The sequence below is a fragment of the Ictidomys tridecemlineatus genome, unplaced genomic scaffold (assembly GCF_052094955.1).
Source record: "Ictidomys tridecemlineatus isolate mIctTri1 unplaced genomic scaffold, mIctTri1.hap1 Scaffold_746, whole genome shotgun sequence".
NCBI lineage: Eukaryota > Metazoa > Chordata > Mammalia > Rodentia > Sciuridae > Ictidomys > Ictidomys tridecemlineatus.
This window is the reverse complement of record NW_027525423.1, coordinates 29,893-90,840: the sequence shown is the minus strand read 5'-3', so window position 1 is coordinate 90,840 and position 60,948 is coordinate 29,893. Positions and strand designations below refer to the sequence as shown.

General features: G+C 42.7%; 1 long non-coding RNA gene and 1 pseudogene across 1 annotated transcript; both read left to right on the top strand.

Moving 5' to 3' along the window:
• Window positions 1-3,750: 3,750 nt before the first annotated feature.
• LOC144374554 (cysteine/serine-rich nuclear protein 1-like) lies at window positions 3,751-43,268 on the top strand (annotated as a pseudogene).
• Window positions 43,269-53,616: 10,348 nt separating this feature from the next.
• Window positions 53,617-55,532, top strand: LOC144374552 (uncharacterized). Its single transcript, XR_013433925.1, has 2 exons — window positions 53,617-53,926; window positions 54,726-55,532. It is a non-coding gene; the product is annotated as an uncharacterized LOC144374552 (long non-coding RNA).
• The last annotated feature ends 5,416 nt before the right edge of the window (window positions 55,533-60,948 follow it).

Here is a 60,948-nt window from a genome sequence, read left to right as displayed (position 1 = left end):
GAGACTGTCCAAAGAAGGGGAAGACCCATACCAACACATGATTTGACCCTAGTTCACACAAGACCCAGGAGCCTGAAGTGGCACCTCAGGTGCTTTGGTCCTCAGGGATGAATGAGTGGGACTCCTGAGACTAGAATTGGCAGTTCCAAGCAATGCAAGAGGAGGGCTCAGCTACACCCAGCTGGCTACCATTGTCCAAGCTGCCTGGAAACATCCCTTCATCAGGAATCTGGAGGCCACTGGCTTTAAATTCATTATAATACAACATTTTCCACCCAGGAGTGGTTCCCTCTGCCACCTGTGAACACAGGTCTGAAGAAGCATGATCTGGAACTGAACATGCTCAGGAATGTGCCAGCTTGTGCCTATGTTTTTACATGTGATGACAAATCTTTCACCCTGAAAAAGCACAACTAATGAAACCTTCTGGGCCATCTTGCACCCAGCAAAAAGGTATAGAATTCTTAGGGAAATCAGTGTGCCATAACAAAATTCCTTTAGGGATTTATATTCCAGCCAAGCAAAAAGGATATTTTTCTATTGCCAATATACTTCCCACTGCATTAATATTAACACTTGTGAAATCCAAAAGCACCTTGAAAAGATTCAAAACAGGCATCTAGGCTTTAACAAATATCCACAGGAGCACACGGGAATAAATGACTGATTCACCAGATTATTCTCCTGGCTCCACTAGGGCATTACCTTTATTTTCTGGGCTACTTAAATGAGGAATGTCCATTTTACTGATCTGATTTGTGATTTATGCCATAATGAAATGGACTTGAAACTGTTGCAATAAAAACAGTTGCAAAAGGAGCTCAAGTTCTGGTGTTATAGCTTACAGTCCATGATGATCCCCAAACCTACCTTGTTTTAGAGCACACACGGTTTTACTCAATTGCACACAGTTTCAGGCTAGGAGGGGTCCCAGTGTCTTACAGCCCACATCTTTGAACAGGCCTTCCTAAGTGTCTCAACTGAGCATACGCAGGAAAACTGCCAACCCTCTACTTGTCACAAGTCTTACTGGCATGAATAGGCTTGAGGTCTTCCCAGTAAATGTTCCCCCTGCCTTCCTTTTTGGAGGACAGAGCCCCTTGTAGGAGACCTTTCCTCAGCCTTCTGCCTGTGCTGATTGGCTTTGCAGTCACCCAGGGGGCAATCTTGTGGGGGTTTGGTGACCTTTCCCCTGCGAAACTCACAGGCGGTGAAAACACAACCTTTGATGGAAAAAACGAGGCCCAGCCCTCTCAGTGAACACCTCCTGGATGAAAAATAGCCCTGGGAAAATAGCGGTTCTAGGACCAAGAAAGCGCCTGCACAGGGAACCACCAGGTCTCCAGAGAGAGTCGTGGTTTGAGGGCGCTTGGAGCAGAGGGGAAACCTGGAAATCCACTGGGCGCTGATGCCCCAAGGGCTGATGAGAAACCCCCACTCCCCATAGGGCTAGGAGCAGTGCCAGCAGCAGAACTCAGATGTGCACCAGCCACTTGGAGGCGGAGCCCGGCTTCCTGGCTGTTTTAGTCAGCTTTCTTTGATACTGTGACTAAAAGGAGTCAACCAGCACAATTATAGAGAAGGAAAAGTTTATTTAAGGTCTCCACAGTTTCAGAGGTCTTGGTCCATGGAAGGCTGGCCTCATTCCTCTGGGCTTGGGGTGAGGCAGAACTTCCTGGTGGTGGAAGGAAGCAGCTCACGGGGTGGTCCAGTGGCAGGGGGTGGGGGACTCCACCAGCCAGATTGGGAGTGTACTCCATAGCCATGCCTCCAAGGAATGGCTTCCTCCTGCCACACCCCAAGGGCCTCCAGTTACCACCCAGTCAATCCCATCAGGGATTCATTCACCCATTAAATTAAGGTTAATTAAGCTCAATTCTTTCTCCTCCAAACTTTGTCTTGACTCACACGTGAGCTTTTGGGGCACACCGCACCTAAACCATAACAGGGCTCCTGGAGGAACAAGTCAGGAGGCAGAAAGCTCTGGGCGCGACATTGAGGGAATCCCTAGGAAAAGCATAACATTTACGTAAGTACAAACAAGTAATAAAATTATTAAAAGCCAACAGAAAACACTGCAAAACGCACAGCAAAATTTACCAACAGAAAAATTTCTTCAAAATGAACAAAACAGAGAGATCCCTACAAGGAAACTGCAAACCATGGTTTGTAGCACGGTGTGATCTTGGATTGTGATACCCTGTGGGATGTAAACGGAGACCTTTTCTGCCTAAACCAATATTTTCTAAAATTAAAAAGAGATCGATATTGGGGATGCCTACAAGTCCCAGTAGCCAGTGTTCCCTGAGTTCTATGAGAAAAAAAAAAAATCCAGGCAGCTGTAAGCCACGGATATAGAGATAAGGGAACTGGCACTTGGCTTTGGTGGCTACCTCCCTAGGAGGTACAAACCCCAAATATAGTCAAATCGGAGCTCTCGGTTGCAAAACCAAACTTGTTAGGAAAAAGAAACGCGGATAGTGCTAAAGTGGCAATTGTTGAACTGGCCTTTCAGAAAAATGGCATTCACCAGTACTCACGTTTGAACCCCACATAACCATCACCCACAAAGCTGAAATGGAGTTTGTTCTCGGGAGTCCGGAACTTGCTTCCACTTAAATGGCAGGCGCGGCTGCTAAACCCGAGTTCTTAGGACTAAACATCGGAGGCTGGAATAAACGCTAAGAAATGGCCAATTCGGACTTGCTGGGACAAAGCAATCGCCCTCCAGTGTTAAGTCCTAACTGTCCGTGGACAAACAGGGACTCCAAGGACCAGGAAACCCAAGGCGGGACCCCAGGACGCAATTTATCTTCTAGCTTCGCCACCAATCAGGACACTTCTCATTCTTGGGCAGACAAGGAATGGAAATCACAGGCGCCTCTAAATGGAAGCTTGCAAAGCAAATAAACGCATGACGCAGGGAGGCCAGGGATCCTGACACAGAGTCACCACCTCCACAAAAACAAAACTCGGTTCTTTGGCAGGGAAGGAGAGGAGGGCGCCAGGAAGTTGAGCTGGGAAAGAAAAAGCACAGGCGCCTCTACAGCCAAAGGGCTCTGGAACAGAGCCTCTGAGGCCCTGCCAGCAGGGCTGCCACTAAGGAACTCTGTTCCGGGAAACCGCAGAAATTGCACATTAGAACCCATCAGAGTTATGTATTCGGCGATGCCACCAAGAAAACTCGCGCACAGAACAACTAGTTGAGCAGAGACCAAGAGAAAGTGGGCAGGAGAAAACGGTGCGCTGAGATTCCGCAAAGGACCTCAATAGCCTTTCTGACAGCGACAAACTTCCACTTTGGTGCCAACCTCCTTTTTGGCTCCAACCATGGTGCTGTTACCTAGAATCTGGCCACGCAAAGAAAGGAGCCTTACTGCCACCCAGGCTTGGTGCAAATATGTGCTGTGACTGGAAACTGTCGGGGGCATGCTGCCAGTCAGAGCAAATGGGAAGGCCTGGAAAGGCGACAGGGAAAGGCTCCACCAACCCGCCTAGGATGGAGAAAGGGACCACCCAGGGTGCGGAGAAAAGTTCTCTCCACAGCAACTAAGGGCAGTGCTAAGGAGAAAAGCAGGCTCCTTTCCTTTTGGGTGTGGTGCTAGTGATCCAGGATTCCAGTTGCTGCTGTCATTGGACCCTGCAAAAGCCAAACCCAGTTTATGGCTTTGCCTAAGCCAAAGGCATCGCTTCTGGCTCCATCAGAGGTGCAGCATCTAGATCTACACCAGCTCTGAGAAGGTAGCCGCAATGTCGGTGAGTCAATGCGGCTAGTGAGATTTCCACTCCGCACCTAAACAGTAACAAGGGCTCCTGGAGGAACAAGTCAGGAGGCAGAAAGCTCTGGGCGCGACATTGAGGGAATCCCTAGGAAAAGCATAACATTTACGTAAGTACAAACAAGTAATAAAATTATTAAAAGCCAACAGAAAACACTGCAAAACGCACAGCAAAATTTACCAACAGAAAAATTTCTTCAAAATGAACAAAACAGAGAGATCCCTACAAGGAAACTGCAAACCATGGTTTGTAGCACGGTGTGATCTTGGATTGTGATACCCTGTGGGATGTAAACGGAGACCTTTTCTGCCTAAACCAATATTTTCTAAAATTAAAAAGAGATCGATATTGGGGATGCCTACAAGTCCCAGTAGCCAGTGTTCCCTGAGTTCTATGAGAAAAAAAAAAAATCCAGGCAGCTGTAAGCCACGGATATAGAGATAAGGGAACTGGCACTTGGCTTTGGTGGCTACCTCCCTAGGAGGTACAAACCCCAAATATAGTCAAATCGGAGCTCTCGGTTGCAAAACCAAACTTGTTAGGAAAAAGAAACTGCGGATAGTGCTAAAGTGGCAATTGTTGAACTGGCCTTTCAGAAAAATGGCATTAGCCACTACCCACGTTTGTACCCGACATAATTATCATCCAGAAAGCTGAAATGGAATTTGCTCTCACGAATCCGGAACTTGCTTCCACTTAAATGGCAGGAGCCATTTAAACACCAGAGGCTGGAATAAACGCTAAGAAATGGCCAATCCCGTGGAGTTGGGTGTCTCAGAGAATCCCAGGTGTCATAAAGTGTTATTGTGTGATAGGTGACTCCTGCACCAAACCAAACTATTATTTTTACTGCATATAATAAAATTTTTCTTTCATTTTCTAAAAAAAAAAAAAAAGGAAAAGGAAAAAAGAAAAGAAAAGAAGGGAAAGAAATGGCCAGTCCTGGACTTGCTGGGACTAAGCAATCGCCCTCCAGTATTATTCAGTATTAAGTCCTAACTGGCCATGGACAAACGGGGACTTCCAGGACCAGGAAACCCAAGGCGGGCCCCAGGATGCTATTCAGCTTCTAGCTTTGCCTCCAAACAGGACATTTCTGGTACTTGGGCGGACAAGGATTGGAAACCACAGGCGCCTCTAATTCGAAGCTTGCTAAGCCAATAGGCACAGGACCCAGGGAGGCCAGGGATCCTGACACAGAGTCACGACCTCCACAGAAACAAACCTCAGTTCTTTGGTAGAGAAGAAAAGGAGGGCCTCGGGAAGACTGCTCTGGGAAAGAAAAAGTGCAGGCGCCGCTGTGGCTGAATGGCTTGGGAACAGAGGCACCATGGCCTGCCAGCAGGGCTGCCACTAAGGAACTCTGTTCAGGGCAACCTCAGAAACTGCAAGTTAGAACCCATCAGAGCTGTGTATTCTGTGGTGCCACTGAGAAAGCGCGCACACAGAACAACTAGCTGAGCTGAGACCAAGAGAAAGTGGGCGGGAGAGAAAGGTGCGCTGAGATTCCCCAAAGGACCTCAACTACCATTGCTGCTAGAGACAAACTTCCACTTTGGTGCCAATCTCCACTTTGGCGCCAACCATGGTGCTATTACCTAGAATCTGGTGATGCAAAGAAAGGAGCCTTACTGCCACCCAGGCTTGGTGCAAATATGTGCTGTAACTGGAAAATTGTCAGGAGTGTGCTGCTGCATCAGAGAGCAAATGGGAACACCTGGAAGGACAACCTGGAAAGGCTGTATCAACCAGCCTAGGACAGAGACAGGGACCGCCCAGGGTGGGGAGAAACGTTCTCTCCTTCTCTCCGCACACCTAAAGGCAGTGCTAAGGAGAAAAGCAGGTTCCTTTCGTTTTGGATGCAGTTCTAGTAAACTGAGATTCCAGTTGCTGGCGTCACTGGATCCTGCAAAAGCCAAACCCAGCTTATGGCTTTGCTGAGGCCAAAGGCATTGCTTCTGGCTCCATCAACAGTGCAGCAGGTAAATATCTAAGCTAGCTCTAGAAGGTAGTGGCAATGTTGGTGAGTCAATGTGGCTAGTGAGATTTCCACTCCCACTGGCTGTCCACAAACCCGGGCTTCCCACATAACAAAACCTTTCTTTTTCTTGGCGAAGTCCCAGTTCTCAGTTACCTAAATCTCCAGCTATTGACCCAGAGGGCTGCACATGAGAGCAGGTTGAGTAGCGCCCAAGGCAGGCAGGGATCAGGCTGGTCTAAGGGAAAAGTAAGGCCTCCTGGACACCAACAGCTCCCTTAGCAAGAAGCAGTGCTGGGCCCTCCTTGCATGCCACCCCTCTGTCTTGGTCTGCGACCCCTCTCCTTTAAAGACACCTCAGCGCTTTTATGAGTCAGAAACGCATTTCTTTGTGACAGGAAACTCTGCCCCCAAACCTTCAAACTAGGGCTCCCTAGTTACTTAGCTGGGGTTCTGTCAATGTTTTAAATGAGTCATTGATGGTTTCTCTGTCTTGAGATGTTGCTATGGTGGCAAAGTTTCAAGCATTTGAATCTTCCCTTTCCACTCACTTTTCAAGTAAGACTGATGCCTCTGAATTACTATTTTCTACAAAGTATGGAGGTGCCACTGCACAGGAGGAAATTGCTCTGTCCCACGACTTTTTTATGCTTCCCCCCAAAATCTGCACTATTGGAAGGGATGCCCCACAGAGACTGCAGACTCTACCATGTGCATCTCCAGCAGCCCTTAAGATTTCCCACACTCCTCTGGCTGGTCCCATCAAATCAATTCCATCTTTTCCAAGATGAACCTTGGCTGTTTGCAGGAAGGGACAGGTGCCCCAGAGAGATTAGGGGATCCCTTTTGCACTCTTATCTCACCTACTCTCAAGCTGGCTACTACAGTCTTCCCACACTATCCTACCATTTCCTCCCCTAGCCAAAGCCCTCTTGGTACTTGAAGCATCTCCAATTGCCTCCTTCGCTGTGAGTCTGGAGAATGAAGAAAGAAGTGCCTTATCCCCACAGGAAAAGTTACAGCCACCTTATCAGGACCAAGAGGCCAGGGCAGAGAGCTGTTTAAAGCAAAACTGGGGGCTCATTAGTTCTATCTCCCACTCACCCACCCCTTGCCTCTTTCTTTCTTTCCTTCTTTCTTTCTTTCTTTCTTTCTTTCTTTCTTTCTTTCTTTCTTTCTTTCTTTCTTTATCTCTCTCTCTCTCTCTCTCTCTCTCTCTCTCTTTCTTTCTTTCTTTCTTCCTCACTTTGCAGTATTGCAGATTGAACCTAGGTACTTGAGGCATGCTGAGCAAGTGCTATACCACTGAACTAAACCCCCAACCCTTCCCCTCCAACCTAACCTTGCACCTTAACAGAAATGTTGGAATAGGCACCCCTAGTGGTAAGGGTAACGAACTCCCCTTTAGGAATCTAAAGAGGAGTTTCATAGGAGTCACTCCCCTGAAGGAGTGTGCATCAGAGCTACTTAGGGCCTTGAAATTCAGTCTAATTCCAGTGTGGTGTGCGTCTGTGAGAATGGCCAGAGACTGATCATGGGAACGGCATATTCCCCATGAGGAGAAATTGGCAGCCTGAAATTGGCTACATTCTGGGCAGGCTGGCAATGTCAGGTGTATAGGTGCCATGCCATGGTTTCAACCACCCAGGGCCAATTTGGGGGCACAGAAAAACGTGATGTGGAGCCTTTCACAGTGTCTGTCTTCATTTGCAATGGAAAGAGGAAACAAAGTGTAAACAGAGAGAGATGTCTTGTAAAATGTCTGTAAAATGTTCTTAAGGAAAGATTCACTAAACCAAGATAAGCAGCACAATAACGAGACTTATTGACTGTTAGGATACTAGTGAATTGGGATTCCAGGAGCTGGCGTCACTGGACCCTGCAAAAGCCAAACCAAGCTTTTGCATTTGAAGCAAAAATGCAGAAAGGAAGTTTGGAAGCACAGCAATGTGCACAAGTGAACCTTGTGGGAAATGTGGACATGGATTAGAAGCTATGCAGTAATGTCTTAGAGAGATAGTAACAACACATGTCCATGCTTTCCAGGAAAACAAAGAAAAGCTTTTTCTCCACCTTGGTAGGTTCAATAGCCGTGGTTGGGACTGTGAAATAATTTGGAAACACCTGAACAGGACCAAAGGCATAACAGATTTATGAATTGTAAGTTTTGTGTGTATGGAGGCAACACAGAAAGACCTAATTACTCCAAGTGGTGAAATTGGAAAACTTACAATTACCTTAATAGGGAATTAAGATAGTTTGTAGAGAATGTCTGTTTGAGTGTGGTGGAAAATTCTCTAATCAGAGGCAGATGTAATTTTTCCTAGGGTGAATACTAATGATGATCAAGTTATTTGGGAAAGCCCTACTTTTAGGTATAAGGAGAGATTTCAGAAACTCAAATGCCTTTAGTTCAAAATAATTCTTATGCCAAAGTGGCATATATTGAGGGGGGCATATCCTTACCTTCTTTCATAATCCCCTTCATTAGGAAAACTCCTAATTGTAACAACTATTTTAATTTGGTTCCTGTCACTATAACAGAATCTCAGGAACCAGGCAATTTATTAAGAAAATAAATACATTCTTTATGGGTTCTGGAGTCAAGGAGGTCAAAGAACATGGTGCAGGTGACTGACAAGGGCCTTTTTGCTACCTTGTCCTATGATGGAAAGGCACAGGAACATGTGTGCGAAGGCCCATTACTGAAAGCCCTTTTGTAAAGTGCACTGAAGCCTAGCCCTGCTGGCCTAATCATGTTTATAAGGCCCCACCTTCCAGTACTGTTGCATGGGGGAATTCAGATTCCTATGAATAAGCTTTCCGGGATATACTTAAACCATAGCAAGGATCTCCACCTCCTTATTTCAAATGTCAATTTGAGGCTCAATACTGACTTAACAGTGATAACCCCTGGGCCAGGTAGTTCAGGTGAAAATAAAGACCAGGGCAACCAATGAGCAGAAGTAAAAGAGAACATTTCCCAGGGTCAGTAACACTGAGATAGACAGTGCACAATTCTTCCTGTAGCCTTTTGTCTCAACAGAGAACTCCACTGTGTCACCTTATTCACCAGCCAAAAAGAGAGCATTTTTCCATTGGTCTCCTGGATTGAAAATTCACCCTTCCCCCTGGCCATTAAGTGTCAATTTTGCATCCTTGTTGCAGCTCAAAGGAGTTTGCTTTGAGATGCTCTCTAGAAGAGATGGATGGATTTTAAGTACCCTGATTCTCTAGTTTAGCAGGGTGAAGAGGAGCTCCCTGAGTAGCACTTCCAATATACTTATGGAAGAATTTTTCCTGATTTGGGTAAGTTGTTTCTAATAATCTAGGGCTGTATTCAGCTACTGATTCCAGGAGCTCACCCAGCTCTGGGTTAAAACTGTGTTTCTCTCCTGTGAAAGGAAAGCAGCAGTGTGTGGGGACAGCATGAACCAGGGCCTAGTTGAGTTCAGATTACACAAGGCATCTTGAGTTCGTGAATGTTATGGCATTAATGTGAACCACTAAGAACCTAGTGAGAATTTCTTCTTTCACTAAACTTTGGTGTGAGTCTTAGTGCACTTGCCTAGGAACATGTACTGAGGACAGTGAATGCAGACATCATTCTCCCTAGAAAAGGGAATGTGTACATAGGGGGTGATATTAAACAAAACCCCTTTAAACTGAGGATTCCCTGAAATCACTGTCCATATTGGGCCATGCCAGATGCTAGCCAGAAAAGGGGCAGGTCCCAAGATAAGTTCCACAACTACCAGCAGCAAGGCTAGAGTGTGGCTGGAAATATGTCTACCAGTCCTAAGAGCCAAAAGTATTCTTATCATAAAAATGTAAGGAAGGAAAGCATAAATCATTTTAAATTTAGCTTACATTGGCTATAGATAAGAGAGGCATTACAATGGAAAATTGGGAACTTTGAGGACTAGTGGGAGAGTTCACTTGTTGCTTCTGGATTGGTCAATGTTCATAGTCCAGAAAGTTCACACATAAGCTAGATGTGGTGGCTCTAGTAAACTGCCTTTAGTTCAAAATAATCCTTATGCTAAAGTGGCATACATTGAGGGTGGCATATCCTGACCTTCTTTCATAATCCTCTTCATTAAGAAAACTCCTAATTATAAGTGAAAATTTCAAAATATATTCGAGAATGTGGGATGTATCTGTTAATCTGTCGCTAAGCAGTGAACTCATTGAAAATCAATCTCTCTCTCTCTCTCTCTCTCTCTCTCTCTCCATGCCTTGGATTTGAAATTTGTAATATCTCATTTTTTTAAACTAGTGATAAGTAATATGGCATGAAGTGTTCAGTCTCTGGATAGAATTAGAGTTAGGATTATGGTGAAGGAAGTAGGGAAGTTCAAAGCAAGAACAGGAAAAAGGATGCCACTAAAAAAAAGAATGAGACAGCGAGGGAGGGAACATTCATCCTAGATTTCTGAGTTACTGTTAACGATTCTGGGTGTCATTATTCAACACAGGGAATACACATGGAGGGTAGGCTTAGTATTGAAATGTCTGAGTGCATCCAGTGCAAGTGTTCAGTACATAAAAAGGAATCAATTTTTGGAGATTCAGAGCTTGAGTTGGGGGAATAGATTCATGTGGGGGACAGATTTACTCTCCTGCTTGGTATTTCAGGACAAGGGACTGGATGAGCCCTTCAGAAGTGAGTGTATGGCATGAGAAGGATGCAGATCCAGGTCCCCAGTGAACTCAAATTGTTAAAAGCTGAATGTGGTACCAAATCCAAGTCCGGGTACTCACCCCTGATAAGCAAATACTTGGAAATCAAGAATTCAGAAACAATCAGGTTTACTCAAGGGTTGGCACCCTGAGAAGTTGGGGTGCAGACATCATTCCCAGAAAGACCACCACAGGGAACTCAGGTGCATGAATGGGGTTGTAAAAGGAGGGAAATGAGGTGTAATGAGCAATGGGCAGGAAGAAGGTGTGATGGGGATGATCTTCATCCAGGGCATCTGTCTGCTTCACAGTTTTCCCTCCTCAGAACACTCCAACCAACATGAACCTCCTGGGAATAGTTCCTATATTTCTTTAGCCACACTGATTACTTTTCTGCAAGTCAGATCTCACAGCAATATACATGCTTTGTTTTAACTGATGCACAGAAGCGAAGACTTAGGAGGTGTATTCCACATTCTGATATAATCTGAAGGTCACCAAATGATCTAGGTTTCATCAATCTAAAGAAAGGCTATGTAGCAGCGAAGATAGTGGTAAGTTAGGTGCAAACTTTCTTTACAATTTAGAATACTTGGCAAAGAGAAGGGAAGAAAACTTACCAAGCAACAACTCACGTGACAGAGGCTACAATTACAAACATTGAGGAAAAATTGTACTTGTTTTACTTTGTCTATAAATAAGTAGGTCTTTTCTCAGACAGAACTTTACAGTTTGAAAAAGACTGAATAATATGCATAAAAATCTATTTAAAAATTACAAACAAAGAAAAGTTTTAGAATATAATCTAGCTTTTTTTAATGAGCTATCCTCAAATAGTAGAGCAAACTACACTTTGACAACATAAGTAAGATGGCAGTGGGTGTAGTATTTTAAAGGGAAATGTAAGGAAGCAACCTAAATTCAGAATACATCTATACTTCAAACCCAAATGTTAACTTTTTGGTCAGTGTACATCTTTCTGTTTCTCTGGTGCATTCTCTCTCTCTCTCTCTCTCTCTCTCTCTCTCTCTCTCTCTCTCTCACACACACACACACACACACACACACACACACACCTACAAGCTGAAGATGATCACAATCCAAACATTTAAATTGGGCAATAAGGCATTAGAAATATAATATTATGAATCCAAATCAGGAAATACGAAATTGGTGAACAAAATATCACGATATAGTTACAACTTATTAAGTGATGGAAAGGTAGTGAAACAACGGTATGTATCTCATAGTTTCACTTGTTTTATATGCATGAATGTTTTGAAAATATATAGCTCCTCAATAGCTTCTCAGAATGTGAGAAGCACTAGTTCCCAGAAGCACTAGTTCACCCTCCAGCTCTCTCAGGACAGATATGCAGGCACTTTAGGGACTAGACCACAAGCCTGCCTGCCTCAGTCAACCACCTTTGGCCTCTGGGATTCTCACCATTTCCCCCAGAGAACCTCAGCTAGAGATAGGATTTTCCAGTTACACTGTGTGTTTGTTCAGACGGTATGTGACAAGTTTCTTTTTCACTTTGCTTCCTGCCTTTTTCTGTGACCTGCCCAATAAAAGGGTCCACCAAATGTGAACTCTTGCCCCATGTGTTCCTCCTTCTGCTGAGTGAGGCTCAAGATGCAGGCCTGCACTGGAGAGTCCTAGGGACTCAGGGTAAGAGCTTAAATCAAGAGCCAACAGTTCAGGTTTTAAAGCAAAAAAAAAAAAAGGGTACAAACTTAAATTCTTGGTAGTTATGTAATCCTTGCCTCATTGCCCTCATGGCAGAAACTGTGTCCAAGCTGCATGGAGGAAAGCCCATTTGAGAGGCTTTAGAATTCACCTTGCTTCAGCCTGGAGTGAATAGGTGACCAACCAGAACCGACTCATCCACCAGAGTCTAGCTGGGACCTCACAGTACTTTTGAAGCCACACGCAAATAAATATAATTTCTTTCAAAAGCCACAAAGAGGGGAGGGGTAAAAATAAAGGCGGAAAAAACAAAAACTCCAAGTTCAAAGAAAATGTTTCATATGATATAAAATTTTAACATTGCCTTTAAACCAACACAACCATCAGATATGATTTTTCTCTTATGGAGGAAAGGACTGATGAAGGTAAAAGCTGGGCTAGGGCCACATAGGTATTGCTGCAACCCTGCCATAGAGCATGGGCGCCACCAAATCCTTTCTTCTGAGGGCTACTGTCCACCCAGCATCACGGATGTGCACGCAGGTGCAGGCGCACAGGAGCGGGAATAGACAGAGGGGTGGGAGAAGAGGGCCCAGGCCTGCACCTGCGCTTGTTCCTGTTCCTTCCCCGTCTCTGCCTTTAGCTTCCAGAAAGGGCCTTATGGCAGTTTAATTCATCTCATGAAAAGAATCCAAAAAATCAACTTCAAATCATTGTCTTAAATATTGATTTGATTTTTTCATGTTCCCAAGAGAATGTTCCGAAATGTATGATGTTTGTTTTGCTTTACAGATGTGTGCGTTTGAGAATTTCCTTGTGGACGCGAAAGGAATATCGCTGTGGATGAGTAGGTTGGAGAGCGCCAGTGAGGGTCCTCCAGAGGACCAAACCGGGAAAGCTCCTTTCTTGACCAGCAGGAGCCCCAGCAAGCAGCCATGTGAAGGGAGCGGGAAGCCAGTGCAGGCTGGGAGCCAAAGGAGCTCTTGGAGGGCAAGTGGCCCTCTGAGCGGCCATGCAGTGCAGGACTGGGGAATAGGCACTGAAGGAGTCTGTGAATCGGCAGCCCTGTCTGACCAGTGTCCTGGATTCTGTTCCTGCAGTGGTGACAAGCAGGATCAGAAGTCTCACATACTTAACAGCTCTGAGCCTCTAAGACAAGCAGCAGATGGCAGCCCTGTGAACCTGGCCTGGGAACCCACCTGAACTTGGTGCCTGTACCTTCTGAGTGGCTTTTCTGGCATCTACCAGTGAAAAAACAGCCTCTACCTCAAAGCAAAGCCTGTCCAAGGAAGGGGGCCTGACCTTTGTCCTTGGAAAGACCCACAGAGCACTCCTAGGCACACACCCACCCTGCTGAGTTGTTTATGTGCAAATACCAGGAGAGATCTGCTGCAACAGGTGTCCCTGACTCAATCAGGCTACTTGGGGACCCATAGCAACTCCCTAGCAGCCACCAATCAGCATGAGACAGGGAAATACTTGGGATGTCAGATGACCCTCCCAGTAGTTTATGGTGGTTGATAACGTGTTGGGAAACCATGTAGTTCAGCACATACACCCCTCTTGGCTTAAACCAATCAGTTCAAACAAATCCCCCTCTTGTAGTAACCAATCACCCCTACCCAACTTGTTCCCGCCAACTTATGCGCTAATCATGTTTTAGAGTTGTTGGTTGATTTTCCTGTGGTGTGTGTGATGATTTGCTAAGAGATGCTATGATGTATGTGGGGGTCCCTGCCTTCCCCAAAGAAGGTATAGAACTGATGCAAACCCTGGCCTCGGGGCCTCTCAGCATCATCAGTTGCTGTGTGCGCGCGGAGGACTGAGCTAGCTCACAATAAACACCTCTTTGCTGCTTAAATCGATCTTGGTCTCTGGTGATCTTTTGGGGGTCCCAAATTCAAGAATAACACCAGTTCCGCAGCCTCTACCACTTTAGACTGAGGAATGACGGATCGCTGATTCTGACCTATGCATCCTACCTACAGAAGGTCTCTTCTCTCTCTGGTGTGTTGAGAAACTAGTCCAGAACTTTAGCTCATGTGGGAGGTATCTAAAGAGGCAAGTGCAATTTTTGGTCCTCAAGTCAGTCTCAAATTCTGAGCAACAGTGGAAGTGGGATTAGGGTGGAAGTAGGGTCTGGTTCAGATTAAAGCCTTTTACTTGGAAAACTTCCTTTCTGGGTTTAGCTGTATAGCAGCTCTTTGGTCTTCAGTTTCAAGGTCTCTCCCCACCCATGAAGAACCACCACTGTCAGTCCCTACCCATAGGGTAGACTCAGGAGCCCAACTTTACTCCTGTTCCCAGAAAGGATTGGAAAAATCCTGGCTTGTCTCCCTGCATCCATGTTAATGAAATAAACCCATATAGACGAGAACAAAGGATATTTATGTGAGCATTTTGGATTGAAGAGCACTTAAAAAAAGGAAAACCCACAAACTTCCAAGGTAAAATATGCACAAAGAGTAAAATCACTGTCTAAAAGAGAAAGTGTGAGAAATCAGAACACCCTGAATGGAAATTACTGCAAGAGCTGCACTCTTCAGAAGCCAGCTGTCCACAGAAAAGTATTAGAATATGGTGTCATTCCAAGTATGTGGGGAAGCTGTGCATAGAATATAAATGTAGCAGCTATCCTAAAGAACATCTGGCAATGCTCAGTAACCTTTGGGTTATACATTTTCCATGGTATAGTTGCATTCTTCGGTATCTGTCCTAGACAGATTTTCTCCGAATTCTGTGACTACTATATTTGATGATGGTGATCTGACTGTCCATGGGTGGATGTACAGTGGAGTGATGCAAACTGTCACAGTCCCATCAGAAGATAATATGCTGGATTTGGAAGAGGCAGGTGAAATCTGTGTAAAAGATCATAGAAACATACAAATGAATAAAAAGTAATAAAAATATGTGAATCTTTTTTAGTTAAATAGAATATATCCACACAAAAGTGAATATTGTATAAAATGGATAAAATACTACAATATACATTTTAAAATAAAAGAGTTTCTTAATGGAAGAATTCCAACAAGTAGAAGAGAATATAATTGGGTATGGGTAATAATACAAAGCACATAATTATAAAAAACAGAATAGGGATTTGGGGTGGGGGGGGCTCTTTGAAAATGTTGCATTCACTCAATTTGCTTGACTTTGGGCCTGAAAATCACATATAGTGAGTCCTCTTCTTTTGATTAAGGTAATCTACTGGTAACAAAATTTAAAAAAATTTGAAGCACTATCTGGGACACTCAGTACACAATCAAATTATGCATTCATTAATTTTCCCACCTGACTTGTATGCTTGAGCACCTAGCTTTTCAGCCCCAGCATGAACTACTTTTGTAATTTTACCATCATCTGACCTTTATCGTAGTCTAACCTGGGTCTCATCTCAACCAGGCAATGTTCTCTGAAGTGACAAGAGAATGACAATGATTGGTGTCCTTGTCTAGGCATGCCTGACACACACAGGCTTCCTGTACTCCGTGGAAATGGTCAGGAACTGGATCCCTCCCTCCAAACACCTTCCCTCTCCCATGCATTCATGGGAACACAAGCTGATCAGGCCATGCCTTCCAGGAAGATAAAACTTCACATTGATCCTATCAGGTTTCAGGCAATTTTCAAATCAAATAAGCATCAATTCTTCAGATGAGTATTTGGGTTTTGTTTTCTGTCATCCTGTACCATGCAACACAGTTTACGTGTGCACTGTCTATATCTGAGTGAATCTTTTGCCCTTTTCCCAGACCAGTGACATTGCTTAGCCGTGTCAAAAACCTGAAGCTTTGGAGCTCCATCCATCAAACTTGGAAAAGCTTCCTTGGTATCAGGCATGTCCAGAGCCCCCAATTCCATGGAGGCTGAGCCAAGCACACACCTGGGCCCCAGCACTGGATGAGTTCACTGGATGAAGTCAGCAGTATTGCCAATGCCCTCAATTCTCTGTCTCTCTTTTTTAATGTTGTCAATTGACACACAACAAATAAACATATTTATGAACTACAATGTGATATTTCTATACATACATACAGTTTTTGAACCTATGCCTGTCTCATCCTTAAAAGCTTATCTTTGAGAAGTTTTGTTCCATGACCCAGGTGTGGAGAGTTCATTCTCTCCACTGAACTCTACAACCTGCCACTATTGGCTGTCTGGGCCACAGCTTACAATCATCTGCCTCTTCTGATGTCCATAGTTTCCTTCCTCCTTCCCTTCCTTCCTTCCTTCCTTCCTTCCTTCCTTCATCCCTCTCTCCCTCCTTTTCTTTCCTTTTTATTTTTACTTTATCCTCTATCCCTTTCAATTTTTGTGATGACTCTCTTCCCTCTTTATTCCCTTATTTCTCATGATTATTCCTACCGTTATCTCTTCCCCCAGCACAGCTCATATAAAGGCTGGTTCTGATAGAGTCATCATGAACATTAGGTTACTTTGCATTTAACCAGCCACCATGGGGTATGAAAGTTGGCTGTGTCATGCATTGTCTCTTGACTTTCACTTAATTTTCTCTCATAAACATAAGCTCTTCAAAAGTAGGAAGCAGCTCTTCAAGTCTCTATATGCTGCATCCATCACAGAATTTCACTCATGGCAGGTTACCACTCATGCTCCCTAAATATCTGAATTAAACTGACTTGGTTCCACTGAAGATTAATGTATGGTCAAGGACAGCTCTGCTTTCATGCACTCCCATTTTTTTTAAGAGAGAGTGAGAGAGGAGAGAGAGGAGAGAGAGAGAGAGAGAGAGAGAGAGAGAGAGAGAGAGAGAGAATTTTTAATATTTATTTTTTAGTTCTTGGCGGACACAACATCTTTGTTGGTATGTGGTGCTGAGGATCGAACCTGGGCTGCACGCATGCCAGGAGAGCGCGATACTGCTTGAGCCATATCCCCAGCCCATGCACTCCCATTTTTGTAACTAGAATGTCTGATGAACTGAAGGAAAGATCCACTGGAATGTAACTGCTCCAAGCACATGACATGAGGAAAAGCAATAAGTTCACAGCAGAAACACACATTAGAAACCTTTATAATGTATTAGTCATTTAGATTGTATTTATAATTTCATCAATTTTGATAATACAATAATCATAATTTAACAACTGATTTTCTGTTTTGAGCTGTCTACTTGTCACTGATGGATGAATTGTATCATGATACTACCTATGAAAGGTTTTGTTTTCAGTCCACAGATGGAAACATGACGACTATAGATTTTAAATCACCTGCTGACTGTCACATCTATAAAGTTGTAGGAATGGAACTTAAACTTGTGAAACTCAGGACCCTTGGCATTGGTCCCTCCCTACCAGAGGTATTCACCACAATTTTAAAAAGTGCTTTAATGTAGCTATTCATTAAAAACATAAAAATAAAAACTAATAAAATTTGGAATCAACAATTACAATTACAATTTATAATTCAACAATTATACCTGAACCCACCACATCGGAATACCCCATTCAACTCTCTCTGTGTGCCTCTCTCTCTTAGAGACCAGTGTATTCACAAGCATGGAGCAGGAATGTATTGCACAGATGGCCAACCTCTCAGACTCAAGCAGAATCGTCCTGAGAATCAAGGGATGGAAACCTACAAACGTTATAAGCATTTATTAGTCATTTTTTGGGTGGTGGTAGGGAGTTCTGGAGATTTGCTTACCCACCAAAATACATCCACAGGCCTTCTTATATTATATTTTGAGACATGGTCTCACTAAGTTGTTTAGGGCCTCCTTAATTTGCTTGAGGCTGGCTTTGAACTTAAGATCATCCTATCAGCCTCCTGAGTCCTAGAGTAATAGGCAAGCACAACCATACCCAGCCTAGATATTTTTGTAAGGGAACAATATTCTAAATTGCTCCTCAAGTCTAATCCCCTTTATGTGTAGTTTGCCACATGAATTTCCTTGGTTACTATTTTGGCTGTGCTCACGGTAACCCAACCCTTGCCTCCAGAAAATCCCTTCCCTTGTACTATGCATCTCTAACTTCTTCTTATCCTCTCTCTCATTTTGTGTGTGTTTGTTTGTGTTTATTTGTTTGGGATATTAATTAATTAATTACTTTATTTATTTAGTGTACCAGGGTGTAATGGTTATTTTGATTATCAAATTGATTAGATTAAGAGATGCGGAGGATTAAGAGGTTTATGGGTGTGTCAATGAGGAAGTGTCTAGACAGGATTGGCATGTGGGAGAGCCAACAGAAACGGAGACCCTCCTTAAGCATGGTCAGCACCATCCAATAAGATGATGGCTTGGATAGAATGAAAGTTGGAAGAACCAGGAAAGCAGCAGCAGATGCAAGCTGATTCCTCTTGAACAGTTCCTGATTGCTGCTGTAATTGAGTGTCAGACTCTTGCTTTTTCGTTCTTCCAAAGTGGACTCTGCCAGTGATTCTCCAGAAGCCTTTGGTCTACTACTAGGGGAGCACCCTGATCTCTTTTGTTCTGAGGATTCAGCCTCTTGTACTGTGCAGATACTTTGTTTTTCCAGTTCTCCAGCCTACAGACTGCCATTGTGGACGATCCAGCTTCTGGTGGGTAAGTCAACCTAATAAGTTCCCTTCTTATAACCATACTTCCTGTTGATTCTGTTCCTCTTGAGAACTGTAATGCATAGGGATTGAGCCCAAACTGCTTAACCACTGAGCCACATCCTCAGCATATTTTTTTCCAGAAAATGTCTCCTAAATTGCTTAGGGTCTAGCTAAATTGCTGGGGCTGGCTTTGAACTTGCAATCCTCCAGCGTCAGCCTCCACCAAGGCTAACACACACACACATACACACTCTCTCTCTCTCTCTCTCTCTCTCTCTCTCTCTCTCTCACTCTCTCTCTCTCTCTTTCTCTCTCTCTCTCTCTCTCTCTCTCTCTCTCTCTCTCTCTCTCTCTCTCTCTTTCTCCCTCTTCTCTCTTTTTCTCTCATTGGAGACCAGGTAGTAAAAGGTGTAGGCCATGGCAACCAGTGATGTGTATCCTGGGATTCTTAAAAATTGTTTTAAACCTATCTGTCAACAAGGTCAATCCAATCAAACACTGACATCCAAGATGATTGAATTTGCCCTTTAGCAGGAAGGTACTAATGAGATCCTTTCTCTACTAACTTCCACACCCTGTGCTTCAGATCAAGAGGAGCCCAGAAGAGTAGAAATCATCAGGCAAGGGGTCTCTGAAGACTTTTCCTCCTCTGAGAGTCTACAGCTATGCACAAGCAGTTTCCCAGATGTGCGAAGGAGGCTTGGGATTGTGGAGATGATGCTCCAGGGCCACAGGCACTGCTGGCCCTCATGGAAGCAAATCCTAGGCCCTGGTCTCTGCCTTTTTATCCCAGGCTGGGCTTCCTTTCTTGGGATCACCAGGACTTTAACCTTGAAACACTTTTAAAACCCTGTGGGTTTCTCAGCTCTGACTGCCCCCTCCATGGATCCAGATCACACAACACTTTGAGAAGAGGCCCAGAGCTGCCTGCCTGCCCTGGCTCAAAGCCTTTGACCCAGCAGGAGCTGCAGGCCCCACCAAGAGAGTTGGATGCTCTAAGAAACTAGGCAGACCAGTGCTCATGCTGCCCCCTTGGACCAAGTGATCCTGAGATTGCCCATGTTCTTTCTAGTATCGTGCTGTGGGGATGCCAAGAGCCACTGCCTGAGGTTTCCACTCCCATGCAGAGACTTTAGATTTTAAGGCTCTGGACTCCTAGCTGCCTGCCTTTGACTTAAGAGCACATGCAACTCCGAGAACATGCTGCAGTGGATGATCCTCTGAAAAGAAACGATGTTAAAATAAACAATTCTCAGATTAGTAATCAAGTGAGAAGTGCTGCCGTCTGGCTGGGAACCAAATCACGAGCCACTCGGTTTTGCAGATTCAAACAGCAATTCTTTATTCGAGAACTCACACCGGCCCTCTACAAACGCGTTCTTGGAAATCACGTTCTAGGCCACAGGGCTCTGTATCGCAAAACTCTTTTTTAATCCCAGGAGAACTCAACTGGAACTCAAGGAGCGGGCATGCCTGAGGCAGCAGGATAGGCCCTATTCCCAGCAGGGTACACCTTATACCTGGAACTGCCCTAAACCCAAGGAGTGGGATACTCCCTAAAACCTGATTCTCCCTAATCCAGTAGGATCCTCCTTAAACCCGGATCCACCCTGGTCCTTGAGCAGGGTCACCTTTCTCAAACATACATGCAATGTCACTGCATATGTCCAAGGCAAGTCCATTTCCAGAGTCCTTCCTCTAAGCAACATGGGGTGCGCTGGCAAGGAAATTTCGATGCGTCATTTCTATTTGGCAATGGCTCTCAGCAGAGAAGTTTATGCCTTCATGAATTTCCATAAAATTTTCTGTCCCTTGTATAGTAAAATTATAGAAACAATTGTTTTTCACTTGTGTGTTTGATTTGGAGATTGGGAAATGAAAGGCAGGTTGGATGGATGCCAGCATGGGCCCTGCGCAGGTATCTTTTCTTTGCTAGACAAGGGGTGGATGGTGGGGTCCCCTTTGCACAGGGGGCAGACAGGGTTTTCCCTTGCCTGTTGATCCTGCCCTGTCGCGACCCCCCTTGCCCGCAAGGAAGACGCGACTCAGGAATCTTCTTTCAGCAGTTTATTCAGGCCCTTGATATTCTTCTAATAATTCTTCTACTACTCTCTCGGAATAATAATTGGATGCCCCTCCCAGCCTTAATAAAGCACCTGGAACCCCAATGCAAAGCTGCCACGTGTACCCTTCTCACAGGGTGCTAGAAAATGACACGCCAACTTTCTCTGATAAGGAGCTGGGAACAAGCCAACTCTCTTTGATATGGAGTTGTCCTTCACAGACCACAACGGAGCCAGCGCCATCATGTAATGGCGACCACAGTCCGCAGGAACGGCTCACCACACTGCCCGGTATTAATGCATGCTCAATGTTAATTACAAGTATTCTCAAGACAAACATTCACAGGGCTTAATCCCAGAGTTGTCTAAACGTTTGGACCCTTACCCTCCATTTACTGTGGTGCACTGTGAAAGTCTTACTTTTACACTTTTGATACACCACAGGGAGATGTTCTACTTTGTCAGATTCAAAAAGAATATTTCAAGGAAAGGCAAAACATGCTAAGTAAAGTATATTCCCAGAGAAATTGATACCCAGATCAGTTGTAGAGATGTTCATGTGTCTTCAAGGAAGTACCTCAATTTTCAGCAATAGGTTTTTTAAAATTTTTATCTATTTTTATTTTTTTAAGTGTTGAACAATGTAAACACAATCAGGAAGAACCAGAAATGAAGGACAGTCCCTAATTTAATACTTTATTTCATGCACAACTTTTTCAACATCAATTGCAAGATACATTATTGAAATATGAAATATTAGTACAATTGAAATATCTCTTGAATTCACACACTGGCAGTTCTCTATAATCCAACTTGCAAATAGTCCTTAATAGAATTAGAAGTAGAGGTCTACAGTTTTTTTCTGTTCCTCTTCAATATTTTGAAAAAGATTGAGAGTAGTCAGCCATGCTTCTTTAAATTTCTCATAGAATTCACTGATGAAACTACTATGCCCAGAGCTTTCACTTATTATTTATTTTTCCCCAGTGGTGGACCCTGAACCCAGGTAGGGCCTCCAGCAAATGCTTTATACCATTCAGCTACATCCCAAGCCTCACCTTGTGTTTGAGTACTGATTTAAATTCAGTCTTGGTAGTCTTTGTTAATGTCAGCGTTTATTCAACTTCATAAGATTAAGACATGTCAATGATTAAGAGGCTTCTGGGTGTGCCAGTGAGGGTGTGTTTAGGAATGATTGACATGTGGGATAGCAATTTAAGTGGAGACTCTCTGTAAAGTTGGGCAGCACCCTCCAAAAGGATGGTATCTTGGATAGAATAAAAGGTGGAAGAACAAGGCAGCAGCAGCAGATGCAAGTGCTCATCTTCTTGATTGATGATGCCATCACTTGAGGATATCGGATTCTTGCTTCTTCACTCCTCCTTCTGTTCAGACTAGGAGAACACTTTGATCTTTCTTGTTTCGGGGGCTTCAGACACTTGTGCAACTACTGGTTCCTCCAGCTCTACAGCTTGCAGACGGCCATTGCGGACTACCCAGCTTCTGGTCAAGTGAGCTAATCTAAACAATCCCCTTTTTATAATCATAATTCCTTTTGATTTGGTTTCTCTAGAGAACCCCTGACTAATATACTGCCCTTGTCACTGTACCTGCTTCTTCCCATAAATTTTGGTATAGTGTGTTTGCATTGTTATTAGTTATCTTTGTATTTTCTTCCCTTGTGCTTTTTTTCCTTGATCAGAATATTATTTAAATTTTTTTTTGCTTTCCACAATTTCATGAATTTTCACTTCCCATTTTTATTATGGATTTATGGCTTCATCCTTTTGGGTGTTTAGAAGATACTGACTGATATCTGTGAAATAGTTTAAAAAAATCTCCAGAATGGGCCATAAATACACTTAATGAGGGATTATGGCCTCATTTACTCCAAAGAGCCCCAAGTCCTCCTAGTATCATATTAGGGATCCATTTATCAAGTTATGAATTGGATGGAGTGGGGTATGAGGTGATATAGTGTAAGGGTCCGGCGGAGCGTCGGAGAAAGAGACCACACAAGAGACTGGCTCCATGCAATTGGCAAAAGGGGATTTATTGGGGATCCATTCCAGCGCGCTGGGGCTCCGTGCTCACTCAAGAAAGGAAAGCAGCCCAGAGCCCAGAGCAGAGGTCAAACAGAGCTTAAGTACACTTTCTGGAGAGGGCAGTGGGCTTTGCATACATCAGAACAAATCATCATGAGACATGGGAAAATTGAACAACAACTCTGAGATGTGATTAGCACATTCATTGGCGGGAACAGGTGGGGGAGGTGATTCCTGAGCAGGTTACACATTCAAACTGATTGGTTCGGACCCTGTGAAAAACTGCACAGGGCCCTAGGCTAAATGGCCAGTAGGGCGTTGTTTTAACTATCTCAGGAATTTCAGGTTCTAGGTGTAACAGAGGAACTTAATTATACCTAATCTTTTACATTCAAGCTTTCCAGCTTAGAAACTTTACCCTTTCAATAGGCCAATCAGATTATAGCACCAAATCTGAAAAACAAAACTCATTGCCCATTTTTAAATTGCTTAATCACAAGTACTCTCTCTACACACAGGCAGAGTTCAGGAATGAAAAGGCTTACAAACAAAGCATTTTGTGATTATCTAGATATTGTGCTGAAAACCCTGCTACAGTCAGAAGTAAAATGTCTATTTTTCACTGTCTTATATGAAGCAAGTCTTCCTATTACATAGACAAACAAATAATTGTTGTTGTTGTTAATCCCATTAATTGAGCTTTCTGATGGTGTTATGCTCGAATTCAGGACCCCCAAAAGACCACCAGAGACCAAGATCGATGTAAACGGCAAGAAGATTTTTATTGCAAGCTAGCTCGGTCCTCCCTGCGCACACAGCAACTGGTAACCCTGAGAGGCCCGGAGCCCAGGGTTTGCAGCCGTTTTATACATTCTTTGGAGAAGGCAGGGACCCCCACATACATCATAGCATCTCTTAGCAAATCATCACACACACCGCAGGAAAATCAAATAACAACTCTAAAACATGATTAGCACATTCACTGGCGGGAACAAGTTGGGTAAGGGTGATTGGTCAATACAAAAGGGGTATTCATTTGAACTGATTGGTTTAAGCCAAGAGGGGTGTATGTGCTAAACTACATGGTTTCCCAACTTGTTATCAACCACCATAAACTACTGGGAGGGTCATCTGGCATCTCAGGTATTTCCCTGTCTCATGCTGATTGGTGGCTGCTAGGGGGTTGCTATGGATCCCCACCTAGCCTGACTGAGTCAGGGACACCTGGCACAGCAGATCTCTCCTGTTATTTGTAGATAAACAATGTAGCAGAGTGGGAATGTGCCTAGGATTGTTCCGTGAGTCTTTTCGAGGACAAAGGTCATGTCCCTTCCTTGGACAGGCTTTGCTCTGAGGTAGAGGCTGGTTTTTCAATGGAATTTCATTTCAGGATTAAAGCAAACACCACCCAGATTCCAGTCCGTGGTCAGAAACTCCCTGGAGGCCAGAGAAGTTTCAAAACACCAAATCTGCTGCCTCCTGAGTCCCATATACTTGGTGGTACCTTGTTTAAGGCCCCAAATGCCATGGAACAGCACTTTCTCTTCTGTGTGTCACAGGCTTGGAATTCTGCAGATCAGGTGAAAGACCTAAGCAACTTCATTCTACTTGGGCCTCATTTTGCTCTGAAACTTAACTCCTGATATACTGCAGTCCTAAAGTCAGGAAAATACCACAGAAAAGCTCTGTGGAAACAGTTCTCTGAAAAGCTGCAGGTGGTGATCACCTAAGATAGGCCAAGATATCAAAATATCTGAAATTCCAGACAGCCCCCACCTAGGTGTGGTGACCAATATCTAAACTAGAAGCCCTGAACCTTGGCAGAGACCCCCCCTTGTGACATCCTCATGGTTTAAACCAATCAATTTTAAGTGAGTCAACTTGAACTAACCAAAAATTCTTTTCAGATTCTTTCCCACCACTTGATATGCTAATCATGTTTTAGAGTTGTTGTTTGATTTTCCTGCAGTGTGTGATGATTTGCTAAGAGATGCTATGATGTATGTGGGAGTCCCTGCCTTCCCCAAAGAAGGTATAAAACTGCTGCAAACCTTGGGCTCAGGGCTTCTCAGCTTCACCAGTTGCTGTGTGTGTGCAGAGGACCGAGCTAGCTCCCAATAAACACCTCTTTGCTGCTTACATCAATCTTAGTCTCTGGTGGTCATTTGGGGGTCCTGAATTAGAGCATAACACAGGCACCAGGGCTCCAGAGGCCTCTAGCCCTGAGCTCAATATATCCTGGGCCCCAGTCGTTGCCCTTCTACATCCAGCCAAGAGTTATCACCCATGACAGCCAAGACTTGCACTGCGACCTGCAATCTACACCACAAGGGTATCTTCTCCGGCATTGGTCATGGAAAGATGACTTTCCAAAAGCACACACATCTTGCACTAGGACACAGAGCCTCCTGTACTGGACAGGGTGTCTGCAAACCAGAAGCCACAGGCACACCCAGGAAAGTTGGGGATCTCAAAGGTGCCCCACTATCGACCATCCACTGGGGCTCCCTTGTGTTCTAGGTGCAAGTGTGAGGTGCAAGAGAGACCTCTGGTGGTGGTGACCCTTGTAAGAGTGCTTTTCTCCCTGCCTGCGCCAGAGGCCAGGAGACCAGCCAAGCCTGCTGGGAGTGGATCCCTGCCCTTTTGACAATATGAATTATTGACAGATATTATCAATGTCATTCACCCAAAATCAATTAGAAAAGTCATTATAAATTATGGAACTCTTTTCAAATTCCCACAGATAAATACACAATACTAAACATTTCTGTAGTAGGAAAGATAATCATGGCCTTGCTAATATTGACACAAATTAAAAGAAATACACATTTAAATGGCACATTAAAAAGTGTCCAAAACTTTTATTACAGGGTCCAGGGATGTAGGTCAGTGGTGGAGAACTTGCCTAGCATGCAATGAGTCCCTGGATTTGCTTCCTGCTAAATAAAAAAGAAGAAGAAATTTTGATTATAACCATGTTCTTAAAATATTGGCAAAGGGGTGGGGTTGTGGCTCAGTGTCAGAGGGTTTGCCTTGTGCATGTGAAGCACAGAGTTCAATCTTCAGCACCACTTAAAAACATATTGTGCCCATGTATAACTAAGAAATTAAAAAAATATATATTGGCAGAAAGACCTTCCTCAATACGGTTTTTTGAATGAATTTGGTAGGACTCTTTAACATGCAACATAGCCATGGGTTCTAACAGTTTTAAATATACTATTTTGATATAGAAATTTCACTTTTAGAAATTTATTCCACAGATTCATTCACGGAAACAAGAAACTCCATTAAGGAAAAAATACTGTTCTTTCATAGTACAAGATAAAAATGATCCACATAGTTAGAAACAAGGCAATCCTTAGAATCCCAAAGGGAATAGATTGTATAGAGGTTCTAGGACATATTAAATACCTTATAACTCCAAAATGTAGAAAGCATTAAGAATTTTTCCATATATGTAAATGTTTATAGTTATGAAAACATGGCTCCCTGTTGATGTGGAATCCTGTAGATTCTAAATCACTAAACAAAGGTAATGATGCTACACATCATTTGTAGGATTTGTAGGACCTTTAATCAGAAAAGAAATATTTGATAAAATCAATTCTCTATTAATCTCATGTTCCACTTTCATTTCTTTTCTGTCTTCCTGGAAATCATTCTGGTAAAATGAAATTTAAGTAATGACTTTTTTAGCAAGATGTTTGTAGAATCACAAAAACTACAAAAATATAGTGAGATTTTAGTTTGCAAAATGGATGCAAATGGTATCAATAATAATTCAATTAAGAAGTTTATTAAATTATGAAGTGGATGCAAAAGACACTGATGATTATTAAAAGACAAACTTTTAAATAATATACAGATTAGTTAAGACAAGTAAAGGTGTCATAGAACAATTAAGTGGAGGTCAAGTTGAGAGATACCTCCTTCTCTTCCTGGTGCATTTGCTAGCTCAGACCAAAGCACTTGGCCTCTCCCAGTGCTACTTATCAAAGGCTGAGCCTTCCTGAGGCTGGGAAATTGCAACAGAACCTGTGGCCCTCTGCCTTTTGCAGAGACCCACCCTGACCCTTGGCCCCTGGAACACTTTTGCCTTAAGGCACTCATTCCTCAACTGAAAACTCAATGGATACATAAATTTAAAAATTATAGTCTCTCCTATGGTTTTATGACAATATGTTGATATTATATATCAAATATTATATTATGCATAATAATTAATGTTTTTCTTTCAATTTTAAAAGAAATTAAAACAAATACACATATAGAGCACAATTTTTCTTATCTCTGGTTGTACACAAAGTATATTCACACCAATTCATGTCTTCATACATGTACTTTGGATAATAATGATCATCACATTCCACCATAATTTCTAATCCCATGCCCCCTCCTTTCCCCTCCAACCTCTCTGCCCTAACTAGAGTTCTTCTATTCCTCACATGCTCCCTCTCCCTATCCCACTATGAATCATCCACCTTATATCAAAGAAAACATTTGACGTTTGGTTTTTTGGGATTGGCTAACTTCACTTAGCACTATCTTCTCTAACTTCATCTATTTACCTGCAAATGCTATGATTTTGATTTTGTATTCTCTTTTATTGCTGAGCAAAGAAAGCTGATTTAGATTTTAGGTTTTTAGAAGAAAGATGATCACATTGGAATCCTGTCTGTATATCTGAACCACAAAAACACTCCAACTTCTATTTGACCCTCTACTCCCATTCCATGCCATGGACCATTGACACTCAAATAAACTGATGAGAAAAACAAGGCAAACAGGTCTGATCCCACTGTTCAGGAAGACCCAGCACCTAAACCCCTCTAAATCCAAATCCCTTCAATCTAAAACCTACTGAATTTTAAGTAACAGGAAAGTTTAAAAGTTCATGTCCATGCTAATGAAGGAATTTATATCCCTTGAAGCTCAGCCCAGTGTATAGTAATTTATCTTTTCATTTTTTGAGATAGGATCTTCTCTGTTGCCCAGAGAGGCTTCAAAGTTCTGGGCTCAAGCAATGCTCCTGTCTGAGCCTCCTGTATAGCTTAGACTACTGGTACACATCATGTCACCCTGCTGATAGTTTGCTAAAGCCACCTGAGCAAACTGAGATTTGCCATGTGACCCTACCCACAAGTCTTCAGTTTTGGTGGATTGTTAGGGTCTGTAAACAAGTCAAGATGGTGCCTGGCAAATGTTAAAATCTGTAAACAAGTCTGGATGGTGCCTGGCATTTTGCCAGAGGGAGTGGTTTATGAAGTAATGCCACGGAGCCCTTAAGTGTGGAGATTCCTTATTGGTTGACTGCTCTATCTAGTTTATGTTAATTAGATAAGCTGTGTGGAATGTATAAATACCTCTGTTGTCCTACAATAAATGGCTCCCACTCCTGCTGTATCAATGTACACAAGTTGTTCGTCACCCCCCAGTTATTTTGCTGCAGCCAGACTGCGGCAGATGATGGCCCATACGGGGAGCCCCGGGACACTCGGGGGTAAGTTGATGAAAAAAAGCTGCCCGTCCATAGATAGGACGGGAACAAATCTACTCGTCCCTAGATAGGGCGAGAGGAAAAATGGCCATTTTGAAAAAATGGAGAAGACTCATACAGCATATTTGTGTCTTGTTTTGTCTCAGTATATTGTATTGTCTTTGTGATGCAAATATGGAAGGGGTGAAAAGTAAATTGATAAGGGAAAGAGGCACCCCAATGGAACCAAGAATAGTTAGGGCATGTGTTGATGGAAGCCCAGGAACTCCAGTCAAAAAGAAGAAAATTCAGAAGAAGAAGGATTATCAGAAAAAAAGTTACAGCAAAAGACTATTACTGAATACTTTTCCTTACCAGAGGGTGCATGAATCAACGTGGTGGCTGCCACGTGCCCAAGCCGGTCATGGAGCAGCAAGGACTTTCCAAATGGTGGCAGCCAGCTCTGCCCCCCCACCCAGGGAGCGGGATGCCACTAGGAGAGCCCAAATCCAAACCTGACCTGGAGGCACAGTCTCCCAGGCTCTTGCTCCCTGTGCCTAGAAGCAGTTTGAGTCCAGGACACTCCCCTGGGCCACCTGGGGCTGTCTGGGATGCTACAGGCTGAAGACAGCCTGATTCGTCCCTGAAGTTTGACCATTTCCAAGGCCAGTAACTACAATGGTTCTCCCACACCTGAAAGCTAATGAGTAATGAGCACTATTAAGGCTTATTTCAAATGTAAAAAAGCTTGAGATAATGTACTAAATTGTTCAGAAGGTTGTTTTCTTAGCACCTGCTGGAATACTACAGGATTTTCTTTAGCTATCCGGAATTCCTGCCTTCATCCCAGTGCCAGGAAAAACAAAGGTGGAAGAATTTCCAGTGTTGCTAAGAACCGGACAAAACTTCAGATCAAGCTAGTTATTTTGCCAGGTATTTTGCTGCAGCCGGACTGCGACAGTGGATGTTGAAGTACAATCTATGAAGTCACTTACACTGGACACAGCCGACCTGTGCAGAATTCTGTAACTTCCTGGACATATCTGACCTAGAGCTGATTTCTTGGATCTCATGATTATCAATTCAGAAGGCCCAAGACTAGAGATTTCATTTTGGTGTCCTTTCTTAATTAATAAAAGTAACTGTAGACCATTTAAAGAATACTGTTTGATGCTGATTCTCTCCCCTCTTCTGAAGGTCAGTTTTGAAGAAACACCAGCAAGTAGCTACCCAACTACACATTCTGTTAGCACACTACCCTTATAACTCCAGAGATGCCCTGGGGTTCAGCCCACAGCTCTGACTTGGGTAATTTTCTTCTTCTTGCCCCAGACCCACCTATACAGCTTCCAACCCTGACTCACCCCCTCAATATCAATAGACAAGCAGTGAATCAAGGAATGGCTTTCTTCATCATGAAAAACTCAATTGGATTAGAAACTGTGAGAATTCTCAGTCCATCTAAAAGAAGAGTTCCTTAACAAATTAATTACAGAAAGAGATTTCTTTTTTTTCACCTTTTTTTTATTGGTTGTTCACAACATTACAGAGCTCTTGACATATCATATTTCATACATTAGATTCAAGTGGGTTATGAACTCCCATTTTTACCCCAAATACAGATTGCAGAATCACATCGATTACACATCCACATTTTTACATAATGCCATATTAGTAACTGAAGAGTTTTTCTTATTCACGAACCTTTAAATCATTCAGGAGAGAAAGAACAAAATAAGAGATGACCACCACAGCCAAGACTTCAAGCCTCCTAGGCCTGCCAGGCACAGTCCCAGTGCAGGAGTTCACAAGGACAGTATGAGGGTCTCCACTGGAGTTTTCTGGCTTCTTCCAGGGCATTGGATGAAGGACATTGTAGTGCAAGGCATCCTCAAGACTGTTTTTTTCCCCCCTTCTAGTTTCCTCTGTGATGTAAGCCTCAGTTTTCATCAGCTTCCCAGGAGGACCTGGGCTCCAGGAGACAGCTCGAGTGTGTGTCTGTCCAATGGCCCAGGCACTGGCACCTTCTGGGAGATTCAGAGCCCTTTGGGCCCCACCGACCATAGTGCTTGCCTCTTCTTGAGGTGATTGGAGCTTCTGAGAGGTTTCAGCCATTGGCTGCTGGATGGTCTTGAACTCCATGCTGGTTCTTCTCAACTCCCTGCTCCTGTGTAACAACATATTCTGTTAGTACACCACCTTGTTATGATAGATTCATGGGATCCCAATAGACCTCCAGGAGCCGAATCCCATGAAATCACACAAGAGTCTTTATTTACAGCTCGAGCCTGGACTCAAAACCATTTCTGAAACAGTGGTCTCTAGGAGTGAGTCCGCGCCCTTAGCTCAATGAGGATTTATAGGCTTTTGGGGGATACTCTATGCATCACAACATCACACAGCAAATCGTTTGACACCACGATAAACTAAAACAAAAACTTTTTTATATATATTTATTTTTTAGGTGAAGATGGACACAACACAATGCCTTTATTTTTATGTGGTGCTGAGAATGGAACCCAGATCCTGCCCCTGCTAGGGGAGTGCTCTACTGCTGAGCCACAATCCCAGCCCCCAGACAACACTTAACATTGATTAGCACATTCTTTGGTGGGAACAAGTTGGGTAAGGATGATTGGTTAGTTCAAGTGGTGGATACCTTTGAACTGATTTAGGCCTCCAGGGGTTGCAAGAGTGTATAGGCTAAACTGCAGGGTTGCCTAATCACATTATCCATCAAGAAACTACTGGGAGAGTTGCCTGGTATTTCAGATATCTTCCCTGTCTCACTTGGGTTGTTGCAATGGTATGAAATTAGGCCTCAGGCATTTTTTGGTCTTTTCAGGAACTTGCATTTGCTGAGTCAAGGATATCTGGTACAGACAAATGACTCAGCAGGGTTGCTTCTGTGCCTAGGAATGGGTTTTCCAAGGATAAGGGTCACCCCTCCCTCTTTGGACAGGCTCTGCTGGTTTTTAAAAAATGGAGTCACATCAGTTTCTCAACCTGTTTCCCAAAGACAGCTCCTGCTCTGTGTAAGCCCAGTGAGGCTGTTGGCTTACTGGAAAATTCACGTCTCTGCAGCTCTGGAGGCACTGGCAAGAGTAGTGGCTCAGTGCAGGAAAATTATCCTGGGTTCAGGCCTGGTGGCATGTGGGGCTCTAGACATACCATCCTGGGAGTCAGCAATCTTGAGGCTGACAGACTGCCATAGCTTCAGCTTCCCTACCAGGCCAAGGTAGGGAATGTTGCCTAGAATGGCCTCAAACATGTTTATCTTCCCTCAGTCTCTTCATTGGCTGGGATTGCCTGAATGGCTCAGTGCACCCAGCTAATTCTCCCCATATGGATTGCCTGGTTTTAGAGACCAGACTCAGTAGTGCTGGATCATACTTTCAAGACCATAAGCTAATTCATCCTGGAGTTGGATAGAGAAGCTAAGTTTTAGAGCATACAGAGCTAAGTATGGGAGCAGGTTATGTTGAGAAAAGGAAAGTCCTATGGCTATTTAGAATTGTAATTTTTCTAATCTATGTCTACATTTCCTGCATCAAAAATATCTAAATTTCCTCTGATTTTCCTTTCTAAAGGGCAAATGAATGGAATTAATGTCATGCTTTATCCATAGTTTTTCTCAGGAGCCTAAACATTTTAATGTAAATATGCATATTCTATCTTGAGTTGCTTCCCTTTATCTACTCTCCCTGTTTTCATTTAAATTCTTCCTATTTCTAGTTTATTTAAATGTGTAATTTGCCAGGTGTGATGGAATTTTTAATATTTCCTTTTTTTTTTTTTTTTTTTTTTAGCATTGGGTATTGACCCCAGGGCTTCAAGCATGCCAGGCAAGCACTCTACACTAACCTGCACTCAAAGACCCATTTGCAAGTTATTAAGATCTTTTTATGTCCATTTCATCTGCTGCTTCAAACTCTGACATGGTAGTCTCTGATGTGCCTTAGCACACCCTACATCTCCACTGTCCTGCAATGGACATTCATATTGCTGCTATCCCTCATCACTACACATATGAAGCTGTGGGAGAATTTCTCTAGGGTAGGTGCCCATAAATACAATTGTTCCTTTAAAAGAGTATAACCTGAGTTTTATTGAGCATTGCCACATTGATATTTAGAGTGAACATAGCATTTACTTTCCAACAATAATGGTGTGCAGTATTGCATGCACACATTCCCACAAACACTTGGAATAACCCAGATTCTGACATATGCCAGGGGCTTTGTGGCTCTGGAGAGGTTTGCTCTGGTGCTGATGGCTACCTGCTCTGATTTTTTCTGATTTCTGAAAGTCTTTTTCTATGGGCCAGTTGCTCTGTGATTTTGAGAGAAATTCTCTCTTCAATCTGAAATTTGCCTTTGCTTTTTGATCAGATTGTTAGTTATCTTTCTCCCTTGTGCTTAAACTGTGTGTGTTCAGTATCTGTTCCTAAAGATAGAAGGAAAACAATAGTGCCATTACATTTCACTTCTTGCCTTTGAGCTTATTATAATGTCTTTTAATTTTAAAAACCCCAGAAAAATGGACTTAGATTTCATCCATAAGTAATACATTTCCTCTTGGGCTAGCGTTGTGACTCAGTGGTACAGCACTCACCTAGCATGTGATGGGCCCTGGATTTGATCCTCAGCACTACATAAACAGAAATAAATAAAGGTGTTATGTCCATATACTACAGAAAAATAATATTTAAAAAATACATATTCTCCATAAAAAGTATTTAAAATCTTTTTGCTTATAAGAGGTCTTTATCAGGTTAATTTCACATAATTTTTATTTGAAAATAAACATACAGATTTTAAAAAGTTTTTTAAAATTTCATCTTCATATTTTACAGTTTTTCTTTTTTATTAGCCTTTCCATCAAGAAATACATTATTTAGGGCTGGGGCTTAGCTCAGTGGCAGAGCACTTGCCTAGCACCTGTGAGGCACTGGGTTTGATCCTCAGAACCACATAAAAATAAATAAATAAAGGCATGCTGTTCATCTCAACTATAAAAATTTATTTTTTTAAAAAGAAATACATTATTTAAATAGAGATATTTGTACATTTTCTATACATGTTAACTGTATTACCACAGGGATCCTGGGACCAGAGGCAGACATTCTGCCTTCCAGGACCACCTCTCCCTGGTGGGTATTAAACTGGATCTGAGTGACACCAGTCTGACAGTGGCCAGTGTCTGGAAGAGGCTCTGCTGGACAGGGACATCTGTGTGGAGGTCTTAGAAACTGAAGACTCCAGTTCCTTTCTTAGATAGATGTAGAATAAAAATACTGTCCAAAGAGATATACTTTCCACCTAAGGAATTCCTGCCATCCCATACAAGAAGACTTTGGTAAGTGATATGTCTTACATTTTTCTGGAACAGAAGTTGAAATAAAATCTACCAATCTGAACACTTGGTACTCCTAGGATTCAGTGGTCATGGGCCAGGGTTAAAAGTCTACATGTTTCTGGGCAGCCTGTCTCCAAAACTACATGGATTTGACCAAGAGAAACTACCAGGGCAGGCGACTGCCTGGTTGCTTTGCAGCATGGCACTCTTCTGAGGCTGAATTTGAGTTCTTCTGTGCAATGGGCATAGAACTCCACGCAGGGAGGCAGGACAAAGTTGTGATGGTTCTATGGTGGGTGGGCTCTAGGCAAGTGTCTGTGTGGAGGGTAGGCCCAATATAGCAGCCCCCATAACCTAGAGAGGAGTTCCCAGTGGAAATGTAGGCTATCCTACCAGGAGTCCTTTCAGCTGAATACAGAACAGTAGTTCCCTTGGCCCATAATCTTCTGATATTGGTGTCAAAGGCAACTGAGATCTTAGTGTCATCTCTGCAGAATCCAGAGCCTGCTTTGCACAGGAGTGAATGGTCCATGACTTTGGCCTCTAGATCAGAAGAAGCAATGGCAGGGCTGAGAGAGGAGGCAAAGGATAGAGTGACTGCTCAGCATTTGGTGTTTACTGATGGAACTCTTCCAAAATCTCAAAGTAGAGTTCATTATGTTGGGTGGTGATGGGACTCTTGGAGGCAAACTGTTTCAGATAATTGGGACTGATGAACTTCATTTGAAAAGCAAGCATCTTCACAATACTGTCCTGTATATGTAGGAAGAACAAATAAAAAAAGAAAAGCAATCATCTTGGATGCAAGTATAATAAATCCAATTGTTTTCACTTGTTAATTAGATTAAGATCAAAATATTTCACAAAGGTTTACTTATTATGAAATGCCAGACTCTCTGTTTCCTTTGTGAATGTGATAGCCCATGTTCTCAGTACTTCTTCATGGCATATACCTCTGCTTCTACAAAGGCTTAATTCATTATCCCAAATCAAACCATAGGTAAAGTTGCAACTGAGTCCTCCCTAGAGAAGACTGTTTGGAGAGAAGATGGAGATCAATTCTCCAGTTTTGACTGGAATTCTCAGCTACTTGTTTTGTTTCTCTACTAATGAATTCCTAAATTTTAAGGACTAAATAGAAGAGAGAGGTGGGGGGAGATGGAAAGCTATAGAGTTTAAATATCAAATAAACAAATATGGTTCATATTTAAATTCTTGTCTCCTTTAATAGAATGAAGTGTCATTTAAGTTTTCTAAGCCACAGCTCGTGGACATTGTTCAATCTGTGGAGTGAGAACAAAATTGTAAATTTTAAAAATTATGTTTTAGGATTTTAAGAAACCACAGGTGAGTCCAGCATAGTTGTGTCACGCAACTGTAATCCCAGCAACTAGGAGGCTGAGGTAGAAGGAATGAAAGTTTGTGGTCAGGTGAGCAATTGAAGGAGATCCTCTCTCAAAATGGTAAAAAGCCTGGGGATGTAGCTTTGTCCTAGTGACCTGGCTTCAATCCCCAGTGCTGAAAAAGAAAAAAGGAAATATGAGCAAAGTAACAACAGTTCCTGAGACATAATACAACAAATAAACTTTGTAAAGGTTTAATCATCCTTACGTAATCATATAATAACTCTAGAAGCATAACCTCAATTAAGGTCAAACGCAAAACTGTGGCCCTTTAAAAATCTCCCTAATGTAAAAGAATTTTTCATGTTCTTTTACCTTTATTGGTATTTTGTTTTTGAGACAGGGTCTTCCTAAATTTCCTAGGCTTTCTACAACTTGAAATCTTCCCACCTCAGGCTCCCGAATAGGTGTGATTACAGGTGTGGCCCACTGTTGCCTGGTTATTAGCAGAAATTGGTTATTAAAAAATTATCAGAAGCATATATATATATTTACATATTATAGGAACACAGGTTCCTCTGTTTAATGATCCTTTTACCTTCAATGTCATCAAATCTGCATTATCATTCACATAAGAATATACAGAGTGCTTGTTATGAAAAGAGCTACAGTATGGCATGTTCTCTCTCAAATGTGGAACTTTATAAACAAAAAGTTTACTTAAATGTAGAGTAGGGATTACTAGCATCTAGGAAGTGGTGAGAAGTTGAAATAGAGTGGATGCAAGTGACCAATACATCTGTATGAACAAGGATATAACATGAACCTCTTCAATGTTTGTTGTAAATATGTGTCAATAAATGAATTTTAAAAGCACCTCAAAAAAAGATGAATAAGGGCTGGGGATGTGGCTCAAGCGGTAGCGCGCTTGCCTGGCATGCATGCGACCCGGGTTCGATCCTCAGCACCACATACCAACAAAGATGTTGTGTCCGCTGAGAACTAAAAAATAAATATTAAAAATTCTCTCTCTCTCTCTCTAACTGTCTCACTCTCTCTTTAAAAAAAAAGATGAATAAAACTAATTTTTTCTCTTCTGTGGGAGCTGGCACAGAATTCTTCAGTCCTAGAGTTCTATCTAGAAAGGGACCACAGTGTGAGGGAAAATTCCCCACCTTGGGAAAGCTGGAGCAGGCAAGGACCCAATCCACATACCTGAGTGTTGCTGAGCAGGATCCTTAAAGTCACAGAAATGACTTCCTTTATGGATAGGATTGGAGACTTCTGTATAAGCACCTATCAGGACTTGGCAGCCCCAAGCTACTGCAGATGAGGTCCTAGTCCCAGTAGATCAGTGCATTCAAAAGTACAGAAGGGAAGAAGAGCCTGCTGGAGGCCACATGTGCCCCCCTGGGGTGGTCCCACAGCCTGCTCCTGCTTTCTTGGTCTCTGAAACCCATTTCTGTTTCAGATCTACTACCCTGTGCCACCAGCCCCACAAAGGCCCTGCAGATTCACACCTTTCTTGGCTGGGCTGGGTACAATTACAATAAATCCAATTGTTATCAGTTATTAATTAGATTAAGGTTAAAATGTTTCACAAAGGCTTACTTATTATGAAATGCCAGTCTCTGCTTCTTTTACATATGTGATATCCCATGTTCATAGCACTTCTTCAGGGCATGTACCTCTCCTCCTACAAAGGCTTAATTCATTATCCCAAATCAACTGTGAACTCAAGGCTGGCTTCTTTCCAACTTTGAAGCTCTGCAGCCCACTGGAGTTTCCACAGGGGACCTTCTTTCTTCTCTACCCGTCTACCTTGTTACTCCTTTTTCAATTGAGAGTAGTTACCTTTTTGCTACTGGGAATTATTTTGGGACCCTTTGTCCTTTTTTCTTTTAATATTGATTATTTAGTTGTATTTTAACACAATAACTTTATTTTACTTATTTATTTTTACGTGGTGCTGAGGAATGAACCCAGGGCCTGGAACATGCTAAGCAAGTGCTCTACCACTGAGCCACACGCCTAGCCCTGGACCACTTGTCATTTATATGTATTTGTAGTATTGGAATTGGACTCAGTGGTGCTCTACCACTGAGCTACATATCTAGTCCCTGCCCCTTTTAATTTTGAGGCAAGTCCTAAGTTTCCCAGGCTGGTCTGGAACTTGCCATGATTCTGCCTCATTCTTTCCAACAGCTAGAATAACAAGCTGGTGTGCCACTGTGCCCATCCATATCAATTTCTTCTACATAATTCACATCTGTATATTTTCACTTCTTTTTAAGGAATATGTCTAATTCTTGTCTTTTTGTATCAGCAATCTTATGACACAAACAGGTAAAACCAAAATGTTCAGCATGGCCAGTCTACCATGTGCTTTTCAAATAGCTGAGGGCCAAAAATGAGCCTTTCAGTTCACTTATCAGAATCATCTATATCCCTTCGTTCACACACACTAACAAGTAATATAACCCAACTGTGCTAACTGCTCAAAAAGCATGGAATAACACCACACACAGAGTTCTGCCTTCAGGCTGCTACTCCCTCATCCACCATCATCCCTTTAAGTATTATTTATTTTCTGGAAGGGATTAGTGTCTTTGTTTCTGATGGCTCCATTGGAAGCAGTGGATGATATTCCAAGGATTCTTGTTGTATATTACACCACCTGGCTCCCCATTCAGTATCTCATTTCTAACACAAATTCAAGGAAAGAATAAAGGAACCTGGAAATGAGGTGAGGCCCTGGAGTTAAATGAGGTCATTACATCTGTAGTTCTATTAATTGGAACCCAGCTGCAGCAGCTTTGTATTCTTTACCAAGGAAAAGACTGGGGAGTGAGCTGACATGAAAGAGCAAGTTGAGAGCTGGAATCTGCTGAGCTCTCCCAGTCCTTGGTCATCCTGACTGGTGTGTATGTGTGTGTGTGTGTGGGGGGGTCTTAATTAAGCCTACTCAGGATGAGTGGGGCTGGAGTAGGGGAGGCAGTCAGGGACTTGTGTTGTCTAGGCTCCAGGCCTGTCTCCAACCTGGATGGTTTGAGAACATAGGAAGAGAAGCTAACCTTGTAGGAGAGTTGTAAGAACTTCTGGGAAAAAGAACATAGGAAACCCATGATATAAAAGTAAAAAGTTGGGGGCTGGGATTGTGGCTCAGCGGTAGGGTGCTCGCCTAACACGTTCGAGGCCCTGGGTTGGATCCTTAGCACCACAAAAAAATAAAATAGAGATATTGTGTCCAACTACAACTAAAAAATAAATATTAAAAAAAGTAAAAAGTTGGGAAACATGGTGGGAGTAGAGACTCAGAACTCACTATATTATTTTTGGAGTGGTGTTCTCAGCCTTTCCCAGCAACAGAATCATATGGGGAGAAATCCACCCCACACACATACACAAAAAGAAGCCCCAGAAACCAAATTGAAAGATTAAGACTTGGGGTGACTGTTGTAGTATTTTTGGTAAATTTTAACTAACTTCTGTGAGCACATTTTCTGACTTGATACACTAAGATAACAGACTTATTCCCAAAAAGGATTAAATGATAGCACATGCAAGGATGATCTCACATTCAGTTATGAATCAGTTTTTCATATGCTAGCGAGCAGCCTGAGTCCAACACTTACTACAGGGTTGTGTTGTTATTAGATTTAACACTGGCTCATTTATCAGTGTCTATCTCCTGTGAGCTGTGGCTTCTGGCTTTAGTGGAATTGTCAGCAAAATACCTAGATAATCACAACATGGTGTGTTTGTAACCCTTTTCCTTCCTGAACTCTGCCTGCATGATTGAATACTTTTAACTAGGAATACTTCCAGAAAGCAATTTAAAAATGGGAAATAAGTTTCTGGTTTTAAATCTGGTGCTATATTTTCATTGATCTCTCACCTCAAACTCCACTGCATTTAATTCAGAACTTGAGAAACAAATTTCCAGTATGATTATAGGAGGACTGGGGCTTGTTGGAGTAAATTAGGCCATAATTCTTCATGAAAGATATTTATGGCCCATCATGGAGACTTTGTAAAAAATACTTTAAAGATAATTGTCAGTATCTTATAAAGACCCATTAGGATGAAGCTAGAAATCTGTAATAAAAAGCGAAGTGAAAATTCACAAATTTGTAGAAAGAAAAAAAAAATCGCATCAAGCAAAAAAGCACAAGAGAAAAAAGAAAATACATAGATAACTAATAACAATGGGAACACACTATACCAAAATTTATGGGATGAAGCAGAAACAGTGACCAGGAAGGTGTAGTAGGAGAGGAACAGAATCAACAGGAAGTATGATTATAAAAAGGGGATTGATTAGATTGGCTTACTTAACCAGAGCTGGATAGTGCCCAAGGCCATCTGCAGGCTGTAGAGCTGGAGCAACCAGTAGCTGCATAAGTGGCTGAAGCCCCCAAACAAGAGAGATCAACAGTGCTCTCCTAGTCTGAACAGAAGCTTCCCGAAACTCCCTGAACAATCACTTTCAGAGCCCACTTTGGAGGAGTGAAGAAGCAAGAGTCGGATATCTTCAATGAAGACAGCAGCAATCAAGAAGGCATTCTAAGTCTCCCGCCGCCACCGCCGCTGCCAGAGGCACAGAGCGAGGGGCGGCTTGACCCAAGGCTGCGCTGTGGAGCCCAGAGAGTCGCGGCGGGAGGAGCTAGCTGGGCTGGGACGAGGGTCGCGTCGGTGCTCTCAGGCAGTCTGTCGCCAGCCCCTAGAGCACCTCTGCAACCCTGACTGGGCTGCTGAAGAGGACGTTTGACCACCTGGAGGACGACTCCTCCTCGCTCTGCTCCTCCACCTCCTCTGACTGCGTCTCTCCTGCCTGCTCCCCAGGCTCTTCAGTCTCAGGTGAAGAGAGCCCCTGGGGTCAGATGCCCCTACCTGAACGGGGCTTCTGTGGCTCCCAAGGTTTTACCCCTGGGTCCATTTTGAAGCGGGCTCCTGGGAGCGCCCGTGCCGTGTTGCCTCCACTGGCATCACTGTCTTCATCTTCCCGCGGTGCCAGGGCTTCACAGTGTGCCCAGCCGTGGTGGCTGAACTCTGGGCGTGGCCCCTCGCCACAGCGCCTGCCACCACTTCTCCTTGTGCAGCTCCGCTGCAGGCTCAGGTGTGTGAAGGATCCACCGCGAGGAGAAGCAGGAATTGCAGGCGCTGAGCCAATCCCCTGAGGACTGTGGCTGTCCCTGTGATAGGATCTGTGACCCTGAGACCTGCAGCTGCAGCTTGGCGGGTATCAAGTGCCAGATGGACCACACAGGGTTCCCCTGTGGCTGCTGTAAGGAGGGCTGTGAGAACTCCAATGGCCTTGTGGAATTTAATGAGGCGCGTGTGCAGACCCATGTCATCCACAGCGCCTGCAGCTGGAGTAGGGCGCCTAGAGCCTTGGGGACCTGGAGGCCCCAGCACAGGGCAGCCCACCCCACCCCCAGCGAGCAGGACATGGTGTTCTCTTTGCAGCTGGCCAACCCCCCAGCAAGCAGTGAGCTGGGAAACAATAGCTGCAGCAGTGACATGACTGAGTCTTCCATGACATCTTCCTCATCAGGCGCTAGTGAGGCCCCAGACCACTCGACCCACCCAGGCCTGCCTGGCCCTGGCTTCCAGCCAAGCATGGATGATGACAGCCTGGCAGGGATCCTGAGTTTCAGTAACTCTGACCTTGGTGGGGAGGAGTGTGGGAGGCCATCCTTGCTCGAGATTTGAGTTACCTCCCTGGCTGGGTGAGAGGTGCTTAGACACAGCTGTGTCAGAGCTTTCCCCACCCTTCTCCAGGTCTGAGGGCTTGTCCCTGCAGAGGTGAGTCTGGTCACTGCCCCAAAGACCCAATGGTTGCCCCTGACCTTGGGATGCTGCCTCCCTTAATCTTCATTGGATAAGATTTTCCCCAGAATGTTTTGTTCCCCAATAAAATTCCACTCCCTGGCATGTTCCCTCTCTCCCTGTCTCCCTCTCTCTGCTCCTCCACCTCCTCTGACTGCATCTCTCCTGCCTGCTCCCCAGGCTCTCCCTCTCTCCCTCTCCCTCTCTCCCTCTCCTCTTCAGTAAAACTCACTACCACATTCAGTGGCTTGAGGCTGGGGCTGGGAGGAGCCATCCTGGAGCTTGTTTTAAAGGTAATTAGAGTCCTGTCTCTTTAAGTTAAAACTCCCTATAGGTTTTTCACTATTCCAATCTTCTTTCATGAAGCCAGCAAGTGGGTTGGGGGCTAGAGAGGAGGAGGAAGAGGAGGGGGTGTGGGGAACCTGGACAACCTCAGCTGCTTTTACCCAACTGACATCTTTACTGGTGACCCCAATGGCCTGGTCAGCTGGACCCACAACTACTCTGGCTCTAGCTTTGTGCCAGGCACCTGGATGAAATGCCAACCTGGATGCTAGCTACTTCCTAAATGGTGGCTTTGAAGGGTTCAGAGAAAGTAGCCTCCCTGGCACCTCATTGCCACCCAGTGTGAACATCCACCAGAGCAACTCAGTGGACCTCAGCCTATCTTCCTGTGACTCCTTTGAGCTACTCCAGTCTTTGCCAGATTTTAGTTTGGGGCCTCACTATACCTCTCAGAAGGCGCCTGGCAGCCTGGACAACTTTGAGGCATCCCATGGCCCCTTGCCTGGCCTCTCTCCACCGGGGGATGGCAGCATTTGCTTCTTGGAGTCCCTCATGGGCTTGTCTGAACCAGTTGCCATCACCTCGACCCCCTTCATCGACAGCCAGTTTGAGGACACTGCCTCAGTCTCTCTGGTAGAGCCTGTGCAGCTGTGAGGACTAGGGTAACTTTTCCCTGCCTCAAGAGCCGTGTTGCTGCTTTTTTTGTGATTTGGGGGCTCCCCAAGGTCTGTATGTAACAAGTTTCCTATTGGCTGGCTCAGCCACAAGTATGGGCCCTCTTGGTTTCCACGAAACACTCTGAATTTATTTATTTATTAAATAAATAAATAAATAAATAAATAAATTTTGTATGCTGAAGAGAGGGGGAGGGGCTTCCCCCTTTCAGTGGCCTGGCCCCCCACACCCACACAGTGCTCTTCCACCTCCACAGCATGTGCCAGGAAGAGAAGACATGGCTCTCCCGGAGCTTCGCAGACCTCTTTTCAGTCTCTGTATGATATTCCTTAGCCCAAGGACAGTGAAACGGGGCGAATCAGCCTCTTCAGGCTTCTCATGCCCCTCTGAGCCCTAGACCCATGGGTTGGCTAGATCCTCTGGACTGTGAAGACTGAAATTTATTTCCATAATTTATTTGGAGACTGAAGCAGCTTTAGCTGTGCCTCTTTGGCTGGTAGGTAGTGCTGGGGGCAGGGTCCCCTTTGTCCTGCATCCTGTCCTGCCTGGGCTTTGGTGAATACCAGGGGTGGATGCAAGCCCTGTGATCTCCTATTAGTTGCCTGGTTCGGGGATGGCTGTCTAAGCAGGCGCTGGGCTGGCCAGTTGTGACCAAAATCCCTTATGCCTGCCCCACCCAGCCCCTCTGCTTCCTGCCCTCCAATCAACTTTCTCCCCTCCAAAAGGCAGTGGCCTCCGTTCCCAGCCCATAATGTAGGAGGGGGAGACTAGATGCCCCGAAAGGGAAAGGGACTTGCCTTGGTATGAACATGACCCTGCAGGGCTTTGGGACACTGCACTCCATCCCAGCCCACCGTGTACCCTAAGGCCACTTGCTAAGGGGTGGCCCCTTAGAAGTTTTATGCTCTTTGTTTGCTGATGTTGAATTATAAATTTTGAATTTTACATTAACTTTTATATTGTCCATCAGTGTCAGAAGTATAATTTATTCATTTCTCTGTGTGTCTGTACCAAGAAAGCTAGGCTCTGGGCCTGCCCCCTTGCCTAGGCAGCTTTGCCAGCTTGTGCTGTGGGAACACATTGTACCTGAGCTACAGGTACCAATAAAGAGGCTCTATTTAAAAACTAGTGAGGGGGTGTCCATCACCTGGAGTGCTGGTAACTTCCCAGTTAGTGCCCAAGTAAAACAGGGCAACATGAAAATAGAAAGTTTATTTACATTGAACTCTTTTGCTGACAGTCCTAAAACCAGCCATGGTGAATATTTCTGGAGAAGCCCAATTAAGACTTTTCTGTGGAGCAATGTGGTGCCACATCACTAGGACTCAGTTGTAATGGGCCAGGGTTAAAGATCATCATGTTTCTGGGGAGCCTGTCTCTAGGACTACATGGGTTTGACCAAGAAAATCTGCCAGGGCAGGGGACCATCTGGTTGCTTTGCAGCATGGCACTCTCCTGAGGCTGAATTTGAGTTCTTCTGTGTCATGGGCATAGGGTTCCAGGGAGGGAGGCAGGACAAAGTTGTGATGGTTCTATCCAGCCTGGGCTCTAGGCAAGTGTCTGTGTGGAGGGTAGGCCCAATAGAGCAGCCCCCATGGCCTAGAGAGCAGTTCCCAGTGGAAATGTAGGTTTCCCACCAGGGCTCTTTCAGCTGAGAACATAAGAGGGACTATTGCCCCTTTTTCTAAGATCAGTGACAAAGGCAACTGGGATATTAATGTCATCTCGGCAGATTCCAGAGCTTGCCTTTAACACAGGAGTGAATGGTCCATGACTTTGGCCCCTAGGACAGAATAAGCAGTGGCAGGGCTGAGAGAGGAGGCAAATGATTGAGTGGCTGCTCAGCATTTGGTGTTTACTGATGGCATTCTTGCACAATCTCAAAGTAGAGTTTATTATGTGGGTGATGATTTTACTATTGGAGGAAAACTGCTTCACAAGGTTGGGTCTGATGAACTTCAGTTAAAAAGAAGTTCTTTACTCAACTGTACAGAACAGCATCTTTACTGTGCTGTATATCTAGGAAGAACAAATTAAAAAAAAAGAAAAAAGAAAAGCAATCACCTTGGATGCAATTATAATAAATCCAATTGTTCTTACTTGTTAATTAGATTAAGGTCAAAATATTTCACAAAGATTTACTTATTATGAAACTGTAGACTCTCTGTTTCCTTTGTATATGTGATATCCCATGTTCACAGTGCTTCTTCAGGGCATGTACCTCTGCTTCTACAAAGGCTTAATTCATTATCCCAAATCAAACTATATGTAATGCTGCAACCGAGTCCTCTGTAGAGAGTACTGTTAGGAGAAGAGATGGAGATCAATTCTCCAGTCTCGACTGGAATTCTCAGCTACCTGTTTTGTTTCTCTACTGATGAATTCCTAAATTATAAGGAATTAGGGGGAAAGAGAGGTAGGGGGAGATAGAAAGCTATAGAGTTTAAATATCAAATAAACAAATATGGTTCAGATTTAAATTCTTGTCTCAACCTTTAGTAGATTAAAGTGTTATTTAAATTTTCTAAGCCACAGCTGGTCATCATTGTTCAACCTGTGAAATGAGAACAAAGTTGTTATTTTTAAAAAGTAGGTTTTAGGATTTTAAGACAGCATAGGTCAGTCAGACACAGTTGTGGCACACAGCTATAATCCCAGCAATGGGGAGGCTGAGGCAGAAGGAGTGAAACTTAGTGCTCAGGCTGAGTAAGTGAAGGAGAGCCCCTCTCAAAATAATAAAAAAGCCTGGGATGTAGCTTTGTTCTAGTGACCTGGCTTCAATTCCCAGTACTGCAGAAGATAAAGGAAATATAAATAAAGTAACAGTTCCTGAGACATAATACAACAAATTCTTATGTGATCATACTACTACCCTAGAAGCATAACACAAAAGAAGGACAAATGTATAATCGTGGCCCTTTAAAACATCTCCCTAATGTAAAAGCAATTTTCACGTTCTTCTACCAGAGCCACTTTATTGATATTTTCTTTTTGAGGGTCTTCCTAGATTTCCCAGGCTTTCTATAACTTGAAATCCTCCCACCTAGGCTCCCGAATAGGTGTGATTACAGGTGTGGCCCACTGTTTCCTGGTTATCGGAAATTGGTTATTAAAAATTATCAGAAGCGTGTATATATTTACACCTATAGGAACACAGTCCTCTCTGTTTAATGATCCTTTTACCTTCAATGTCATCAATTCTGCATTATTATTAATTAAGCATATTCAGAGTGCTTACCTTATAGTTGTTATGAAAAGAGCTACAAGTATGGCATGTTCTCTCTCAAATGTGTAACTTTATAAATACAAAGTTTTCTTGAAGGTACAGTAGGGATTATTAGAGTCTAGGAAAGGGTGAGAAGAAGATGGAAGATGAGTTGATGGAAGTGACCAATGCACTTTGTATGAACAAAGATATAACTTAAACCCCTCAATGTTTGTTGTAAATATGTGTCGAGATGAATTTTAAAAGCACTACAAAAACACAAAGTTGAATAAAACTAATCTTTTTTCTCCTGTGGGAGCTGGTGCAGAGTCCTGCAGTCTTAGAGCTCCACCTGGAAAGGGATCACAGTGTTGCTGAGCAGGATCCTTAAAGTCACAGAAATGACTTCCTTTGTGGATAGGATTGGAGACTTCTGTATAAGCACCTATCAGGTCTTGGCAGCCCCAAGCTACTGCAGATGAGGTTCTAGTCCCAGTAGATCAGTGCATGCAAAAGTACAGAAGGGAAGAAGAGCCTGCTGGAGGCCACATGTGTTCCCAGGGGCGTTCCCACAGCCTGCTCCTGCTTTCTTGGTCTCTGAAACCCATTTCTATTTCAGATCCACTGCCCTGTGCCGCCAGCCCCACAAAGGAGCCCTGCAGATTCACACCTTCCTTGGTTGGGCTGGATGCAATGGTAATAAATCCAATTTCTATGAGTTATTAATTAGATTAAGGTTAAAATATTTCACAAAGGCTTACTTATTATGAAATGCCAGTCTCTCTGCTTCTTTTACATATGTGATATCCCAAGTTCATAGCACTTCTTCAGGACATGTACCTCTGTTCCTACAAAGGCTTAATTCATTATCCCAAATCAAACCATAGGTTATCCTGCAGCTGAGAATGGAAATTGGCTGCCTGTGAACTCAAGGCTGGCTTCTTTCCAACTTTGAGGCTCTGCAGCCCACTGGAGTAGGGGATCCTCTTCCTTCTATACCTGTCTACCTTGTTACTCCTTTTTCACATGAGAGTAGTTATTATGGGACCACTTGTCCTTTTTTAATATTTATTTTTTAGTTGTAGTTTGACAAATACCTGTATTTTATTTATTTATTTTTAAGTGGTGCTGAGGATTGAACTCAGGGTGTCACACATGATAGGCAAAGCCTGCACTGTTGCCTAGGTGTAAGCCTGGGCAACAGTGCAGGCTTTGCCCCTGCACCCGCCTCCTTCCTAAGCACAGCTCTTTAAGCTGGGTTCTCCAGTTTATCTAACCCCAGTTTACCTGTTGACCACTCTGATGCCTGGTGCAATGGGGTTTTCTCCCCAGGGGCCCAAGGAGGCTTCAGCAGTGACCTGCAATAGCTAAAAGAAAAAAAAGAGAAAGGACTCTTTCAGGCATGCTTAGCGCTTTTTCCAAAAAGCAAAAGCAATCCAGGGGTTTGCAACATTCTGCCACCACCTAGGGGGCAGCCAGTGTGGAGCACCACAATGCCAGAGGCAGTGTGAGGTGGGTGAAGTTCCCAGGGAATGAGGCTTTGCCAAGTGGGGTCCATGCCTCTTAGCCTGATGGCAGTTTCCAACTGAAACAAAGTTCTGAGGTGTCTTCAGATAGTTGCCTTCTTTGTCTTCATCATTTCTTTTATTCCCCCAAGTGCAAGCCTGTTTCTCAGATCAGCTTGGCATTTTCTGCAATCCCCACTCAGGGGTATTGTCCAAGCCCTCCCCAAGGGCATACAGAACTCACCCCTAGTCTTTAAAAACACTAGAGCTCTGACTATAAATGGGAAATTAACATTCAGCAAGTTTAATAATTAGAGAATGCAATAGGAAAAGGGTCACTATAAAATTAATCAATCTCATAAAGCTAATGAACCCGCAGAGCTTCTGATAAGGTCCCTAGCCATGTAACTTGAGGTTTTTCAGTCTTCTTTAAATAGATTTTGCTAGCCCTCCTCCACAAAATCTGGGTACACACCTGACTGGACTGGTGATTATCAGAAGGGTGTCTTGGAATTTCAAAGGATATGAGTGTCAAAGAGATGCTAGGAGAGGGGAAAGAGAAAGAAGGAACTAGAAGGACCTGATGGGGAAAGGAAGGAGACTGGATTGGCTTTGGGCTAAAACTCAGAGCTTTGAAGGCCAGAGAAATTGCTCTGTGCTGGGGCTTCCCTCTGCCTCTCTTCCTGCTTGCTGAACTGCCCACTTAATCTCTTTGTGCCTACCCAGGGTCACCATGATGATGCCCTTGTGGGAATGTTGAGTTGTAAGAGATTTGACTGGTGACCCAGAGTGATATGCCTGGTGACATGGGTATTGTTTTGATTTCTTTTTATTTGACTTAAAATGATTGTTTTAAATATTTACTAACCTTTAATAAATTAAAGCCTACAATGTTAAATTCTTTGTCTTATTTACAAATTTTAGAGCTATAAAAATATCTGTATCCTTTATTGTTTCTTGTATGTCTATCTTTTGTTACTTTCTATGACTTCTCCAAGAGTGATGTAGTTTTAACTTATCTCTCATATTTGATCAACAGATGTAGGTTAAATGCCTCAATTCTTTCATTGAAATCTACTTTAGGATATCTGATTTTTATATTGTGTCTATGAAATTTTGTCTGATTGCATGGTCATAGATATTCTGTATTTTCTTACAGTGAAATTTAAAATTTCATAGTTAGGTCCTTATTTATAGCTTATATTTCTATTGGTTGAGATAGATGTGTTCACAATTTCATCTGCATATGAAAATCACGAATCCACAGTCTTGCTATTGTGAATTGTGCTGCTATGAACATCGATGTAGCAGTGTCCCTGTAGCATGCTCTTTTTAGGTCTTTAGGGAATAGACCGAGAAGGGGGATAGCTGGGTCGAATGGTGGTTCCATTCCCAGCTTTCCAAGAAATCTCCATACTGCTTTCCAAATTGGCTGCACCAATTTGCAGTCCCACCAACAATGTACAAGTGTACCCTTTTCCCCACATCCTCGCCAGCACTTATTTTTGTTTGACTTCGTAATGGCTGCCAATCTTACTGGAGTGAGATGGTATCTTAGGGTGGTTTTGATTTGCATTTCTCTGACTGCTAGAGATGGTGAGCATTTTTTCATGTACTTGTTGATTGATTGTATGTCCTCCTCACAAATCCAAATATTGGTTTTGCTTATTGATATGAAATGTCTCCATTTTATACAAAACCAATATTTATACTTGTGTCTGTTTCAACCCCTAGGATATTTCTTCTACTACACTGTCTCTCCAGAAAAAATTTAAAAATGAGGAAAAGAGAATGGATTCCAGGTGGCCATATTTGCTACTCACTCTTCTGGAGTGGGCACATCATGTCAGGTGTCATTTCTGATGTTGAAGTTTGTCTTCACACCTGCCTCCCTGGCCTGAAAAAGAGCAGGGATGTCTTTCACCTCCACATTTTCTGCAACTGGCAAAACACCTGGAGCTTCAGCACTGTGCACAGTTTGTTGAAGAACAGAGCAGTTGGCATGGTGACAATGGAGATGACTCCTCAACTGATGTCTACTGATCACCAGTGGAGCTAAACACTGACTATCACTGTGTTCTCCTGCTCTGCCTCTCCAGAACCAGCCTTTGTGATTCTTATGTCTGAACTCTGAGACCTTCTCTGACTCTGCTGCAGGTCTAGAGCCAAATCCAGCTTGGCAGTCCTGAGGTCTTACTGTAGCTTAAAAATCCTAATACCTGCTTCAGCCCTTCTTCGGAGAATTGGCTTAATATCACTTTCATATCCTGTGTCTAATATACAGCATTGGATTTGGCTAACAGCAAAAGCCAGGGTACTCATTTCAACAAAAGTCTATTTTGTGTAAGATTTTTCCATGTCTCCAGGGTGCAACATTAACATAGTGCTAAGACATTATTGTAGGAACATATGTATAGACTCATTGCTTATATACGATGGGAACTCAGTGGCAAAAGATGAGCTTCATTTACTCTCTAGAAAATAACTTGGGAAGAACTTGCTAGGACCCCAGATTAAGCTGTTTAATTCTTTAGTGAACAGGGGGTACATTATATCTTCTCTACTTCTCATGCTGAGCAGCAGAGAGGCCTCATGCACATCAAAGCTGCAGGTCTCTTAAAATATGGGAAGACACAGGAACTAGAAGGGGAGAGAGTGAGAGTGGAGAGCTTAGGGTGGTCTCACCTCACAACTTCTTCCTTGTTCTGTTTTTTTTTTTTCTAATGAAAAGTGGATATGGGTACTTTTTTGCCACTTTGTAAAATTCTGATGCCCCTACATTTCATTCTCTTTCCCCACCTGAAGTGTCTGTAGTGGCCACCACTCCTTCCTTTCTCTTCTTCTCATGAATGACTGAACACTTTTCAGTGAGATAAATCTCTTTATTTAATTTATCCTATTCTATGTTCCCTTTGATCTACTCAGAATGTGTTTTTTCTCTTATTAAAATTTACAACATTATTAAAGCCTTTTCCCTCCAACTTTGGAATAAAAATTTTGTGTTTTTGAAGTCAAGAGAGGAAATACTAGGGGTCGACCTGTAGTCTGAGGAAGAGCACAGGGATATGTGAGATCATTAACATCATAGAAATTCAAATTTAAGAAGTGAGTTAAAATATTCATTAGTATTCTGTCACATACTAAACATCTGCCTTCTCTGCAATGCAGGTAGGTAGGTAGATAGACAGTTATATCTTAGTGACTCTCAAACACTGTTGGTAGAAATACATAAGATAACATCATTTGAAAGCAAATATGAGAGCTGAGGGTCCAGTTCGGTGGTTGAGCATTTTCCTGGTGGACTGTAGGCTCTGGTTCTGATCCCCAGAGCCACAGAACACAGGGTGTAGAGAGCTGAGGGGAGAGAGTGGAAGAGGAACCCAATAAGGCAACACAGATTAAGCATTTCAATGTAGACACTTTATGTGTGTGAGTGTGAGTGCTTTTAAAACAGAAATTTCACTTTTGTGAGGAGGAAATTAGGCTTCAAGGGGATGTGGACCCACAGTTATCACTTCTAGTGTCTAGAGGTAGGAACACCAATGATTCTACCCCTCACAGTGCCTTACTTCTTTAAATAAAAAAGAAAAGGGTTGGAAAATGGTTGCACATGCCTGTAATGCCAGTGACTCAGGAGGCTGAAGCAGGAGCATGGTGAGTTCAAAGCCAGCCTCAGGAATTTAGCTAAACCCTTAATAACTTAATCAGTCTCTGTCTTAAAATATAAGCTAATAAGGGCTGAGATGTGGCTCAGTGGTTAAGCACCCAGGTTCAACTCCCAGTATAAATAAATGAATAAATAAATAGGTTAGATTTGGGCTCAATGGTTAATCTCCCCTGAGTTCAATGCTGGTACAAAAATGAAAAGTCTAGAAATCGTGGGTGCAATAGGTAAGCCCACCTTACCCCAACACTGGAAAGCAAAGTCTCAACAATAGGATGACCTAAAGTTAGGATCTCAGAGAAGACTTGCCCCATCACTAAAGCTGCCCTTGTTCCTGGCCAGGGAAAGCCCTATTCCCTGCTGATGAAATAAGTTTGTTATTTTGTTAACAAATAACTTTTTGTTTAACTCTTTTTACAAGAATACATTTTTTTACTATATTCTTTCCTAAAGATAGATTACAATTTTTTTTTATCAAAGGACAGGGGAGTTTATTTTGTTATACAAATCATTTATTCTGATTTCACATAACATATGGTGACAATTTATGAAATGTAAAAATAATCTCTCTGCCTTTCCATGTTTGCAACTACTCTATTTCTAGTCTTCAGATAATAGTGAGCCAAGCCATGGACCTGCTCCTGTCAGCTGTGGGCTGCTATCCCCAAGGGCCAGGCCCTGGAGGCAGGGAGAAGTCCCCCAGGGAGCCTGGGGCTGAAATGAGATTGGGGCTAGAGCTCTGGGTGAAGTTGTTGGGCAGCCTCTGACTCCTGACCTCTGATCCTCCCACTGAGGCAATGTCACCACAGAATCAGCCCCCACCCCATGCCTTGTCCTTGAAGGGTTAACTTGCCCAAAACAGTGAAAGAAAAAGCTGCTTTTATGGGAATTCTGCAGACTGTGGAACTTCTGAGCTCCTCCCCTCACATGATGGATATAAAGTTCTGAAACTACCTGAACTCTGGATTCAGGGGATTAATTAATTATAGGGAAATTTGTACCCTGTGAGCCTGGCTGCAGCCAAATAAAATTGTTTCCTTCTATCTTTAGTGCCCTACTTGGCTGTCCCTACAACACTCCCAGGCTAACTCATTCACTCTTTCTCTATCATCCTCTACCCTCTCTTTTTCTCCTTGGAGACCAGGGTAGTTAAGCTGGGGGCCATCACAATCAGCAGAGGGGATCCTGAAATTTTCAAAAATTGTTTTAAACCTATCAATCAAGAAAATCTACTTAAATGAACACTGACATCCCAGATCATTGGAGTGGCCTTTAGGATTAGGAGATCCTGCCTTCTGAAGAAATATTCCCCTGATTTCCTATCTTCCCTCAACTTTACACCTTGTGGTTCAGATCAAGAGGAGCCCAGAAGAGTAGAAATTAGCAGGCAAAGGGGTCCCTGAAAACTTTTCCTCCTCTGAGAGGCTGCAGCTATGGATAAACATTTGCCCTGCTGTGTGGGAGGCCTGGGATTGTGGAGATAAGGCTCCAGGGCCCCAGGCACTGCCAAGCCATGAAGAATCAGATTCTGGGCTCTGGCCTCTGCTTTTTTAAATCCCAGGCTGGGCTTCCATTCGTGGGATCTCCAGGACTTCAACTGTGTAATGTCTTTTAGACCTTGTGGGTTTCTCAGCTGGCCCTGCCCCATCCATGGACCCAGATTGCACAGCACCTTAGCAAGGGGCACACAGCTGCCTGCCTGTCCAGTACAGATATGTGAGACCCAGCAATAGCCCCATGTACCCCCAGGAGAAGAGGATGCCTCTGAGAATCCCGACTTATCAGCATCCAGCCTGCCCCCATGGAGTGAGGAATCCCGAGATTATCCATGCTCTTTACAGAGCCTCCCTCTTATGTGCTAAGGCCTACCACCTCAAGTCTGCAGGATGCTGCCTGAGGTTCCCACCCATGCTCAGTGACGTTAGAATAATGGGGGCTCTGGACTGCTCAGTGCTCGCCCTTGACTTGAGAGCCATGAGGTCTCTGCTAACATGCTGCAATGGAAGAACCTCTGCAAGAAAAGGGTGTTAAAAAAAAAAAACATTTCTCAGGGCTGGGGTTGTGACTCATTAGTAGAGTGCCCACCTAGCATGTGCGGGGCCCTGGGTTTGATCCTCAAGCACCATATATGAATAGATAAAATAAAGGTATTCTGTCTAACTACAATGAAAAATATAAATTAATATTTTAAAAAAGTGTCTCAGTTTAGTAATCATGTGAGAAATTTATGCTGTCTTGGATTTTCATAAAATGTTCTGTCCCTTATATAATAAAATTGTGGAAAAAAATTGTTTTTTACTTGTGTATTTGTTTTAGAGATTGAGAAAGGAAGGGCGGATTTCCTGGATGCCAGTATACTTTGTGCTGTGGGTGTCTTTGCTGGATATCGGATAGGTACTGGGGATCCCCTTTGCACAGAGGGCAGATGAGGTTCTCGCTTGCCTGTTAATCCTTCCAGGTATAAATGTATGGTCAATGCTAATTACAAGTATTCTTAAACTCATTTCACTTCTGTAATTGTTCTGGGGCCAAAAATCCACACAGATTGATCCCAGAGTTGTCTGAATGTTTGGAGCTTTTCCTCCATTTCCTAGAGTGAATTCTAAAAGTCTTACTTTTACAACTTTGATAGACCCAGGAGATATTTTACTTTGTCAGATTCAAAAAGAGTTTTTCCAGGAAAGGCAAAACACAGTAAGCAAACTATATTCCCAGAGAAACTGATAATCCAGATATGTGTTAGAGATGTTGATGCACCTTTAAGGAAGTACTTCAATTTTCTGCTTTCTTTTTTATTTGTATTTTTATTTAGAGTTGAAAAGTGAAAATGCAATCAGGAAGAACCAGAAATGAGAAATGAAGGACAGCTCCTAGTTTAATACTTTATTTTGTGCTCACCTTTTTCAGCATTAATAGCAATTTACATTATTGACAGAAATATGAAATATTGGTACAATTGAAATATTCCTTGAATTCACACACTGACAGCTCTCTATAAACCCACTAGCAGGTAGACTTAGGAGTAGAGTTCTACAATTCTTTTCCCCCTTCTTCAATTTTTTGAATGAGCCTGAGAGTAATTGGCAATATATCACTAACCACTTTTTAAATCTTTAATGGAATTCACCGATGAAGCCATTATGTTCAGAGCTTTTATTTATTGGGATTTTCTTTTTTCCTCCAGTGGTGAACACTGAACCCAGGGAGGGACTCCTGCAAATGCTCCGCACCACTGAGCTACATCCCCAGCCTCACCTTGTATTTGATTACTGATTTAATCCTAGTCATAGTTGTAGATTTGTTCTGGTGTTCTTGTTGATTCAGTCCTGGTACTCTTTGTTAATGTTCACATTCATTCAATTTGATAGGATTAAGACATGCCAATGATTAAGAGACTTTTGGGTGTGTCGGGAATGACTGGCATGTGCAATTACAACTGAAGTGGAGACCCCCCCTAAAGTTGATCAGCACCATCCAATAGGATGGCAGCTTGGATGGAATAAAAGGTGGGAGAACAAGGAAGCATCAGCAGATGCAAGCTTGATTCTCCTAGAATCAGTTCTTGGTTGCTGCTGCCATCATTTGAGGATATCAGAATCTTGCTTCTTCACTCCTCTAAAGTGGACTCATATGATACTGATTGTCCAGAGTTTCCAGAAGCTTCTGTTCAGACTAGGAGAGCACTGTTGATCTCTCCTGTTTCGGGGGTTTCAGCCACTTTTTCGAGCAGCTACTGGTTCCTCCAGCTCTACAGCCTGCAGACAGCCATTGGCGACTCTCCAGCTCTGGTCAAGTAAGCCAATCTAATCAATCCCCTTTTTATAATCATACTTTCTCTTGATTCTGTTCCACTTGAGAATCCTGACTACTACACCTTCCTGGTCACTGATTTTACTTCATCTCATAAATGTTGGTATGGTGTGTTTTCTTTGTTATTAGATATCTATGTATATTCTTCTATCCCTTGTGCTTTTTTACTTCATCAGAAAATTATTTGACTTTTTTTTTTGCTTTCCATAAATTTGTGAATTTTCACTTCCTCTTTTTATTATGGATTTTTAGCTTCATCCTATTGGGTGTTTAAAAGATACTGACAGTTATCTTTAAAATATTTTTTATAACATCTTTTCTATGGGCTATAAATAACTTTTATGAAGGATTGTGGCCTAATTTTCTCCAAAGAGCCCCATGTCCTCCTATTATCATTAGGGTTTTATTTCTCAAGTTATGTATTTGATAGAGTTGGGGATGAGGTGAGAGATCAATCAGATTATAGTACCAGATCTGAAAACTAAAGTTTATTTTCCAGGTCATATTGTTTTTTGGAAGTACTCCTGGTCACAAGTATTCTATCATACAGGCAGAGATCAGGAAGGAAAAAGGTTACAACTAAAACATGTTGTGATTATCTATGTATTGTGTTGACAACCTTCTAAAGCCAGAAGAAAAATGTCTATTTTTCAGTGTCTTATGGAGCAAGACTTCCTATTACAGTGACTAACAGATAATTGTTATTGTTGTTAATCTCATTAATTGAGATTTCTGATGGGATTTTATTTCCGGATTAAAGCAAGCACGATCCTTATTCCCAGTCTGTGTTTAGAAACTCATTGGAGGCCAGAAGAGTTTCAGAAGACCAAATTAGCTGCCTGCTAAGCCCCACATACTGGTTCCTGCTGTGAGGCCCACAACACCATGGAGCAGCACTTTCCCTGCTGTGTGCCACAGGCTTGGAATTCTGTATACAATGAGCCAGGTCTCCAGAGGCCTCCAACTCTGAGCTCAATATACCCTGGACCCCAGTTGCTGCCCTTCTACATCCAGCAACAAGTTATCTCTTATGGCAGACACGCCTTCCACAGCAACCTGCATTCCACACCCCAAGGACCTCTTCTCTGGCATTGGTCATGGGAAGATGACTTTCCCAGAGCACAGGGCACCTTGCACCAGGACACAGAGCCTCCTGTCCTGGAGCAGGTGTCCTTGACCCAGAAGAAGCTGCAGGCACACCCAGGAGAGTCGGGGGTCTTGAAGGTGCCCCAGCATCAACTGTCTTCTGGGGCTCCCTTGTGTTCCAGGTACAAGGATGAGGGAGGTCTAGAGGCCAAGACCTCTGGTGGTGGTGACTCTCGTAAGAGTCCTCTTCCCCCTGCCCCTGCTAGAGGCCAAGAGAAAAGCCAAGGTTGCTAGGGGTGGATTCGGGCCCTTCTGTGCAAGACTCCCTGAGGCTGCTTGAGTCTGTAACCTTTGGGACCCAAGAGCACTGAGATGTTTGGAGGAGTGTTTTGGAAGGGATCACCTAGAAGTAAAGCTTGTGTTTGCTAGTCCACCATGGAGGCTTCAGAGCTCTTGTGCATTTTTCTTCTGCTTTCTCAATTAAATTGCCCTAAAATGAGAAATTCTTGGGTGTGGTGTACTCCTGTTTGGGATTGTGGGTGGTGAGACACCATGTCCAGATCTAAGGGGGTCAATCTGGATCTAAGGGTGCCCTCTTGCATTGTTCTTGCATTACTTACTGGCAGGATGGACTGGCAGCATTTTCTGGGGAGAGGTGGGTGGCCAGGGCACCAGTGTATTGGGTGTTCTACATGCACTGCATCTCTAAGCAGATACACAGCAGCCTTGAAAACCCAGCAGAGATATGATCTTTCTGTGCTACCCTGTTATCTATTGCCCCCAAGACTACTTCAGGGGTGCCTTGATACCATGCAGTTGTCTGACTCCTCTGCCTGTCTTCCTTTCAAACCCGCCTAACAACCTTCCGCTTCTTGGGACTCAGAGCTTGCCCAGGCAGTCAAGATTCAAAAGAGTCAAGAAGCCAGAGTATAAAATCAAGTCGAGCCAGGAAATACCAGGAAAGCCAGCCAGTCTGGGTCACAGCTGCCACTACACACTTGACTGCACTCATTTTGAGGCCTTTCAAAGGACCCCAGCAGCTAGACCTTCAAACTTTGGGCCTTGGTATTTACCCATTGGTATAGATCCTCCAGAAGATTCCACCTAGAGGGTTTTGCTGCTAGGGGGTATCCAAGGAATTCTACTTAAGATGGCCTTCTTGGACCCTTCTTTTCCTAGCATTTTTGAAATTTGAACTTGAAATCATGGGACTTTGGATTCTGACAACATTACAAGATGTATCTCCAGTAATTTTTAGTTCTTGTTTTGAGACATGATCTAATGAAATTGCTGAACCTTCTCTTGATTGTTTTTTTTTTCATACCAGGGTTGAACATAGGGTACTCAAACACTGAGCTACATAACTAGCCCTATTTTGTATTTTACTTAGAGACAGGGTCTCACTGAGTTGTATAGCACCTCACCGTTGCTGAGGCTGGCTTAGAACTCACAATCCTGCTCTATCATCCTCCCCAGCCACTGGGATTGCAGGTGTGTGCCACCCTGCCTGCCTTGTCTTGAGTTGTAATTCTCTTGTGTCAGCTTTTTAGTTCACTGAGATTACAAGCCTGTACTGTCCTGTCCCACATGGCAGAATTTATCTGTGTAATTAATTTTTTTCAAGAAGACAGAGAACTGTTTCTCAGTGGTATTATATAAAATATCAAAATGTAGCTAAATTTTTGCTCCAGTGAAATAACTGAAAAAAAGGAACAGTGAATAAAGTAATTGTAATGAATATATAGCAAATAATTCTGTTATGCTAGAATGTGCTAAGGTCTTCTAGTATATAATTCTGGGAAGAACGTGGATTCAATAAGTTGTGTTTATATAGTATCTATTTGACTAAGAAGGAAAGTGAGGGATGACTTCAACTTACATCATAATCTGTATACCCTGTAGTGTATAAGAGAATGAAGCAGTTTGGTTTTTAATCAACACATGAGATGGCAGGCAGTTCCCTGTGTTTTTAATTCAAGTATAAAAGGTTAATCCCTTGGATTGACATTTATGGTTGTATTTGTTCTTGATATTGGTCTCTTGGGTTGAAATTTCACTTTGAGTTTTTTGCATGCAGTCTTAGTTTGACGTTCTTGTTTCAGGCCAAAGGTCTTCTTTTCTGCCTCCTTCTCTTTATTTTCCTTTTCCTTCTTTCTTTTTTCCCTTCCCCCCTTTCTTTCTTCCTTCTCCTCCTCCTCCTCCTCCTCCTCCTCTTCTTCTTCTTCTTCTCTCTCATTTCTTTTTCAGATTCTGCACACAATTTCAATAGATTTCAAGCTCCAGGATGACTGCTGTGACTTCTATTGCCAATGCAGCTCCAGACCCTTGCTTATTCCTGGACCTCTAGGTAATTTCCTCTTCTTGAATCTTTTTTTCTGTGACCTTTTCTTCTGGCAATAGAGCTATATTCAGTGATGTCCTTCCCCACGAACTTTCACCCAGTTCTGACTGCTGATGTGTTCTTGCCTTAAAACTACCTGAGTGGCCTGGGGTTGCGGCTCAGTGGCAGAGTGCTTGCCTAGCATGTGTGAGGCACTGGGTTCGATTCTCAGCACCACATATCAATAAATAAATAAAGGCCAATTGAAAACTAAAACAAATGTTTTTTAAAAAAAACCTGCATGAATCTTTCTCCTAGAGCAGAAAAGTAATGATTCTTGGGGGCAGTGTGAACCTGGAATCTGGAAAAGAGAGTTCAGATTACACTAGGTAGCCAGAGTCCTTGACTGTTATGGTGTTAAGTTGAGCCATAAAGAGATGTTTTGAGGTAAAATATTTGAAATTATAATTGAAAATTCAGCAAGAGAATAGATTGGGATGAGTATCTGGGACAAAAAATATCGGATGTGAATTTGGCAAAGAGGAAACAAAGTACATAAGACGGGATGCTTTAAGCTTTTGAAAGTACTAATTTTTGATAGTTAGATATTATCAATGTCATTCACCCAGAATGAATTAGAAAAGTGATGAAAATTATGGAGCTCTTTTCAAATTCCCACAAACAATAACACTACTAGTTTTTCAGTAACAATGTTGAGCCTAGTCTCACTAATGTTAGACACCAGGAAATTAAACGAAATAAATTTTTAAATGACATATTAGAAAGACTTAAAAACTTTCATTACAGGGTCCAGGGATGTAGGACAGTGGTGGAGCACGTGCCTAGCATGCATGAGTTCCTGGATTTGCTTCTTTCTATATAAAAAAGAAGAAATTTTCATTATAACCCTCGTTGTTAAAATGTTGGCAAAGGGCTGGGGTTGTGGTTCAGTGTCATCACACTTGTCTTGCAAATGTGAAGCACAGGGTTTGACCCTCAGTGCCAAGTAAAAATAAATAAATAAAATAAACATAAGGTGTCTATGTACAACTAAGAAAAAAAATTTTTAAAACTGTTCGAAGAAAGACTTTCCTCAATACAGTTGTTTGAATGAATTTGGTAGGCTCCTTGAACATGCAACATAGCCATGTGTTTGAACAATTTTAAATAAAATGTTTTGATATAGGAATCCCATTTTTAGAAATTTATTCCACAGATTTATTCTCACAAACAAAAATTTATTAAGAAAAAAACTAGTATTCTTTCATAGTACAAGATAAAAATAATTTACTTAGAAACAAAGCTATCCTTAGAAACCAAAATGGAATAGATTGTATAGAGGATCTTGGACATATTAAATCACCTTTATAATCCCAAGAGGTAGAGGGACTAAGGATTTTACATATATGTACATGTCAATAGTAGTGAAAACATGGCTCCCTGTTGAAGTGGAATCATGTAGAATTTAAATCTCTAAACAAAGATAATGATGCTACACAATTGTATACATAATATGTACGATCTTTAATAAAACATATTTGAAAAAAATCAATTCTCTAACATCATATATTCCACTTTCATTCTCTATTTTGCCCTCCAGGAAATTATTCTAGTGAAATGAAATTTAAGTAATGAATTTTTTAGCAAGGTATTTAGTAAGAGTCACAAAAACTACAAAAATATAGTGAGATTTTAGTTTGCACAATGTATGTAAATTATATCAAACAATTATACAATAACTTTATTAAATTATGAAGGATGCAAAAGTTACTAAGGATTATTAAATGACAAATTTTTAAATAATACAAACATGACTTAAGACAAGTAAAGACGTCACAGTACAGTTAAGTGGAGGTTAAATCAGGAGATAACTCCTTTCTACCTGGTGAATTCACCAGCTTAGACCAAAGCACTTGGCCTCTCCCTGTGCTACTTGTCAAATGCTGAGCCTTTCTCAAGCTGGGGAATTGGAACACAACCTGTGGACCCCTGCCTCTTGCAGGAACCCACCATGACCCTTGTCCCCTGGCACACTTGTACCTTAAGGTACTCGTTCCTGAACTAAAAACTCTTCAATACATTAATTTAAAAATTATTACCTCACTATTGTATTATGAAAATGTTAATATTATATATCAAATGTTATATTATGCATGACAATTATTTTTTTCCTTTCAGTTTCACAAAAAATTTTGTAGGACCCTAGACACTTTATAAGGCACTAGACACTTTGCCTATTGGATGGGTGAGCCTTACCTGGTATCCTAGTGATTTGTGTTACCAGTGGGTGGGGCTCTGTCTCTAGAGGGGCCAAGTTATAAACCAACTCCAAAGCAGAGTTTGCTTGGCCCAAATGCATTGTTAAGATGCAAGTTTGTGAAGGAGTGTTTAGTTTTATGTACATTTTTAGGCTCCTAATGATAAGAACTACTTCTACTTGAAACATAGTGAACAAAAATTGTGACAATAAAAATGACACTGACTTCTCTCAAACATATCCAACAGATTATTTTATGGAACATTTTTAATTCAACATCATGTGACTTTGGTTGCATTTCAGAAAAATAAAACCATATAGAAAATGAATGTGAACATAATCTCCAAGGAGTGTCATGCCTTAATTTTTTAAAATCACCATTCATCTAAATGTAATATTTTGAAATAGTGTTTGTGATTGAGAAAGTCTGCCAGCTTTGTGTACTACTTCTATGCAATTGCCAATTATCACCCCCTAAAATGTCTGTAATTCTAGCTACTTAGAAGGCTGAGACAAGAGGATCACAAGTTCCAGGCTATCCTCAGTAATTTGATGAGGCCACAAGCAACTTAAGTGAGAATCTCTTCATATATCAAAAAAGCAGGAGGGCTGGGGATGTGGCTCAAGTAGTAGCGCCCTCGCATGGCATGCGTGCGGCCCGGGTTCGATCCTCAGCACCACATACAAACAAAGATATTGTGTCTGTCCACCGAAAACTAAAAAGTAGTAAAAAAATTAAAAATAAATAAATAAATAAAGCAGGAGATGTACCTCAGTGCTAAAGCACCCCCCAGGTTCAATCCCAGGTTCCAAGAGAAAAACAAAAAACAAAACAAAAAACCCCAACACTTTTAAATGCCAGTTTCTTTCTTTTTTATTATTTTATTTTTGCTCACATAAAGTTTTTTATCATGTGGTATGTTTTGTATTTCTTCCCATCATTTTCAATACTGAAAGCATAAAGGTTTTTAGAGAGTTCTAATTTTGTTTTATGTAAATTTAACCAAAGGAAAGTACATTACAATGCTCAATATTTTAGTAGGCATGGTTTGTGTGTAAAAGCGATGGAAGGTTTTCAAAACATGAAGATATCCTTTTGTACAACTACATTTGTAAAACATAACATTTCACAAGGTCTGAAAACTTTGCACTGTGACATATGTGGTCATGACACATTGTGTTTTTGGCCCCCTTGGTGGTGCAGGTTCCAAGAGCTTCATAATATCTCTAAACTACAACTCGTGTGTGTGTGTGTGTGTGTGTGTGTGTGTGTGAGAGAGAGAGAGAGAGAGAGAGAGAGAGAGAGAGAGAGAGAGAGAGAGAGAGGACTCCTTATTTTACT